Source organism: Dendrobium catenatum, unplaced genomic scaffold (genome assembly GCF_001605985.2).
Source record: "Dendrobium catenatum unplaced genomic scaffold, ASM160598v2 fragScaff_scaffold_1684, whole genome shotgun sequence".
Classification (NCBI taxonomy): Eukaryota; Viridiplantae; Streptophyta; class Magnoliopsida; order Asparagales; family Orchidaceae; genus Dendrobium; species Dendrobium catenatum.
Genome location: NW_021320146.1, coordinates 778,404 through 830,929, shown reverse-complemented (window position 1 = coordinate 830,929; position 52,526 = coordinate 778,404). Strand labels below are relative to the sequence as shown.

General features: G+C 33.4%; 2 protein-coding genes and 1 long non-coding RNA gene across 3 annotated transcripts; 2 read left to right on the top strand and 1 right to left on the bottom strand.

The window, feature by feature from the left end:
• Window positions 1–9,099: 9,099 nt before the first annotated feature.
• Window positions 9,100–25,255, bottom strand: LOC110103130 (transmembrane 9 superfamily member 8). Its single transcript, XM_020831711.2, has 7 exons — window positions 24,982–25,255; window positions 11,489–11,653; window positions 11,290–11,399; window positions 11,090–11,198; window positions 10,889–11,001; window positions 10,661–10,814; window positions 9,100–10,539 (listed from the first exon to the last, which is right to left on the bottom strand). Exons 1-7 carry the CDS (start codon window positions 25,096–25,098, stop codon window positions 9,382–9,384), a joined length of 1,926 nt encoding a protein of 641 aa, XP_020687370.1. The 5' UTR covers window positions 25,099–25,255; the 3' UTR covers window positions 9,100–9,381.
• A 7,266-nt stretch (window positions 25,256–32,521) lies between these two features.
• Window positions 32,522–33,278, top strand: LOC114581376. Its single transcript, XR_003703312.1, has 2 exons — window positions 32,522–32,768; window positions 33,114–33,278. It is a non-coding gene; the product is annotated as an uncharacterized LOC114581376 (long non-coding RNA).
• Window positions 33,279–36,728: 3,450 nt separating this feature from the next.
• LOC110103142 lies at window positions 36,729–37,372 on the top strand. The gene has a single exon (XM_020831733.2). The coding sequence runs from the start codon at window positions 36,774–36,776 to the stop codon at window positions 37,230–37,232; it is 459 nt and encodes a 152-aa protein (XP_020687392.1). The 5' UTR covers window positions 36,729–36,773; the 3' UTR covers window positions 37,233–37,372.
• Window positions 37,373–52,526: the final 15,154 nt, after the last annotated feature.

Genomic DNA, 52,526 nt, shown 5'->3' with positions numbered 1-52,526 from the left:
TAGCAAAAATGCATAAAAATGCACATCAAGTTCTTGCACTAGTTTGCACATGGAGATGAACTTTTGCACCAACTGGAATGCCAAAGGAATGCAATGAAGCGTATGGAATACCGAACGAGAGAGAAAGTGAGCAGTGAAATGCCGGCATAAAAAGTAAAATGACCTAACTCCGAGCTTTTGAACTCCTGTGAATTCAAAATTTTCATCTCTAGGTCGGGTCTCGGGTCGGTCGGGCTGCAAGACAAATAAAAATGAAATCTAATTAAATATCCACATGTTCAATCCACGTGTTAAGATTTAATTGAAGTCTGGACGTAGAGCAACGTCCGGACTCCACAAAAAATAATTTCTCGGAAAGAGGAGAGTAATGTCATAGTGTCTTTATAAAATTGGTGGTTTTTGATGAATTGTTTGATTTGAAGTATTTTATTTTGAAGTGAGTTTTAAATACAATATAAAATAAATATATGTATGTTAAAAATGAGTGATTGTTTGGTTGGATGCAAATCAAATATTTAGAAGTAAATAGAACAACGATGGCGATAGCTGGTTGCATGTGGGGATGGTGAGATGATGCATTTGGAAGTCTCTTGAATTGGAGAAATTATTCTGTCAGGTTACCTGACGTAGAGCTACATCAGGTAGCCTATAATATGTCGCCACGTGCACTTACTCTTTACCGTGCGGCCCGACGACCCGACTCGGACCGAATCCGGGATTACTATGTTCGCGTATTGCTCGGTATTTGCTCGGTATTGCTAGGTATTACTCGGTATTGCTTGGCAATAACGAAAAATACTGCTATTTGAAGACCAATAACGAGTAATACCTAAAAGAACTCGGTATTGCTCAGTATTGAACTCGGTATTGCTCGGTATTGGTCTTCACATAATAGTATTTTTCATTTTTGTCGAGCAAAATCGACCAATACCTAGCAATACCGATCTACGCAAACTCCCGGGTCTGTTCCAGGTCGGGTCGTCGGGCCGCACGGTAAAGAGTGAGTGCACGTGGCGACATATTATAGGCTACCTGATGTAGCTCTACGTCAGGTAACCTGACGGAATAATTTTTCCTTGAATTGGGCCGATTTGGAATACATAAAAAATGAACTAAAAAATTAATTCTAAATACATCAGCAAATTACTTTGGATTTGTTTTTAATCCAACCAAATATTTGAATTTTCAAAATTCCACATTCTTTTTATATTACACTTAAAACACCTAAAGCCGAACCACCCATTAAAATTTAAAAAAGTATAACTTTTTTTTTTTTATATATACATTTATTCATGTATAAATGCTTATATTGAGCAAACACTGTAAGATCTATTAAGTTTGTGAATAAGTAACTTTTTAGCTTAGCATGGTCACTAATTATGATAATATCATTTTGGATAACATTGATTATGCTCTAACTGGGTTGTTAGATGTTTGATGAGATTAGTGGAGGAGTTTGACTCTAGAGGAGGTATCTCAGGATAACATCAAGTAGGCAAATTACTTAAATAGGCATTAAGGAAGTCAACTTATAAGGGGTTCAAGTTTCTTGGAGGAGATCTACTAATTGAGGCGTGTGACTTGCACAAATCGGTTAAGGGGGTTGAGAAGGATGAGCTACTGGAAAAGGTGAGTTCTTGTATAGGGGGACAACATTCTAATTTTTGGTGGATTGTTGAATAATGTAGGAGGGCTGGTTTGGGTTGACTTGAGAGTGATGGATGATCGCCCAAATTTAATAGTTATTTAGAGTTTACCTAAATTTGGTGCGGTGTTGCTTGGGATGAGTACTAGAGCTAATTTGGGCGACTACCTCCTCTAACAATTCTAATTTTTTAGAGTATTTATCATGAGCATGCTCTTGAAGGTGTGGGAAGTCAAGTGATCATTTTGAACTTTATACATGTATGAATGTTTGAAATGACAAATTCGTCAAGTTTTAAGCATTATTGAATTCTCCAACTGCATGTCACCATCACCATGCATCCATCTGAATTTTATACAAGGTTCTAGCTAGTTAGCTTCTTTAGTCAACAAAAGGAAGATTGTTTTGTATGATGAGTGTCATGGCCATCAAAAGAAGTTCTCATAGGAAATCCTACAATCATGATGGATTAGGTTACAAGTTGCAGTAAGATGGTGACATAATATGGCTCATAAGTTCTTAGAACTTGGGATGATTTCTTAGGTATAAGATGGTATCTCTTAGAGTGGATCTAAGAGGCATAGGCTCTCCTTTTGAAATTGATCTAAAGGGAAATAAGGAAATGGGCTAAATAGAATGGGTCCGAAAGGTATCTTATTTTGTCAGATGGACCAACTTGGTGGTTGACATAGAACCTTTTTGGTAAAAAGTTTAGCGACCTAGTGGACAATAAACCTATTAGGTCATCAGTGTTGCTATCCTAAGAGTTTTCTTCACTAACTTAGACATCAAAAGAAGTGCAACACTTTCCAACATATATATACTTAAAACTTTTAAATGGATAATGAGCTTAATTAAGATGGTCTATGCAGTTAGTGTTAGCAGCTTTAGCTATCATAGCATATGAGTCAAAGGCGAGGAAACAATTTTGGATTATTGGTTGGTCTGAATGACATATATGGATAAAGATAATATATGTGCAATTGGTTGATAGGATATACAATAATGGATGAGATATAAATACGATGAGCTACTTAGCTTTTATTGGTGAGAATACATCCCTTTGTCAATCCTAGCGAAAGAAGCTTTTTCCTCTGCCCATGGCAAACTTAAGCTTCGTTTGAGATGACTTTCTTACTGCTTTCTAAATTAGCTTTATAGTATACAAATTTTTAATTCAAGTAAATTTTGTATTAAAAAGTTACTTTAAAAATCAATAAGAAAGTTATCACAAAATGAAGCCTTAGAGAAAGACTTCCTCTATGATGATGTTTTGCTAGTATGGTGGTGAGAAGAAAGATCAATAGACTCTCTCTCTCTCTCTCTCTCTCTCTCTCTCTCTCTCTCTCTCTCTCTCTCTCGTTGTAGTCACTAATTATAGTTGTTTCACATTGTCAAAGTCAATCGAAGAGTGGTTGGTTTTGGTCCTCCCAATGAGGCTTGATGACAAATGAAGTGAATGTAGAACAAAATAATGGATATTATATGCTAAAGTTTATATTATCATTTCACAGTATTGTTTTAGTTTGTAATTGTATTAGATTATCAAACGGCTTCAATTTTCTTAAAGCTTCTTGTTTATAATTTTATGTTTAGTCACTCTTAAAAGGTAAAAGGCCAGCTGCTACTAATAAGACTTTGTTTGGTTGCCTACAAATAAGACTTGGTTAAATGAGACAAGATAAATTTTGATTTGTCAAAGTTTCTCATTATTATTGATACGTGTTTTTTCCCTTTTTAGGGTTTTCCACGTAAAAAATCCTGTGTTCTCTGTGTGTGCTAGTTATACGTACAACGCTAAGACGTAGAATCAAATCTCTATCGCCGCGTAATTTCTAGCCCGCAACAATTATAAAAGCCTATAGTCTAAATTCTGCTACCTCATTCAACTTAGTACTTACATAACAACTCTTACACAGCTACGTATCTCTCAAAAGGCTTGACACGTTTCAATGAGAACATTGAATATCTATCAACTCAAGGAGAAATTATTCTGTGTAGACACCGGACTATTCGGAGGCGAATCAGAATACGCCAGGTCACCCGGTACACAACCGTGGTACACAGCAAACGGGTGATATGGCGCATTCTAATTCACATCCAGACAGCATCCGTATCAGCACAAAATAATTTCACCAACTCAAGACATTTGAATAATATTTTCTTTGCTATTTATCAAAAAAATTATTTATTTAAAATTTAAAATTATTTTCTATCAAAATTAGATTCCGTTTGTGATAGCTTTCTTATTGCTTTCTAAAGCTTATTTTTAGTACAAAAATTGTTATTTCAAAAAAAAATTTGTACTAAGAAGCTGCTTTAAAAAACCATAAAAAAAAGTTGTCCCAAACGAAACCTTAATCTACAATCAATCTCTGGAAAAGAAGAGTGAAAAAAATAAACATGTAAAAAGTCTACAAAAATTAGGTGATCTATCAAATGCATGCACACTTGCTCATCTATTTAACCAGCCCAAGATTATGTATGTAGCAGGGTAGGCATGGTTAGACTTTATCACCACCATGGATTTTTTATTTTAATACAAATAAATATTATTATTCTATCAAAGAATATAATTACAAAGGTTCAACCGGTCTGGTGGCTGCTCCGATCCAGCTTTAAAACCAGCTCTGCATTGGACCGGATTGAACCGACGGTTCAACCGGTGAACCATTGAATTAGTCTAGGTTGGAAAGAACCGGTCAGTTTATAAAAATATTTTATTTTTTATTTTAATTAAAATTTTAAAAATATATTTTAGTTTAATAAATTTTTTAAAACTTTTTAAATAATTTTATTAAATATGATGACTAATTTCACCATAATACATACAAGTTATTTTAAATACCTCACATAATTTATTTTGTGAAATGAGTGTACTTATCATTTTATAAAGGGTTCAAAGAAACATTCTCAAACTCTCCTATGATGTGAGACTAAAACAGTTGCATGAATAGTATGTTATTATATATTTTAAAATTTTATAAATATTATTAAATGCTCATATACTTATATTATATGATTTTTATTTTATTAATTTTTAATAATATTATTATTTATTACATCATCCGGTTCGACCCCGGTTTGACTGGTCGAACCGTGAACCTCTCCCTCTTTCGGTTCGTTGTCCGATCTAGTTTTCACAACCTTGTATATATATAGTAACTTGAGAAAATTATTATGCAAGGGTCACCACACCGGTGCCCAAGTGCAGTGTTAAATAAGCAAAGGTTCTCACATCATAAACGAATATGAACAAAGGAAGCTAGCCCATGAAACTAAGATTATGATAGGAACATGAAATATAGGTTCTCTTATAGACATATTAATGAAATTAATATATATTATGATTTATAGGAAGATAAATATCATATGTATTTAAGAAACCAAATGGGTTGGAGAAAAGACTAATGAGATTGATAATTTATGATTTAAACTATTATATTCGGATAGAAGTTGTTCTAAACATGGTGTGAATGTGATTATAAATAAGAATTTGGAGGATAATATTATAAAAATTAATAGAATAATTGCTTTAAAGATTGTTGTTGAGACTAAAATTTTTAATACTATAGCTGTTTATGTACCTCGAATACATTTGGATGGTTCAAAATTAAATTTTGGAATGAATTGAAAGAATTAATACAAAAGATATCTCTTAAAGAACAAATTTTTATTGGAGGAAATTTAAATGTTGCAAGAGTGGTAGAAGATTTTAAAATCATTCATGATGGCTATAGGTTTGGAACGATTAATGAAGTTGGTAAGATCATATTAAATTTTGCACTAGCTTAAGATTTTGTAATTGTTAATATTTTATTTAAGAAAATAGATGAGCATCCCATCACTCATAAAAATGGATATAATAAAAATTAAATTGATTATTTTTTTATAAAAAGAATATATTGTTAGATTGTAATGATTGTAAAATTATTTCGAATGAAAGTTTATATAGTCAACATCACTTATAAGTTTTGAACTTTAAGATGAAAGGATGTAATATAAAAAATAAAATAAAATATTATTCTAGAATTAGATTGGAGCATTTAAAGAACACTAAAATAATTTTTTAGAATAAAATTCAAAATCTTAAAATTTTACTATGCATGAGGAAGCTAATGTTATGTGGAAAAAAAAATAACTATTGATATTAAGAATGTTGCAAAAATGTACATTGAGTATCAAAAGAAAAATCTCATAATAGTAAAAATAATTGGTGGTAGAATCAAAATATGTAAGAAAAGATAAAAAAAAAGAATCTTTGTTATAAAAAAGTTGGTTTAGATGTAAAAGCATGAAAAATTGGAAAAAAATATAAAGGGGCCCATAAGAAATCCAAGAAAATAATATATGATACAAATAATTTAATTTTAATGATTTATATAATAGTTTAGATATTAAGGATGACGAAAGATGTATGTATAACTTAGCCAAACAAAGATATAAGAGAAGTGAGCATTTAGTTCAAATGAAGTGTACTAAGGATGAAGATAAAAAGTATTTTTAATAGAAGATATTTAACAAAGATGGATGAGATATTTCAATATTTTTTTAAATGAATATTATTATAATACAATTGACTTTAGTAATATTAGCACCTTAAATGAAAATATAATTTTCTTTATCTTCGTATTAGTAAAATTGAAGTTAAGAGAGACTTAAAAAAATGTGAAAAGTTGTTGAACCTGCTAATATTCCAATAGAGGTATGGAAATGCTTAGGAGATGAAAGAATTTATTTGTTAAAAAACATTTTCAATATTATTTTGAAGACTACAAAAATGTTAGATGAGTAAAGGAGTGTATTGATTCCTATTTTTAAAAATAAAAGTGACACACAAGAGTATGCAAATTATACAGGAAGTTATTATCATACATTTAAACTATAGGAGAGAGTTGTTGAGCATAGATTACAACGTGATACTACTGTTTCTCAAAACCTGTTTGGATTCATGCATGGTAGATCTATTATGGAAGCTACATATTTATTGAGACATTTGATGAAGAAGTATAGAGACAATAAAGAGGATCTACATAGGATATTTATTGATTTAGAGAAAGCATATAATAAATTAGTTCCAAAAGAAGTGCTATGGAGAATTCTAGAAAAGAAAGGAGTTAATAGTGCTTATGTTCAAGTCATTAAGAATATGTATGCATGAGTAGTTACTTGTGTTCAAACACAAGGCGATTTGACTAAGTATTTTCCTATTTCAACAAAATTACTTGAAGGGTCTGCTTCACGCCCATATCCTTTTGTTTTAGTCATGGATGTTCTTACTAGACATTTACAAGAGGATGTGTATGCTTTTTGCTAATGATATTCTTGTTGGTAAAACTAGAGGAGTTAAAGGAATTTGAATTATGAAGGTCAACCTTAAATTCTAAGGTTTTTGTTTGAGTAGATCTAAAATTGAATACACTTAGTGTAATTTTAGTAGTAATAAATCTATAGAGGGATTGTGACTTTGGGTGATCAAGTCATTAATAAGAGTACATATTTTAGATATCTTGAGTCTATTGTTCAAATAGATTGTGAAATAGATGGGCATATTATTATTATTATTATTATTATTAAGTAGATGGGCATATTATTAGTATAATTCAAGTTAATGCATTGGGCATGTTGTATAATAAAACAATATCCCTTAAAATTAAACAAAAAATTTATAAGGTGGTGGTGAGACTTGAAATAATTTATGGCACAAAATGTTTGTCATTAAAAGAGAAGTATAAAGTTAAGTTAAAAATTGTAGAGTCAGGTGGATGAGCGGTTTCACTCTTAGAGACAGAATGCAAAATGAAATTTACATGAAAAGGTTGGTTTAGCTTCAGTTGGAGATAAATTTTGAGAGAGTTGCCTTATATGGCTTGAACATATAAAATGTTGGTCTTTCAATGACCTAATTAGGAGAGTAAATATATTATTTTTTATCCATATTAAAAAAAAAAGTAGATGTAAACCTTAAAAAAAATAGTTAAAACATATGAAAAATGATAATTTTTCCTTAAATTTAAATAAAAATTTAACTCTTAACATGACACTAAAAAAAATAAGTTTTATATAGCAAACCCCATGTAGTAAGATAACGATTTGATGTTATTATTGTTGTAGTAGCAGTAGAAAATTGCTCATAATCAATCTTTTGGAGTAAAAATGAAGAAAAAATTAAATTACCAAAACCACTCACCAAAAACTTCACACTACCGACGGCGGAACCAGCCCTAATTTTCAGGGGGGGCAAACTTATAAGACATATATGTTGGGGTCCAAGGGGGCAGTGTCTTCTGACGGGGTTCGACCTGTTGGGGGCAATTACCTAAAGACTATAGTATTTTAAAATTTTTAGGGGGGGCAATTGCATGAAAACCCTTTTAATAAAGACTAAAAAATGAATAAAAATGGGTAAATTACCTAGAAAACCAATATAAAAAAATTTAAAAAAAAAATTTGAGGGGGGGCAACTGCCCCCCTGGAACCTATTGGGTTCCGCCCATGATGTCTACCGTAGAAACTAAAATCCTTGATTTTGACCTTCATATGTGTGAGGAAAAAATCCCATCTTCATTTTTGGAAGTAGAAGGAAAGCTGTTAGTAATGCTAATTGGTTGTCTAACAAGTCAATGGAAGTCCACTTTTTATTGTTAGATTGATCGCACACACCCAACAATAATATTATAAATATATTATTCTCTTTTATCACTATAAACACAGCTTTAATATAGTATAAATATACTTCAGTATAATTTATTCAATGCTAGTTATGTAGAACTTAGATTTGTGTTTCCAAAGTGGGGCATTAATGTTTTGTAAGAATAATATCATATTACAGCTTTTTTTTTTAAATCCAAAGCATATAAGCCCAAATCAAATAAGCAAGAATCTTACATATAAATTTATAGCAAAGAAATCACTCTTAAAATCAGCCACACCAATAGTAACTCCCTAACTAAGGCTTTATTTGGGACGGTTTTTTTGCTGCTTCTTAAAATAGCTTTTTAGTACAAAATTTTTTATTTATGTATTAAAAAATTGTTTTAAGAAGCAATAAAAAAGCCGTACCAAATGAACCCTAAATATAAAGAATCTACTTCATTTGTTGCTGCTTTGCTTTTCAGACAATAACCACAATTTTTTATTTGACCACTACTTTTTCTAAAGCTTTTAAATAAAAAAAATTGTACTAAAAAGCTGCTTTGAACAATAACTTTAAAATTTTACTTTTTATACAATAGCTTTATAAAACAGTAAGAAAATGGTCTCAAACAAAGGCCCGAAAATAATAAGAAATCTATCTCAAACGAAACCTGTGGTTATTTTGGCACCATAAAAATAAAAAATAAAAAAAAATTCAGTACTCATACAACAAAGAGAATAACGAAATAACATGATCATTATGAAGGACTGACTCATAGACTAAGATTAAAAGAATATGTCTTAGAACCATAAGATGCTCAAAGATCTAAAAAAAAAAAACTTTTCTAATAGTTGATATTATAGTCATTCATCTTGATCACAAAGAAAAAAAAAAAAAAAAAAGAGCCCTAAGGAATGAATTATAGCAATCCATCCTAAAAATCAAAATGCTGAAAGAAAACTTACATTTTTAACTAAACATCCACTGAATTCAAAACTATAGCCATATTCCAGAAATCAAGAAGAGTTGGAAGAGAAATAAAAGATGTTGAAATGACCTTTGCTCTTACATTCCGACCGTTAGAGAAACGCCCAGGCAACTAGTCAATCTTAACGGATGAATAGATCAGCCTTGTAAACCAGAAGCAGGCATAGAAACCAATAGTTCCAGTTAACACAAAAAAGGCATAGGAAGCAATAAGCATGTAACCGAAGTATAGAATGCCAGAAACCATTTTGGTTATCTCCAACTTTGTAAAGAAGTAGAAAGCAGCATAGAGAAACAGGTAAAGTGCAGAAGAACCTGAAGTGAGGTAGGATCTCCACCACCACAAGTAATCTTCGCTGCAGAGTTGGAAGTAGCAGAGTACAATGGTGATCTCGGCACAGGTGACAATAAGGATGATGAAGACAAGGAACAGAAAACCGAATAAGTAGTAGAACTGCTGAAGCCAAATTGAGGTCAGAATGAAGAAGAGCTCAATAAATACTGCTCCAAATGGAAGAATTCCACCTATCAGTATCGAGAAGAGTGGATTCATGTACCAAGCCTGTTCAGGGATCTGCCTGGGAATCTTGTTGGTTTTCACGGGATCTTCAACCGCAGGCTTCTTAGATCCCACGTAGCCACCGATGAAGACGAGAGGCACAGAGATGCCAAACCATAAGAGTACAAGAGCAAACATGGTGGAGAAGGGTACAGCACCAGAGGATTTTTCACCCCATATAATGGCGTTCAGAACAAAGAATATAGCAAATACAACACCAGGGAACATAAATGCCGTCCGCAGGGAAATTTTCTTCCATTCTGAACCCTTGAACATCTTATACAACCGTGCAGAGGAATACCCGGCAAAGATACCCATGAAGACCCAGAGTAAAAGCATGGCGCTCATCAAGCCTCCTCTATTTGATGGTGAGAGGAAGCCAAGAACAGCAAAAATCATGGTTACGAGAAGCATGCCAAAGAACTGGACTCCTGTTCCAACATACACGCAGAGTAAGTCAGAGTTAGTTGGAGTCCTGAATACATCTCCATGTACAAGCTTCCATCCGGTTTCCTCTAGAGCTTCTTCTTGAGTTTCTAGCTGGTTGTACTTCGAAATATCCCGATAGAGGGTTCGTAGCATGATCATGGCTACCATGCCAGACAGGAAAAGGACAATCATCAGAGAATTGACAATGGAAAACCAGTGAATTTGGTCATCAGACATAAGAAGGTATGAATCCCACCGAGAAGCCCACTTGATTTCACTCTCCTAACAGATGAGAAGGTAGAAGTAGCGCATCAAAATCTTGACAGTGGATTACTAACTTCTTTGAAATCATCAGTACTTTAGAAATTATAGCTCAAAATTTCCAACGCCTGTGATAACTAACCTGAAATTCAACGTCATATGTGAATATAATCTCTTTGTTCTCCTCCACCTCTTGTGGATTGTCAGAGTTAGAAACTGTGCGCTTTGCATGAGGGTCACAAGTCATCAGGCGAGTTCTGTTACCATTCCAATTTCCTTCGTATACATGCTTAACGCTGCAACCAAAAAAAAAAATGTCAATTCCAAAAAAACTCTTGAGATAGAAAGGGTTTAAGGATGAGAATAAAACCTGAATGGTTTAACTTCGAAGGCTACTATCCTTGCAAAGTCAGTTTGCTCATCTTTGTGGTATTTTACAAGAAAAGACAAATGATTGTGGATAAAATACTTATCATCCTTGCTCTGCAAAAGGAAAAATTTATAAATAACTATTCCTGGGTTCACGACAATTACAGTACTTTAGTTTTTGTGGATGTCGCTATATAATTACCCCAGTATATTGGCCTTTGACTCCAACATGGAAGCCCTGCTGGTAAACAGTTGAAGAATCCTGATCCAGCCTTTTGATAGGTACAACCAGTGGAAGATTATCGAGGATCCTGCATTACACGGAAAACAAAAAATGATGGAAATGCTAGAGATGTCTTAATAAAAACTAAAATGTAAGAAGGCTGTGCATAATGTGCTTACATGTTGACCCTATACTCATCTTCTATCTTCTCCCTAAATTCCTTTGCTTGTTTCTCATTAGGAGTAAGCTTGCAGATAATATTGCACATCTGTGGCTCCCTCATGAAGAACTGGAGGCAAGAAAAATGGAAATATATGTTGCTTAGGTAACACTGCTTAGGGAGTGTGCTCAATAGAAATCAAAATCTATCAGACTTACCCCGTATGGGGAGTTTTCAATTCTATCTCCACGAAGAACTTCCCCGAGATTTTCAGCACTATCAACTATAACATTTGGCATGCAGTATGGAAGTGAATAATAGGAATATGGCAGTTGTGTTTTTGTGGATGACAGCTTGTTTACTTTCACTTGAAGAGGGTCTTTCTGCAGCCAAAAAATGCGAGACAGCGTTTGCGTTTATGAATCAATATAAAAACAAACGTACCAAAGCATACTGACAAGATAATGGTGGATAAATAACATAAATAAAAGATCAAAGGGATTAACCAAGACATTGCAAAGTGAAGACATTTTCTCCAAATATTACAACTTTAATGTTTAAACAGTCCAAACAACAAGAACGAAAGCCAAGGCTTATCAAAACATTGTAGAAGATAATCTCAAAATTGCTATAAGAATTTCGAGGTCCACCATCTTGGAACTATAATGCAACATAGTCCTCGTCATCTTCTACATAGGCTTCTTAAAAATCATTAGGTATTACAAGCCAGACAGCCAGAAACCAAAGTTCCAGCAGTAGCCCAGGAAATGTAAGTCAAACTAAACGCATAACATCTTGCATTTAAAAGACACTCTTTCGAGCATATAAATTAAAAACAAAAAAAAACAAAAAACTTCTCTTCAACACTAATTTTCATGAATTTGGCATAATGGAAAGCAGGACAAATTATGGATTACATACGTTGCAAGTTCACGAATTTTCCCACAAGGGGAGTTTTATTTATTCATTTTAGTTCAAAAAGTATACGATTACATATAATATATACAACAACATCCCACACTACGTGGGGTCGGCTACATGAATCATTTTTCTTCATTGTGACCTATTAAAGGTCAAATTCTAGTTTAAATCTAATAAAGAAAGATCATTCATAATATTTTCGAACCAAGTCTTTTTAGGTCTGCCTCTACCTTTCTTAACATAAGTCAAATCTAATACCTCTACTCTCCTAACCGGGTCATTGGAAGGCCGCCGTTTTATGTTACTAAACCATCTAAGGAGACTCTCTCTAATCTTATCTTCTACTGGAGCTACTACAACCTTTTCACGTATATGCACATTTCGTATCCTATCTCGAAGGGTAAAGCCACTCATCCACCTGAGCATCCTCATCTCTGCCACACTTAACTTAGTATTATGCTTCTCTTTTAATGGCCAACATTCAGCGCCATAAAGCATTGAAGGCCTCACTACCATCTAATAGAACTACATATAATATATAAAAAATAAAAATTAATAAGATGTTTTAACAGTCTGGTTGTTCAAGAAAAATCATAGAGATCATCTCATTTGTGCAATTTTCCTTTTCAGCATAAAATTAATATCTATCTATCAACAATGTGAAAGTTAACATGATACCTAGGCACGATAGAACTAATCTTGTATTGACAACATAACAAAATAAAAATATAAATGACGATGGAACTTGTATTACTAAAATTATGTACTTAAGATTGATTAGGGTTGTAGAAATACTATCCAACAAGATAATATCATGTGCTTTTATAAATTCAACTGTAGGCGAGAAAATACTCAAAGCTATGTGAATAAAAATGAGAATGTTAAAATGGACTTGTGAAAACCAGTGAGGATAGAATGAGAAATGATGTATTAACGGGGCCACAAAGTAAAATTTATTGAAAATAAGATAATAAAAGTAAATTGAAGGGGTTTGTAGTAATGCATGAAAAAGATGCACCAATAAGACAAGCAAATATGAATAAATGTGGAACAGACAAACATAGCATTGTATTAATTATGCTGAACCCATGAGCCCAAATTGGACTTATATTTAATTTTGATTATAATTATTAAAAAACATAGATGGAGACTATTTACCGTTAATCAAGTGTTTCACAGGCTAAAATCATGAATGAACTATAAGGGATCTTTGGGGTCTGTTTGGCAGCAGGATTTAGAATAAATCTAGCCTAACGGTCCCAATACAACAACAACATCAAGCCTTTATCCAAATGTGGGGTCGGCAACATGAATCCTTTTTTCTCTGTTGTGTCCTATTAAGAGTCAAATTCTCATTTAAATCTAATAAGAAAAAAACATTTCTAATACTTTCTAACCAAGTCTTTTTAGATTTACCTCTACCTTTTTTTAACACAAGTCAAATCTAATACATCTACTCTCCTGACCAAGTCATCAGAAGGTTGACATTTAAAGAAACCAAACAATCTAAGGCAACTCTCTCTAATCTTATCTGCCACTTGAACTACTACTGATGTGAGGCGTGTAGGAGTTGCTTGCGGAAATTAAGACAGTAATTAAATAAAGCATTACCACCAAAAAGTTATCACTAATAAAGTAAAGGATTAAAAATTCTAAGTAGTCAATTTGCTTAGGCAAAGATGTGCTTTGAAGTTAACCAAACAATTCAAACAAAATCCAATGATAAAAAGGGAATACTTAAATGCTCATAACAAAATCCTACGCTTAATAATGAGAAAATTCACCTCGAGCACCTTCTCACTTGTTCACTCTTGGCTTTAGCGGCGAAGAAAGAACCATACAAGGACGGAGAGCACCACTACGAAGGAGACGAAGGTCTTCGTTACCGGAGAGGTAGCAGCCGGTGGAGGTGGTGGTGGACGGCGGCCGATGATTGTCCAACGTCCTTCGGGTAGGAAATCTTCAACCATCCACGCCAATTGGTACCGGATTCGGTGGAGATAGCCGTTAACGGTTAAATCCCAACCCGGGTGGGGTCGAAGAACGGGGATCTTAACACGACAACCCTTCCTTCGGCGTCGTAAACAAACCTGCGGTCACGCTCGGGATCCGCCATTCATGGTGGGATTGAATAGGGAAGAAGAAATAGAGAGGTGGGAGAGCTTGCCGTGAGCTAGGGAGAGGGAGAGGTGGTGGAACCGTGGCCTTGGAGGAGGGAGGAGGGATGCCGTCGGTTTGGAGTGGGGAGGAGAAGGGGGCGAGTAGGCTATGGGTTGGGATTTGGAGGGAGATTTTGTTTTAAGAAAATCTGAATTTGAACTTCAGATTTTCTTTGATAGAGGGAGAGATTAATTGCAATTAGAATCTCCCTAAATTAGGCTAGAGAGATGGGCGGCTGCTAGGGGGGATTAATTGACTACTTAATGGAGGCTTAGGTGGCAAGTGGAGAGAGAAAAGGATGAGAGGGGGGGCGGCCACACATAGAGAGAGGGGGCGGCCAAGCAAGGAGGGAAAGGGAAAATTGTAATTAATTAGTGGGGCCAAGGAAATTAAATCAAATCTAATTTTAAATTTCAGATTTAATTTAATTTGGGAAAGTTTTCAAATGAGGGGAGGGAAGAGAGGGAATTGAATTTGAATTTCAAAATAGATTGGACCTAAATTAAATCTCTTTCCTATTTGTGGTGAGGTATTTTAGGAAAGAGTTAATGAGGGATTTGAATTTTGAAATTCAAAATTCAAACAAGGAGGGCCGACAGGATGGCTCACGGGGAGGAGGGGGCTGGGCAAGGTGGCGGTGGGCTGGCCTGAGCCAGCTGCTAGCACAACCGGCGGCAAGGGGAGGGAAGACCGACGGGTCTTGGGTGGATTGGTTGGGTCGGCTGGTAAGGGAGATGGGAAAGGGGAGGGGAAGAGGTAGGGTGTAGGAGGTGAGGTGGGGAAGAAGAAAACAAGAAAAAAAAATAAGATAAGACCAAGAGCTCACCTATGTGGGCTGTTGGGTACTCCGGTTTGAGCCTCTCCTAGGTCTCCTCTCTTTCTCTCAAGCTCTCAAGCAAAAAGAAGAAAAATTGAAAATCTGAAATTTTATTTATTAATCAAACATTAACCTCATACAAAGTAGAAGACCTCTCTATATAGGTCTCATCAAAAGAAAATAAAATGACTCAAATGCCCAAAGGGCTACAACAACGAATCAACATCCATAAGGGCAAAATAGTAAACTGAAAAATATGAAATTAAAAGATACATGGAAAAACATCAGAAATATAAGCTCCTAATCATAGCCGTCGATCTATGATTCCTTCGCCGGTAGACCTACCTAAAATGTCTATCGATGACCTCATCAACTACTCCAGCCATTTCACGTATATACTCATTCTGTGCTCTGTCTCTAAGTAACACTTACTTTTATGTTTCTCTTTTAATGGCCAACATTCTGCACAATATAGCATTGCAGCTCTCACCAGCACCTTATAGAATTTTCTCTAAAGCTTAACAGTCCCAATGAACAAAATAAATCTTGCATTTTTTCAAATCTCATTTTACCTCAATTTCTTTGTAAATCATGGATCTAATAAGTCCTATAGTTCAACGTGCGACATCTTGCCTTTGCCAATGAACTCCCATCCTAACTTCCTCACTTTTTTACATAGAGGGAAAGACAAGGGTTTTAACTATTAGAATTATTGCAATAAGTTTAAAATTAAAATTTTGTAAATTTAATTTTAAAAATTAATATTAGTTAACAAAAAGTTATTAAGTTATGCAAGATATTATTATTTGCTATTTAATTTTATTAAATATAAATTCATAATTAATTTTATAAATTCTTAATATATGATAAATTAAAATGTTATGTTATGCTAATTATAATTTAATTAGTATAATTAGAATCAATTAAAAATCATTAAAAGTATTAATATTCAATCAAATAAATTAGATATAGATACATTAATTTATAAAACAAATTAGCATTAATGATTACTACTAGTAAATTAAAAAGATATTAACGTTAATAAATTTTTATTTAATTTGACTAAATAAAAATTACTGTTTGAATAGTATAAGTACAGATTAATTAAATTACATTTACTAAGTAATGATTACAAAAACAATTGTTTAATATACAATGAATAATTGAGACATTATCTTATGCTAATTATAATTAATTAATCTCTAAGTACTATTGATATAGGATAAGTTAATATAACAAAATGTCACAACCGTTTAAATACTTAAATCTTGAAATAAGTAGCCAAATAATTTACATGTATTTAACAAGAATTAAAACTTATCATACTAAACAATTTTAAGAATTTCACCCCCACAAGGTTTACTAAATCAAGATTTATAGGATTTGCTAAATCTAGATTTAATCCTAATTGAGTTAAGTCCTATTTGGCAGCCAAATATCCCATGATGCACCAATACTTCGCCATTAAAGAGGATGCAGTGTCTAACAAGAGCAACACACATTTGAGACACATGTTAGACATGCCTATTGCATGTCCAATTAAAAAAAAAAATTAGACACGCGTATTCTAAATAAATAAGTTTAAATTTTGTAAATTTTTAGTAAATGCAGAATTTAATAAATAAATTAAACTAAAATGAGTACAAATTTAGCTGTTCTTAATGTTTTCCTTAAATTTATACTTTTTTCTAAGCATATCATGATTTATGAAAGTAAGAGAATTTTTTATTCATCTTTTTTGCATCCTTAAATATTATTATTATTATTATTTTCACCTTTATAATATTAGAATTTGTTGACTAATTTCATCTTTATTTAAAAGTTGCAATTACCATACATTTTATTTTTATTTTTAAGATATGTAAATCATAATACTATATCAAAAACATGTCTATGCCCTATATTTTAAAAAATTGGCATGTCCCATGACTGGGATCTATTGTATCCATGTCCTCGTGTATGTATCAGTATATCCTCACAAACTATCTCCTAGAGCTTACAACAATAACAACAACAACAACAACAAGCCCTTATCACAATATGTGGGGTCAGCTGGTTAATCTTTTTACTCTATTATGCCCTATTCAGAGTCCAATTCTCATTTAAATCGAATAAAAAAATCATTTTTAATACTTTCTAACCAATTCTTTTTATGTTTCACTCTACCTTAACATAGGTTGAATCTAGTATAACTACTCTCCTAATAGAGACATCAGAAGGCTGACATTTTATGTGACCAAACCATCTAAGGCAACTCTCACTAATCTTAACTACCATTAGAGCCATGTTACAATTCGGGAGACCGACCTTGTGTTTTGATGATTATAAACATTATTGGATAATTATCTACTTATTCCTGCATATTATTCTGGATATTTGTTTTGTGTGCATTCTGGATATTTGTTTTGTGCTATGCTAAGCTTTCATGTAACAGCATACACGACGAAAGACTAAAGATTCAAGCTCAAGACTATTCGTTGTGAGTGTATGAGTTAGACTATGTATTGAAGAGTCTGTAATTCTTCTTTCTCTTGAGTCAATATATGTAAAAAAGTGTATGTTAGCTTAACAATCATGCACACACACAAAGGGAGCAAAAAAAAAAATATTTTAATTTTTTTGTTACATCATACTGTATGATCGCAATCGTACTGTACAATCTCAATCGAGTTGTATGATCAGTTGAAATAGAAATTAATTAAAATGTTTAATTTAAATAAAAAACCAATTTGAATTATAATAAATTGTACAATATGACCACCACATCGTATTTTATACTATTCACATAGTACGAATATATTAATATTGTACGATCTTTAAAATTATTGTTTAATTAAGTCAGTTGATTAAGCAATCAAATTGTATTGCACGATCATAGATCATACTATACTACTCGCTTGAGGAGTTTCTGGATAAAGTTTTTTTCGTCCAATAGATCATAGGATCGTATTGTACGAATCACCTGAGGGCTCTATAGATGATATTTGATTCGTCCTGTGCAATCCGATCATGATTTGCACTGATTGTACTATACTACTGTTCCTTCGGACAGTACAATCAGTTAAGAAATTAAAATGACCGTCCTGAGCACTATTCATCATATAGTACTACAATTTGATATTTGAACTTATCATATTATATGCTCATATATCGTACTGTATGAAGAGTTATGACTAAATTGAAAATTAGAGTTTTTTAAAAGCCTACTATCTAAACATCTCTTAATTCATTTGAGAGAATTTTTTGGCTGTCTGAGGGTATGTGTCTTCTGTAAGCAAGGGTTTGAAAAGAGAGATTTGAGCAAGAGAGGGAGAAGTGAAGTTGTAAGAGGGAGAAGAGCCTTGTGAGTGTAAGGGTGTGTGAGTGTGTTTCTACATGGTTGCTCTAGCCAATGTTCACCATGTTTCTCCATGTGTCAAAATCTTTTTTGAGGGAAACTTCTTGAAGAAGCTCTTGGAATCAAAGGGCCACCGGCAACTCCGTGTCACTGGGGAAGGTGAAAGGGATTCGGCTACTCCGCCGCACCGGGAAAGGTGAAAGGGATTTGGTTCTCAGCCGCACCGAGGGTGGAAGTGATTTTTGTGATGGCTTCTCCACCTTAATGAGGGGGCTAAAGGAGAGACTAAATTGTTTAGTACAATACTCTGAGAGGATGACTCCAGGGAGTGGATGTAGGTCAAGTTGGCTGAACCACTATAAAATTTCGGTGTGTTTATTTCTGTACTTTATGCACTTCATGTTCTGCAATTTATTTACTTGCTAATTTACTTCTTGCAATTTGATTTTTGTTTGTGATTATTGTGATACAACTCATACAAGACTTGTAGTTGATTAAGTTTATTTCTTAGATGAAGAAGAAATTTAAATCAAATAATTAAAAAAACAAAAAACAAAAATATTTATTTTTCTACAAAAAATCCAAAAGGCAAAAAATTAGCTTTTGTTTTATTATTCGCTTCCACAATAAGAAAATGTGATTTTGACTTTAAGTTTGAAAATTTGGTTTTAATTTCAAAAAGATTTTTGAAAAAGTTTGTTATAACACCAATTCATCCCCCTCTTGGCGTGTCGTTCAATAATTCAAGTGGTTTCACAACCATCCTTTGAACTTTCAAGCTACTCTAACCTTTTAACGTATATATTTGTTTCGCATCCGATCTTTATTTGTAAGGCTACGCATCCATCTGAACATCCTCATATTTGCAACACTTAACTTAATTTTATACTTCTCTTTTAATGGCCAACATTCTGTACCAAAAAGCATTGTAGGTCTCACCATCATTTGATAAAATTTTCCCTTAAATCTAAGGGGTACTTTTCTATCACACAAAAGGCCCGATGCATTCCTCCACTTCAACCATCCATCTAGAATTTTACTAATAATATCCCCATCTATTTCACAAGCGCTTTAAACAATAGATCCAAGAAATCTAAAACATGCACTCTTTTTAATAACTTAATCACCTAATATGAATATCATAATCTCACAACTAAATCTATTACTAATAAATTTACCCTCCATGTATTTATTCTTAAATCTACTCAAGCGAAAACCTTTAGACTCTAAGGTTGGCCTCCATAATTCAAGTTTGTCATTGACTCTAAGGTTGGCCTCCATAATTCTTATGGACTCGAATTTAAGCATTATTAACTCATTTCTTTTCTAGAACTCCCCAAAGCACTTCTCTTGAAATTGTATCATATGCTTCCGCTAAATCAATAAATATCATGTGTAAATCCTCCTTACTCTCTCTATACTCATCCATAAAATCTCTCAACAAATGTATAGCTTCTATAGTAAACTTACCCAGCATGAAACTAAACTAATTTTAAGAAACATTAATATCACATCATAATCTAAGTTAAATTACTCTTTAACAAAATTTCATAAGTACGACACATTAAAAAATTAGTTTAGAACATGAAGATATGAAGAATCGAGCTCAAAATCTTCTTTTGGGTGTCTTAAATGTCTTATCATGTTTGAATGGGATTTAGATTGTAAAAAACTAATGGCTCAAGAAATTAATGAACACTAGCTAAACTACGTTTCTACTTAAATTTTATATAAATATATTTCAATCATTTAATTACTTTGTTTGTAAAACTATTTTACAATTTCTAAGGCCATGTTTGGTAAGGGTAAAGTGGTTAATTAAGATTATAATTAAGTTATTAAATTTTTATTATTTTTATTCAAATGATTAGACTTATGAGTATAAACTAATGGACTAACTACCCAAAAAGATAGTATTAAACAATAATAACATGCAAAAGATAATTAATTAAGGTTTAGGGTCATGTTAATCAGTAATAATAATAGGCAAACAATTTTATTATTAATTATGTTAACTAGGACTTATATAATCAATGCACACATAATTGAACAAACTAATCAATAATTAAGTATTTACTTAGGTAAATTATGAATTAATGGTTTTCATTCAGATTCATAAGGTTCTATTAGTATTTAATTAAGAAAATTAGTTCCGACATTATTAATTAGTCAATTAATTACTCCAACATACTAGTAATTATTTATTTATTATGGTTAACAAAATTAAAAAGTATTTTAAGAAAAATCATTAAATTTTAGTACTGCTTATATATATGCAAATTGGATATTACTTAAGGGTTGCAGAACTAAAATATTAATAAATTTTAGTTTGGCTAATTAAATTTATAGTATTTATAATTAATTAAAATATTAGAGTAATAAGTTATTAATTAATCAGCAATTATGATGGTAAAAAGTAATTAAGACTTAGAAAAGATTAAATTATGATAGCACTCGGATAATTTAAATATGAAATAGATTGACTTCATTATAATAATTATATCTATAATAATTATGTTTTCTATTTTGATTAACAAAAATACTTTCAACTTTTTCTGTGAAAAGAGAATAAATAGATCAACCAAACATGTTTTTTTTTTCCTTTAAGTGAAAGCAAAACAAAATAGAAATAAAATAAAATAAAACAGAAACAAAATGAATATAAAACAAATTCAAAAATGACCTAAATTTCTAATAATTTTCAATGGCAGCAATCCTAATGAGTCCCGAAGTTGTGAGCCTTCTATATGTCCACACATCTCTAAGCATAAAACGATTCTTATCAATTTATCATAAGAGTAACGATTCTTATCAATTTATCATAAGAGTCGTGTGCCCGTGTGCTTATACACGCATGACAACACATGGCTGTGACATGTGCAACATTGACAAGCTAGTTTATAACCACTAATTGACTTCTAGTCCTTTTAGGGATGCAAGTATGAGGAGATTTTCTTCATCTTCCAGCCCATGTGGCTATAAATAAAGGTTCAATTTCAGCTGCTAAAAATAATGAAAGAGCCTCATTTCTAAAATCATTATAAAGTCTTCAAGTGTTTATTTTAATCTATTCTTTGAGTCAAATATTCTCTCTTACTTTCTCTCAATCCTAGAGTGCTTCATTGCTCTAGCACAAGCATGCTTAACTTTGGAGTTTCTTATTGAAATTTCAACAATTACATCAAAAAACGTCTCAATATTTAAGAGTTTAGCTTCTTTTTACTTAAGGGGTTTCAAATCTCTCTCACTTAACTGACATCTTCGTCAGTATCATTATCCCAGAATCATCCACCAGGCATATAGGATACTAGAGATGGTCCCAACAAGTTCAAGTGGTGGCTCCCGCCATGCAACACTTGATCCCATATAGGTTTCAAGAGGTGGCCCCCATGGCATATAACTTTATCTTGTATGACACTTAATTCTCATCTTTCGGCTGATGTATTGCGCTGATAACATTTTGTAACAGTTCAAACTCTTAACTATCGATGTATTGTTCACTTTGGCTTTAGATGGTTTGGTCACATTAAACGGAGGCCTTCCGATGACCCGGTTAGGAAAGTTGAGGCATTAGATTTGACTTATGTTAAGAAAGGTAGAGGTAGACCTAAAAAGACTTGGTTATAAAATATTAGAAATGATCTTTTTTTATTAGATTTAAATGAGAATTTGACTTTTAATATGACACATTGGCGAAAAATGATTCATGTAGCCGACCCCGCGTAGTGGGACAAAGGCTTGTTTTTGTTGTTGTTGTTGGTGTAATTTCCCAAAGGTCATTGATTCATGATTGCTCTAGCACGAGCACACTTTGGAGTTTCTAATTGAAATTCCAACCATTACATCAAAAGGCACCTCAATATTTAAGAGTTTAGCTTCTTTTTACTTAAAAGGTTTCACAAATTATACCATTCATTTGTTTCATATTTTATGGTAAAATAGAAAAGAGAGAGAGACAGAGAGAGAGAGAGAGAAGCAACAAGTTATCAATATTCTTTCATGATTAAACCTAACTGTTTTTTCTTTTGCTCTTTAAATTTCACAATTCACTACAACTTCATATATTATTTCATGCAAAACTAACCCTCTACACTTTCCATAATTATGTTACCTTTACATATAAGATGATTTCTCCATATTTAGATTCTAATTTCATATTTTAAGTTCAAAAAGAAAAAGGAGTTGTCTCAATTTTAGATGAGACTTTTGTAATGGCAATAAAACAAAAGATATTATTACTATCTGAAGATATGACAGCAACCAGGGTTTTTGAAGCTCAAAAGCATATATTGTTACCAAGATCCTTTATCTTTGATGCTCAAAAGCATATATTGTTACCAAGATCCTTTATCTTTGATGATTCAATAAAAGGGTTACTTCTCACAAATAAGTGAAGCAACTTGAATTTTGTCTTGATGTTAAATTTTAATGTTCTTTTCATTAATCAACCCATAAAACCTACAGGAAATAATGCTAACCTTTGAAATTTGATTAACTTTAAATGATGGAGCACACGACCTAATGAATTCAACTGTTTAAATGTGTGCTGATAAATTATTTCATGTAATCAAGTGTTGATGGAAGTAAGTGAAAAATACATTGACCTGTGGCCTCTCAATTATTTATAATATTTTGAGGTTTCCTTTTACATAACGCTCAGAATTTTAAAGGGGTATCTGAAAACCAATGCATTATAGCACATGTACAACCTCAAAAAGATTCATGTAAACGTCTATTTACTGAAACCAAACTATGGGGTCAGTTGGAAAAATCAATGGCCAAGTAAGTTCTAGAATCAAATAAATTGATAGTCTGTAAATTGTTTTCTTTTCCCAGATAATGTGTACCAGGTTTAAACTCAAAAAGGCATCAACCAATAAAATAAATAAACTTGTCTTCCCTGGAGAAGAAATACAAAATATATACCAGTGACTGAGTTCACTTAATACATTTGATGATATTATGGTAATATTGGTGCCGTTACTTTGTTTTTCTTCCAATTAATTGCAAGGCAGCACTACTTTAATAGAGAGGGCGTATTTCAAAGCAATGTAATTGAATTTCTCCCCCAAGACCATTGTGGTTATCAGTAACGGAGCTTAGTGGGAGTTATAATAGCAAAAAGGATAAGCAAAAAAAAAAAAAAAAAGAGTAATATCTACTTACAGTAATTAAATGCATTCATCCTGTTCTAACCAATACCCAACACAGAATCTAAGATTTTGTTTGAGACAACATTTTGAGTGCTTTGTCATAGGAAAGTGATAAAAAATATAACAGTATCCATTTTTATGACCACATTTTCACTTCTTTTCGAAATTTTTTTCTTAGAAAAGCTGTTTTTGGGGGAAAAAATGTGGCTTTCTTTTAATATTAAAAATATAAAAGTATAAACTGCCACAAATGAAGTCTAAGAAGTGCTTGACTTCAAATGAAAGGTTATGGATTTCTCATAACCAAATTTCTATTGCTTTAAAGGTGTTGTATGGGTGATCATTTTATAAATAAGATTTAAGGAGGATTTATGTTAAATCCAACCAAATTCCTAACAATAGGCTTCTAAATTCCATCTAAAACAAATCTTAGGTTTAGCAGAATTTGATAAATCTCAGCCCATATAGGGGATTTATCAAATTCCACTTTGATTGCATTCAAGTGAATTACTCCATGTTCTCTACCTCCCTCACCTGTCCGCCCTTTCTTGCATCTCTTTGTCCCTTGCCTACCTAAACCTTTCACGCCAAATCTCCAACTCGATAAACTTTTCTCAACCACAATTCTTACTAGCTGGGATCCCCTACAAGCTCCAACAGTGGCTTGTAGTCAATCTTGGTAATATGGCGCATCACTTCCATTTTTTCTTCATGGTTGTTGACTCAGGAGCTATCTTGCTATTTCTTTTTTCCTGTGTGTGATCCATGGTTACCAGTAAGTTACAGTGGTCTGATAGTGGATTTTGTGAAAATCTAGTACCTTTAGTTACAGGAACCTATCATTTCTTAACAATGAAAGAATTCCCAGGATTTACACAATCAAGATTTACTAAACCCTACTTGAATAAAATTTACCAAATCTGAATTTGCTAAATCCTACTTGCAACTTATGCTAATCGTCTCCCTCTCCCCCAACCAGAACTCGCCCTTAGTTCTCCTCATCCTCACCCATGCATTATTCCCGAATCTTCAACCAGCGAAAAGCAAAAGATGTTACATGACCTTCACGGTACTGTACTGCAAAACAAGCCTACTTCTTCTCAATAGCAAAAATGAAGACCCAAAAAAGATTACATAGTGATCCAAAAAGAAAGAATCTTTAACCGACCAATAGCAAATCCAAACCTTGCCCTAGATTACGAAGAACGAATGTAATCACATAAGATACACTGATCAAGAAGTAAAGCATCTCGAGGATCAAATGGATCGAGTCAGGCAAGATAACATCAACAGAATCTAGAAGCTACTGATTCCCGTAACTACCTTTTGGAAATCCGCGGGCGCGACGCCGGGGAGGTAAAAGCCATTTCCCCTGAGAGCGTATAACGAAAACACCAACGCGATCCACGGTAGAATCGCCATAGATCGAGCGGCCTCCATCGCCGAAGAACCCACAGATGCGGGAAAAGTAATAGAGCCTCCGCAGAGGAAGATCTGGGACGAGCAAAACAAATGGAACGATACGATAGATCTGACCCAATCCCTACTTCTTCAAGTTTCCATTTTCTCTCATTTTATTTTTCATTGTTACGGTTCTCAAGCCAGCTAGCCGTCAAGACCTTCACATTTTTTTATTGCGATTGGTACCCATAAAATAAATTAATGAATTAAACTATCACAAGTTCACAACATTGTCGGCAGAAAAAATGCAATAAAAAAGATAAAATAAATTATATGTGAATATTGTGATGTAAAATAAAATTTTAAATTTATTTTATTTATATTAATATTGATATAATTTAGAATATTATATGTAAATTATTTTTAATATAAATGGGAAGATTTTAAAATTATAAATATATAAACTATCAAAATGCATAAAAAATATATAAAAGAAAAAAAAATTATAACCTATCACGAACAGTTTTTTCTTATAATTTGTTTGGTTATTGTTTTTTCAGCTTTTTAAAACTTTCTATTGTAAAAAGATTTTTATAATTAAAATAGCTAAATTATTTTCCACATAACAACTTCACAGTTAACTTTATAAAAACCTATAATAACCTCAAATAGACCCTTAAAGCTATCATAAAATTTTGTTAAAAATTATTTCCCATCACAAAAAGAAATTCTAAAAAGCAACGATAAAATAATAAAAAGGTTGTAGCATAGTACAATTATGATGTGATTTAAAAAGTAAAGCTATGAGAAAGCTGACTTAAACAAGAAAAAGTATCATGTGCGAACACCAGAACACGTCACGTCACTTTTTTGTCTGGTACCGCTGTGTACCGGATGACATGGCACATTCTGATTGGTCTTCGGACCATCCGGATATATACAAAATAATTTATCCTCCAACAAATCCTTAAAGTGGCTTTGAAGGTCATTCTGATGTATTTTATATCAAGATATTATGAATTACAATAATTTCAATATAAACCACATGATCCTGAAGTAGGGGTGCAAATGAGTCAAGACGAGCTCAAGTCAGGGGGGTGTTCGAGCCGAGCTCGATTGTCAATACCGAGCTCGAACTCAAGTCAAGCTCAAAAGTTGAGCTCGAGCTTGACTCGCCAGAGGAAAAAAAAGCTTGTCGAGCAACAATTCGAGCTAAGTCTGTTCGCCAAAGTCTGTCGCGTTCGTCGCCAGCTTCCCTCGTCGTCGCCAGTGTCGACGTCTGTCACCAGCTCCTCGTCTATGGTCAGCTTCCCTCGTCGTTGTTAGTGTCCGATTCCATCGCCAATTCCACTTCTGTCGCCAGTATCCACGTCCGCCACCAACGTCCGTGTCGGCATCAACAATTTCCAGGTCGCGATTTGCCGCCAGCTTCGACGTCGCCAAGCCCGCGAGTCGAGCAGTTTCCCGCGCTTGATTTCATGTTCCCATCCGTGATTTTATTTTCCCCACTGGCAATGCAAGCTGCTTGACAAGCTCGCGAGTCGAGCAATGCGCTATTCTAGCTCAACAAGCTATCGAGATCGAAATCGTGTTAGAAGTCCACGTTGATGTGATTTGATACCAAGATATATTTTCTGCAGGAAAATATGAATGCAGTCGCCCGTACTCTCTGATACGAATGGTGCAGATCTGGCTTCGACGACACTCAACGGTCGATAAAAGCTCTGATAGAAAAGTCTACGGAAGATAGCTGCCCATACATACTATAAGGCATCGAACGACGAACTGTATTCATTAGAAATTGAAAGTACAGATAAATGCTGGAATAATATATGTTATCTTGCGTGTTTAACACGCTGAGCCCCACATGGAAAGGAGACTCCTTGACAGTAAGTATCTTAGTTAGCAATTTAACTTACATTTTTTCTTATAAATATTTTTGAGTTTCCCAAAAAAAATATAAATATTTTCAAATGTTGTAATTAAATACATTTTTTATTTTTTAGTTTCAATTAAATTATATTTTGTATTTTAAATTATAAAAAATAAGGAATTTTCATACATATCACATAATTCTTATATATTTGTATATATATAGTATTTAGACCTTGATATTTATTTATATAAAATTTAAATGTCTAAATTACATTAAAACAAAACATTTAAATTAAAAAATAAGGAATTTTCATATATATCACATTATTCTTATGTATATATATATATAGTATTTAGACTTTGATATTTATTTATATGAAATTTGAGTGTCTAAATTACATTAAAATATATGAATGAAAAATTGATATTAGCAATATTCTTTATGTGATTTGAAGATTTGAATGTTATATAAATAAATAATAAATTTTAAGTGTTAGATATGTAAAAACATAAAAATTATATGACATATATGTAAATTCATCAAGCATAATTCAATTCCAGAGAGTTGCCTTTTTTAAGAGAATAATAATAAAATAAAATAAAAAATATATTTCCTCTACTCACCTTTGCTTCAATTTTGATATTAAGAGGATGATTAGGATTTGATTAGATCAAATGTGGCTATTTATGTGATATTATTGAAGCATATGTTACCTAGAAGCGTGTGTTGCATATGCTCATATTAGTATTTATAGAGTAGTTGAAAAATCATCCAATAAAGAATATATGACATCTCACCAAGTTGGTAGGTGAAATTTCAAAGTACTCATTAATCAAAATCTTATTGCGTTCATTATCGTCATATAATTGCAAAGCTACTTATAAGAAAAAATATTCTTTTTTTATAATTTTCAAGACCACATGTCTCATTATTGAAGAAATTATTACGTACGGAGTTCGGACGGGAGAATCATCTAGATTTGCTGAGTATTTGTAAATACTCAACAAATGAACAAATACTCGTAAAATTCATAAATATACTGAGCAAATACTAAGTAAATACTCAAAACTGAATATTTGTTGAGTATTACTTAGTAAATCCAGATGGTTCACCCATCCGGACTCCGCACGTAATAATTTATCCTCATTATTGACCTAGTATTCCTTTGATGATAACAAATATGGTTGATGTCAACTAATTAGTTAATAGTATTTATCATCCTGTAGCAATCGTCAAAATGATGATATTTTTCATTATAGGTGCTTTGAGGGTGGTTAAAGGACATAAGACAAAGATTTAAGTGAAGATTTCAAGCTCAAAAGATAATAATAGCTTAGTGAATGTGTTGCAATAGGTTCAATGTATTTAACTAAGTTTGTTCTTATTAATAGACTCAATTATGATAAATAATCTAATAAAAGTAATTGGATATACTATACACTTATTTATAAAATTATTAAAATTATCTTATAAATTTTTGGAATCTAATTAAGTTGGATGACTTTCTATATATATATACTTAATTGACTCATAATTATGATGTTCATCATATTTATATGATATCAAGTCTAATTGATCTTAAGGTTTTCATTCTTTTCATTAAATTTTCTTTATAGGTTTAATCATGGCAACTATATCATTAATTGTCTAATTAAAGTTCATAAACTTAATTTGAAACTAATACTCCTTTAATTAAATGGTTTATATTTTGGAAAATTTAATTGTTTCAAAATATTTCACCTCTTTCATTGAATTTGCTTAATTATGCTAATTATGTATTAATTTAATTACTAAATAAATGTGAGCTTAATTTTAATTCTATTATATTTATTTCGTTATTTGCCTTATATTATAGTATATACTTCTTATTAGTATTTTTATATTATATTATCTATAAAACTTCTTAAGATTCATTTTGGATAACTTATTTATTATTTTTTAAAGCAGGTTTTAGCACAAATTTAATAGAATAGTTTTGTGCCTTTTGGGGGAGCCATCTGGAGGGTTTTTTCAAGGATTTTTTGAATTTGTTTTTAGCTATATTTATGTGATAAATGAGGCTATAAATCTTGGTTACTTGGAGAGAATTTATCTAATGCTAAATCAAATTTGTGTGCTTTCATGATAATATTTTGAAGATTTTGAGAAGAAAATTGAAGTGTTCATCAAAATATTTTTAGTTTAAGCCTTCACTTATTAGTAATGTGTTTTTCATTAAATCCCTTATAAATTTTAGTTCATTTATGTATCATCTCTTAGACTTTGTTTTGGATGGCTTTCTTCATGCTTCTTAAAACAGATTCTTAGCACAAAAATTAAAAATTGTCTACTAAAAATCTGTTTTAAGAAGCAGTAAAAAAGCAGTCCCAAACAAAGCATTATTTAAATAGAGATTAAGGTGTAAATGTAAGATTATAGTCATTTATGGTTTGTAAGGTTCAAGAGAACTTTGATTTTAAGGTTCCTTATTTTAGGGAGTCGGTAGTCTGGCCATAAGAATTAGGTGTTTGGGCTTGTACTTTATCCATTAAAAGGAGTACAAAGGTTGCAATTTTTTTTCTACCTACTCGGAGATTGGATCTATAGTATCAAATTCTAGATAATGTTCTTGTAAGTTGGAGAAGGGCTTTAACATAGATATTACAAAAACTATTATGTCTTATACTCTATAGTTATACTTCCTATATCATATTTAATTATTCATTTATTCTTATAATTTCTTGAACATAATTATTTAATGGTGATTGTTATGCATAATCTTGAGCTCAATTGTTAAGTGGAATATATTAGCATTATGCTTATAAGTCTATTAATCTCACATAAGCATTTCTTTCCTTGCTTCTTCATTTTTTACCCCCTCTTTTACACTTGCTTAACTAGTGTTGTTAGCAAATTAATTAATTAGCTTATGTGATCAAGTAGATAAATAATATTGAGTTTTATTATTATAACTTACTCAATGGCTTTATTATTAGATTATGTATTAGTTAGACTTGTAGGTGGTCTCTATAGAATATGTATTATTGATTCATACTATCTTTGATCTAATAGATTTAAGTGTAGCATCTTAAAGATTGTGCTTATAATTTGAACACTTATTTTATATTAATTTATATGCATGTTGTGGTGGTGTACATGTGCTTAGGAGGGAGTAGATAGTTTTTTCCAAGGCTTTGAAAATCGGCCCGTACAATGAACCAGAAAAAGAAGATGTTTTATGATTCGATCGGAGTCAAATCGGATTACGTAATAAATACTTATTATATTTAAAAATTATAATAATGATAGAATTATTTGCAAATATATAATAAAAATTAAACATAATCAAATGAAGGAAAACCAACCACAATTGAAAATGCAACATTCTCATTGACAACAAATTTTAAACAATATTAAAAATGAAAGCATCCTAATCTTACAATATAATTATCAACTAACTAGAATTGAAAAATTAAAAACTCAATGCAACTTTCTCTTATCCAAGGAGATCCAAAAAAGGCAAAAAGTTCAAATTAGGAAAATTGAAATTGTGAACAATTGAACATACTCAAGTAATCAACATAAGAACCGATTAAAACAAAAAAGAAATTGCAAAGTTTTGTAAATTTTGTTAACATTTCCAAGAAGAAATTAAAAAAGTAGGTGAGATGTCGAACAAAGCATATTAGGATTTTTTGTTTCGAATAACTGTATAAGCTTTCCTTTAATTCTAAGCCATATGATCTTATATAAATGACTCAAAACGCTTTCTGCGTGAACCGCTCAATTATTTGAAATGTGTATTGGTTTCACAATTCGGCGGTCGAACCATCAGTTCACACGGTCCAATTCTAGTTCTCTACGAAACTGGCTATAAAGTGAACTGGGATCGGAACGCCGGAACTTCCAGTTCTCTACGTAACCGGCTTTGAAGTGAACCAGAACTTGCCAGTCGGCAGGTTCCCGGTTAAACTGGCCGATCCGATATTTAAAGCCTTTTTTTTTCAATTTTTTGTAATATTATTTTGATCACAAAATTTAAGCTTAAAGATCATCATAATGCCATATGATGCTCGCACGAAAATGATGATCAATAAAAAAATAAAAATAAATAAATAGCTTACAACTAATGAGTTATTGCACGTGAATTTCTAAAGACATGAAGAAATCATGCAAAACACGCGTCATACTTTTAAGAGTGATCTCATAGCAAGTAAGCTTCTCAATATCTTCATTGATCCTGGGAGAAAAATCATAATAAAAAAGGACTTGGTGGTTGTTTTCTAAAGAAGGTCAGGGTTAGAAAAATTGTGCAAGAGTTTTTATTATAAGATTAAAGGTTCGTTTGAGATAACTTTTTTATTTCTTCTTAAAGTAATTTTTTAGTAGGAAAAAATTAATTTTTTTTAATTAAAAAACTGTTTTAAAAAACAGTAAGAAAGTCATCCCAAACGAAGCTTAAGTATTCTTATTTATATTCTCCACCTAAGATTTCATAAAGTTAATTAAATTACTTAGAATTTCATGCAATTATTAGTAGCTAAAGTTCAAGATTGGTGAATTTCGGCATTAATTAGATTTAAAATAGTTAGAATTCATCATAAAACTTGATGATATTCAACATCAATTATATTTCAATTGCTTAATCTTGGCTTATTTGGATATGAGCATATCACTTTCAACATTGAAGGGTTCATTCCATCGAAACGTTCAATTTGACTATAAAATCGCTAAAATTAGAGTTCGAATTATCCTAAATTTAATTAGAAACTTCTCCATTCAAATATATATCGAGATTTGTGTTCGATCAAGATAATTTTTGTATAATACATGACCTATCAGCTTCTGTTGAGGGTTTTGTTTGGAACGGCTTATTATTGTTTCTCAAAATAAAATTTTAGTACAAAAATTCTTAAACTACATTATAGAAAAGAAATAAAAAAAGACTTCCCAAATGGACCCGAAATCAGCTTGGCTGCTTCTACAAGATTTGGAAAAAGTCTCAAGCAATCATAATATTATGTTATTTAAATTTAACGTTCCATATTTATCTTCTCCCAAAAAAAAAAGATTAAATAAATTACTCTTTTAACTTCGATCAAAAGAGTAATTTAAAAGAGAAGCATAATACTAAGTTAAGTGTGGCAGAGATGAGGATGCTCAGGTGGATGAGTGGCTTTACCCTTAGAGATAGGATACGAAATGAGCATATACGTGAAAAGGTTGGAGTAGCTCCAGTAGAAGATAAGATTAGAGAAAGTCGCCTTAGATGGTTTGGTCACATAAAACGGCGGCCTTGCGATGACCAGGTTAGAAGAGTAGAGGTATTAGATTTGACTTATGTTAAGAAAGGTAGGGGTAGACCTAAAAAGACTTGGTTAGAAAATATTAGGAATGACCTTTCTTTATTAGATTTAAACGAGAATTTGACTTTTAATAGGACACAATGGAGAAAAAGGATTCATGTAGCCGACCCCACATAGTGGGATAAAGGCTTGATGTTGTTGTTGTTGTTGTTCTTCTTCTTTTAACTTCGATCAAACTTGATTTTATTAAAATAAATAAATATATTCATATATGTTTAACGTGTTCCTACCTAAAAATCTTTATCCTGTGAGGTGTATTCGTTTGGTAAATTCCATTGGCCTTTTGTCACTGGACGTTCTAAGTTTCTCCTGAACTTTGAAAGCACAAAATTCACACCATCACAGCGGGACGCAGAAGACAATTTTTATTGTAGTTCCAGTAATTTTTCTGCATTCTATTGCTTCGCCGGGAGAGCTGAGAGGGAGGGAGATGGAGAGAGAGGAAGAAATGGGGCTGGAAAGAACGCTATCAATTGAGCCGCCTCCAGGTACAGAAATTTTCTTTGTTATTCCTTCCATGGAACCTTCAATCGCACCTCTTTTTTCTGCTTTTAACCCTATTTTCGAGATTTTCTAGCGGAATTTACTGCAAGTTGTTGTTTCGAATTGTCGATCTTATAATATAGTTGTTTGATTTGGCAGAAGATAACTTTTTTTTTAGAAAACTGCTGTAGTTCTTATGAAGAACATATCAATTACACTTTCGTCAATTGAACTTTCAGTGAGTGAGTATCTCAGCTCATTGGCTTGGATTTCTTTCCTATTACTTATTTTTTTCTTTACTAAACAAGTAGTAGTTTAGCTTTAGTAACGACGTATTACTTTTCCTGCAGCTAAATAGATCCCATATGTCTATAGATTCAACTGATTGGAAACAGAATGTGGGATGAAATCGTTGCACCTGTATCTTAAAAGAGGAGTTCTTTGTGACTGGACCTTGCTTCTATCTGCTTCTCCTTCCTAATAAAAATCCTAGTCGCTATGATTTTTTTCTCTTCCATTTGGTCCAAATTGCCAATATCCGCATGGGCAGACACATGCTTCTGATAAGAGTACTACTTAGTCCTGTGACTTTGGATTTATTATTATGTGTGGAGTCCGGAGAGCGTCCGGAGACCAATAAAAATGCGTCACGTCATCTCAAAAATGTACCGCGCTCGGTACCGAGGACCGGAGAACCATCCGGTGTCCGCACGGAATAATTGCTCGTGACTTTGGGTCTTGGAAGGTTCACCTTCATGAGTCTTCAATATTTGGGATACATTGATCTCCCTTGGCTCATATGGATGGTCTTCAAGGTCTACTTATCTCCTGTGGCTTGTTCCTTTGTGGTTATTGATTAAACAGGTAGAATAGTTAGCTAAATCATTAGTAAACTCTCCTTTTAGGCATCATCAGTAGGATACATATAGATTATAACAAGTGGCAGAAAAACTCGATGAAAAGAAGATAACTAACATTATTGCTAAGAAATTTGGCCTTCTAAATCAAGATGAGTTCATAGAAGTTGGAAAAAAAAAGTTGCAACTCAAGATATCTTCATTCTTAGGACCGCGACAATTGAAGCCACACCTGTGTCAAGCTTCCCATCAATTAAAGGCCACAATGAGCCTTTTATAGAAGGCTATTGAAAACCTCATGGAGTCAAGATTGACCTATTGAAGACTTACATTTTATCATAGTTGCATCAAGGTCAAGCCCAAATGTCTTTATAAATCAAACAAGAAAGCTTGTCTAAAAGGCAAGTGCCTTTCAACTGAGGGGCCAAGCTGGTATTAAGAGCCATTTTCCTAGCCAGATTAAAAGCCAACATAAGTACCCATCATGGTACCAACTACCATAGAATGATCCAAAAGCTCCATCTTCAGTGAACTCACCACCATGAAGGCCACATGGGGTGCCAACCTCATGATGATGCTCACAATAAAAGTCACCACCTATGTTATCATCACTATCATCATCATTCTCATAATCATCGTTGTTAGTATCCCTTGTTGGTCCTCAAGCCTTGAGTATTTCTTTGTATGACCCTAACGTTTAATTTAGAGAAATCTCTTTTTGCAAGGAGGAAACGAAACATAAGATGGCTAATAAAGCTAAGGATCATAGTTGGCTACTAATATAGATGATGTTGCCTCGTACATATCAATGATGAATAACACACTCTAACACAAAGGTCCTGTGGAGTTATAGTGTATAGTGTGACATGTGCTATTTTAAAAATAACACGAAGCATTAAAAAATCATACATAATTTATTACAAATTAAACAATATGAGACAAATATCATAATACAAAAAGTACTATTATATCATATAAGTATAACATAATATTACTTTAACAAATAAAATATGTACTCCAAGAGCTTGTACAAATTTTCTAGTATCATGTAAATTTCACAAAGGTACCATATGTGTTAATGAAATTGCAAAATTTAAGTGAAGGCCAATGAGTTATGGGAATAAATATTTGAGGCAACAAGAGCAAGAAATAGTTTCAGTTAGTTTGAAATGGATAAGCTCGTTATGCTCTTTATAGATACAAATCTTGATTGTTGTAAATGTTGTAATAACAACATTAGTTGCCCTACTTCTAAAAGCCTTTCAAGAATAAACGAATCACTCACTGCAGTCCTTGTCGATGAATCTCTTGCTTGTCACAATAGCAAGAAATGCACTATAGCCCGCGTCAATGCTACTTAACCATTCAAGCTATCTATGGATGTCATCAGACTTGTCTTACTCGCCTTTGTTAATTTTGCAACTAAAGTGCACAATAACCAAACACTCTTTTCGTTTTCTTTTCTCTTTTTGATTATCTATATGACAGTTTGTTTTGAATTCCTTCTAACTGCTTAGGGGTAGGTTGCTTTTGACAAACTTCAAAAGCTAGAGGATTCTTGCAACTACACAATATCCTATGGTTGTTTCCCCTTTAAGTGATTTTCGCATAGAAATCTAATTCACATTATTTTATGGATCTAGATGCATAGTGCTAAGAAAAGCTAAAACTCTTGCATTTTTGTATTTTTATTTTGATAGCATCTTCATGTCAACAGCTTTGTCGAGCTAGTTGATGGTGACAATAATCAATTATAAAAAGAAAGATTGAAATCACCATGGATCATTCTCGATAACATAACATTGTTTAATTAGTATACGAGTGAGCCAAATTTTTCGTGTTTCATCGATGCATTTTTATCAAAATAACACTATTATCAAGATATCACTGAACCACACAACTTCTCAATTACGATTTTTCGTATGGCATAGAGACAAGTAGAACATAAAATTGCACTTGCCTCAAACTTGAATTAGAAATGTTGAGGATTTATGTTTTATGTTACATCAGACTTGTCTTACTCGCCTTTGTTAATTTTGCAACTAAAGTGCACAATAACCAAACACTCTTTTCGTTTTCTTTTCTCTTTTTAATTATCTATATGACAGTTTGTTTTGAATTCCTTCTAACTGCTTAGGGGTAGGTTGCTTTTGAAAAACTTCAAAAGCTAGAGGATTCTTGCAACTACACAATGTCCTATGGTTGTTTTCCCGATTTTCGCATAGAAATCTAATTCACATTATTTTATGGATCTAGATGCCTAGTGCTAAGAAAAGCTAAAACTCTTGCTTTTTTTATTTTTATTTTGATGGCATCTTCATGTCAACAGTTTTGTTGAGCTAGTTGATGGTGACAATAATCAATTATAAAAAGAAAGATTGAAATCACCATGTATTTATTTAAATATTAACTAAATTATCATTAATTAAATATTTAATATTTTTAATTAATATATCATAATTTCATTAGGTTATTAAATAGTCAGATTCTAACATTAGTTAGATTAATAATTTTGAGACCGAAAAAAATTAGATTAAAATATTGGAGTTTCAATCAACTCGAAGGATGAAATAAATATTTTTTAAAAAATTTGAAGTTATTAGATTTACTTTGAGATGAATGTAATATATAAGAAAATTATATTATACTAATTTTAAAAATAAATTAAGCTTTTAGATTAATTATAATTAAATTTTATTCTAAAAATCATAATAAACTATTTTAAAATTTTGCGAGAATTTTAATTAAAAGTAAATCTATGCAAATGGCATAATATGGAAGTTTTATAACTCATAATTTCTATAAATGATCTAAGCCGAAGCTTTCAACTAATAAACTAAAATAAATTTCCAATAAAGCTCATTTTGGTTTGTTTGTTAGGGGCTTTGGCTACCAACCAAGATATCTTGAGTTCGAGTCTTACGTATGTGATATATCTACAAATTTGTTTTAATTGTCCTAAATATTTCAAAAAAAAAAAACTCCCTATGTGATGAAAGTCGAAGCTCCCAACTACTGAACTAATTTGAGCAGTCTAAAATAATACACGCTCATCTAAATAGCACCTTTCTCATGTGCATTCATTTCCCTATTTAAAAACCCATTCATCTCCTTTGCACTACCCATCCTCTTCACCCTCTAATTAAATCCAACATGAAGGAGGCAATAAGGTGTTGCATCTCATGCATCCTCCCTTGCGGCGCTCTTGATGTCATCCGTATCGTCCATGCCAATGGCCGCGTGGAAGAGATCAGCCATGCCATTCAAGCAGGCGACATCACCCGAGCCTACCCTAATCACGTCCTCCGCAAGCCACCTTCCCCCGCATCCATTGATGATGATTCCACAGCTTCAGCCTCTCGGGAGTCGGTAATTCTACCGCCCACGGCGGAACTCAAGCGTGGAAAGATTTACTTTCTTATGCCGGTTTCGGGGAAGGCGGGGGCGAGGGGGGCAAGGAGGAGGGAGATGGGAGGAGAGGAGGGGAGAAGGGTGGAGATGATAAAAGAGAGAGTTTTGGTGGAGAGGCAGAGGGATAGAAGAAGGGGGAGGGTGGGGGTGTGGAGGCCGCACCTTGATAGTATATCTGAGATGATGGGGCATGATTTGTAGTTATGTGATCCGATCTTCAATGCCTTTTCTTTCTTCTTCTTTTTTTCTTTGAATTTTAATTTCATTTTGTTTGATGCGTGGTCCTACTAATGTTAATTACTCTTGCTATTTTCCTGAATATATATATTTTTTGTGTGTAAGGAAGCAATTATGTTGATAGAGTAAAGTTCATTTCCTTCTGCACTTTTTGAGTAGCGAGAGAGAGAGAGAGAGAGAGAGAGAGAGAGAGAGAGAGAGAGCAAAATGACTACTCATTGATATGAAGTAAAGCTACTGAATTATCATGGGAAGAGAGAGAGAGAGAGAGCGCAATGATGGCCAAATGAGGATGACTAAATCTTCCCTTTCCAACTAAAATTATGTAAGAATTAAGAATAATTCTATTCTATTAAGATTGATCAATCAACACTATTTTAAATTAATATATATTCATTTTTATTGGCCAATTTGGATAGAACCAAGGTTTTGAAAACCGGACAACGGACCGGAAGAAGGAGAGGTTCACGGTTTGACCGGTTCGACCGGTCGAACCGGGGTCGAACCGAATGACGTAATAAATAATAATATTATTAAAACTTATAAAATGAAAGAAAATTTTTCCTCTAATGCATTCACTAATGGCTAATAAAAGTTTAGGGCTTAAATTCCCGAACTTCCACTGAACCCTAATCAAAACATAAAAGATTTTCGTAACCTAATTCCTCGGTGTGGGCGAAACAGAAAATACCAATTCAAACAGTAATTTATTTCTTAATTACTTTATGAGAATTAAAGCCAACATTATAAAAGGAAATTTTCAAAAAATAAAAAAATAAAATAGCAATGAGAGAAGAGAATCAATGTTACCGGCGCTGAATCGATGAAGGAAGAACGCAAATCCGTCGCCAAGAATAGAAAAGAAAAAGTTGGCCAATGATCCACTCATGGACGAAGGAGGAGCTGCAGCGACTAAGGAAGAGAATCGGAGGAGACGGACGGCTTCGGGAGTTACGGGAGGGTTACGGAAGCAGTAGAAAATAAAATTAGGTTTACACTTTTTCCTGTTTTACACTATTATAGTTTTAAATGTTTTACTAATACATAAAATACCGCATGATCTCAATCAAACGGCTATAAATTGAGTTTAAGCTTAACTGGCCGGTTCTCGCCCAGTTTCCGGTTTGCCGGTTTCATGGTCCGACCGACGGTCCGATCGGTTCAAATCCGATCATTTGCTTGCCTGGTTCCAGTTGAAAACCGAACCGGCCGGCCAGCCGGGTACCGGTTCAACCGGTTGAACCGGCTGGTCCGGTTTTCAAAACATTGGATAGAACTGTCAAGTATTCTATGATTTTATTCGATGTATATACTCTTAAAAACCAGTCACACTAGTTAAATAAAGATTTTAAAAAATATTATGATCTTTAATAGGAATAATAAGAAGGAAAGTGATTAAAAAATTCTAAAAAATTACTTTTTTGAATGAGCTCTATTAATATATTTTATAGGATGATTGTTATATGGTTTTTGGATGTATTTTTGCTTATTTTAAGTCTAGTCTTTTAATTTAAGTTAATATTCTATTTTGTATTATTCTATTCTTTTTTAACATTGTTCCTTTGTGCTTCCTAGAGATGTTAATAAATGACTCAATCGGGCAACCCGATCAAAAAATTTTGGAATCGGGTTTACCTATTTAATAAACAAGTCGGATTTAAATAGTCCATAATGACCTATTTATTAAACGGGTCAAGTTCGGGTTGACCTATCAAACTAATTTTGAGACGAAATTGACTCAATTATTTATTTCTTAAATTTTTTTATTTATTGATATAATCTTCTTATTTTCACTAGTCAACTTAAAATTTATAATTAATAAGCTAATAAAAATATTTTTAATTTTGGGTTATTGGGTAGGATTTGGGTTTCTAGAGAATTGGATTTGAGTTTAATTTTTTGGCCTATTTATTAAACAAGTCCAACTTAGGTTGACCGGATTCAAGTCGATTGTACATGGGGCTATAAATTTATTATTGTTTGATGGGACTAAAATTAGCTATTTTAGAATTATCATCAATATTTTTTATTAGATTTCCATAATTTTATATTCTACAATTTTGGATGGCCATTAATTTAATATTTCATGACAACTAAACTAAAAATATATGATATATAATAATATCTTAAAATTCCAAAGGGCACACCCCCTTTAATTAATCTTTATTTTAACAAATACAAATTATAAATCATTATTATTGTAACAAAATAAGTAAAAGTTTTTCGATTTACTTTTAAATTAGTATAATATAAATTTTAATATATAATATTAATCTTAAAATAAATAAATAAATCCATATAATTTATATAATATATCAATACATGCAAGCATTTATTCCTAAGTAATAATAATAATAATATTAATAGTAATTAATAATAAAATAATTAGGCTTCATTTGGGACGATTTTCTTGCTACTTTTAAAGCAGTTTTTTAGTAAAAAATTAAAAAAAATTTATTAAAAAGCTGCTTTAAGAAACAGTAAAGCTTTATTTGGGACCGCTTTCTTACTATTTTTAAAATTTTGATATTAAAAACATTCTTTAATAAGCAGTAAGGAAGTTGACCCAAATGAAGCCTTAAGCTACAATGTTAACTTAACTTGAGTTAGATAGTATGGTTACCATATAATATGGAGGTTATCTAATTGTTGAAAATTTGTTAAGAAAGTACTGATTTTAGCTTTTATACAGAATATTATCACATGCAATTGGCATAGGTGTCTTATAGGTTCATAGCCAGATAGGTTTATTGAATGCTTATCATGGAACAGTTACAATGTTTGAATTCTGGTCATCTATATAAAATAGCTATCTTTTGTTCTTGAAACTTGTACCAAAGATCAAGCACTGCCTACACATTGGGAGCTTTAGTTCTAAAGGTGCCTAAATTAAGCATTTCATCTAATCTAGCTGCTAATTAAAAAAAGTTAATAAAGCCACACAGCTGTAAGCTAGTTCTTAAAAGCAGATTAAAGTGTCTTGATCAGATTGATTAGGGAAGATAAATATCTTTTAAGTACGGTTAATCACCATTATTCTTATTTGATTATGTGTAGGGCCGTAGGGGCACATCAGACTTAGAGTGATAAATGTGTACTATACTCAATTGATGAGTTACAAGGGAAACTATAATTTTTGTGTGAAAAAATTGATGTGTACATTAACCTTATTAGCGTGAGGTGTCTCAACATTTTTGGGGACCACAATAAGTCAGCGGTTTGTCGATGTTGAGGTCAGCAGTATGCATTAGCGTTACAAGTAGAGGTGTTAATATTTGACACGACTCGAAAATCCGAGTCGAATTCGACCTGAAAATTTCGGATTAGACATGACTAATTTCAAAATGGATCGGGTCGGGTTCGGGTTCCCGGATTCGACCCGTTTGAATAAATGGGTAGGGTTCAGGTTGACCCATCGGGTTTCTAGGTGACCTGGAAACCCATTTGAAATGAGCTGATAGCGCTGCTCGAGCCTAACTGCACTTCCCGCGCACCCACCTGTTGCTGCCCACGTCCACCCGCATTAAGCCAGAAACTGCCAGTGCACGCCCAAGGCTGCCCGAACCCGCCAACGCGCACCCGAGGCTGCCCACGCACTCTCACCCGAGCTTGCCAGCTGGCACTCACGTCCGAGCTTCCTGTTGCCCCATTGTCGCCATCCTCCAGTCAACCATGTAGGGTCGGGTTAACCCGGTAACACTACGAGTCAGGTCCAAATCCGTATTTCTGACATGTTTACATAATCGGGTCGGGTTAGGGTCGACCCGTTTGAACCCGAGTCAGTTCCGGGTTCGACCCAAACCTGACCCAAAACTTGATTTTGACACCCCTAGTTACAAGCAATGGCATGTGTCGATAATATTAGTGATGACGAGGGACAAAGTTAACAAATGTCGGTTTAGTAGGGCGACCACGATTAGTGGATTGATTCATGAGATGGTGGTCAAATGGCTGTAATCGAGCAACGTTGCTTGAAAGACAGGAGTTGGGTCATGATGATCAAATGATCAAAGTCGCGTGATGATGTTCAAATGATCGAAATCTAGTGATGATGGTGGTCGGATGCCATTGTTGTGTTTGGATGATCCTAAAGTAATGTCATAAAGTTTATAAAATAAGAAATATTAAATGAAATTTCTTGTTTAAACATTTGGCCACGAATTCTTTTATGTAGATTATTAACTTAGCGAAACTTTTAATGCATTAACTTACTTTCATATCTCACTCATCAGTACAGTGCTCGATGAAGATCTCAGCCTAACAGAAAGTAATACTCGACAAGAAACGTACACGTATTGTCTATTTCTGGGCCGTAGAATTGGCCAACAAGAGAGCTAAGAGAAGTGAGAGACTACTGAGAGATGATTCAATCGGGTACGCGAAGAATCTAATTTTCCGAAATTTTATCCGAAATGACAATCCGAATAGAACTATAATAAATTTTGAAAAAACCTTGCATTTTATTAAAAAATTATAAAATCTTTTTGGATATAAAATAAATAAAAAATTTTCATAAATATTTACCCTTTAATTAATTTTTTCTCAAATTTGAGTTTTTCACGTAAATCTCCATGTTCATTTATATTTTGCAGATCATTATTTTTTATTTCTCTTTACATTTTGATTCATCGTTTCATTGACTTGGCCCTCCACATTAATATGGGAAGTAGAATAATTCTAACATGTATATGTTACACAATGAATATGTCGGCCTTCCGTAGAAAGCGATTAGGAGAGAGATGCCTTAATATTAGTGTGAATTTGGCCAACATCATTATGAGAAAAGTATATTTGGTTCTATTGAGATAGTCATTAATTTGTATTAGGATGTTACATTACACAAGAAATTTCTTGCAATGTGTTAAAAATATTGCCAAATAGGCGATAATGTCAGAAATCCATTTATATATTTTTATAATATTATGCTAATGACCATAAACTAATCTAGATAAGATTTTAAAAAACTTTTAGTAATATAATTTTCCACCAATAGTTTAATAATATGAAGCCTTGACACACTGGTAGTTGGCACATGAACAGGCAATGTGGTTTCAGAGATTGAACAAAGGCAATTGAGGATGGATGTCTAACATGTGAATATTAAGTTCAAAAAAAAAAAAAAAAAAAAAGTATATTTTGTTCTACTGAGATAGTCATTTGTATTAGGATGTTACATTACACAAAAAATTTCTTGCAATGTGTTAAAAATATTGCCAAAAGGCCATAATGTAAGAAATCCATTTATATATTTTTAAACATAATATTATTATTGCGGGATAGTATATTCGCGGCGGTAGAGTGAGAGAAAGTTTCGTCCTAGCTAGCGATGTATAAATATCCAGGACACAAACATATAGTCGAGATAGTGAGAAAATAGTAGAAATTTTTTACGTAGAAAACTTAAAAAGGGAAAATTCGTGGGGCCTTGCTCAGGTGAGAAGTTTCCATTGTCATCGAGTGAGTTACAAAGCTTGACATGTACATTCCTTAACTTGGAGATGGCGAAATTACAATAATTTGGAGAGTTGGTCGAACTTCGTATAGGTACTTGGGAGCTTGTAATGATCATGGTCAATGACGGAAGTCCAGAGTCTAGTAGTAATGCTGAGAGAAAATCCAGCAAGTGTTGGTGGTTGGGCAGAGATCAAATGTCGGCCAAGCTGAAGTTTGATAGTGGCGGCGACTGGGTGAAGGTCTAACGCCTATCGGCGGTCGAGCGGATGTCCAGTAGCAGTCGTCAGTTAGGCTAATGTCCGACTACAATCCAAGGCCGGGTGGAGGTCCGACGTTGGTCTGCGGCCATGCGGTGGTCCTATAGTGGTCGGCGGTTAGGTGGAAGTTTGATGTCATTCAGCGGCCGGACGATGGTCTGGTAGTGCTCGTCTGTCAGGTAGTGGTTTGACGTCAGCCTGTAGCCAGGCGGTGATCCAGTGGTGGTCAGCTACCTGACAAAGGTTTGGTAGTACGTGGTTGATTGGCAGACGGTGGCCCAGCGGTGGTCAAGGACCAGAAGGTGGTTTTGAGTTGGTTGGCGGCCAGTCAAAGGTTTGTCGGTGGTCGGGAAGCCAGGCAGTAGTCCTGTTGGCAGATGGAAGTTTTCCTGTGGAAGTGTTTGGGTGGAGCTTTAGATGCTTGAAGCCTCAAAGCTCTCTCCAATCTCTAGCAAAAATTCCCCTTCATGTAGAGAGCGGAGGTCTATTTATATATTTTGAGGGTGTCGTTCCTCATAAATATGGAGAATATTAAGAGCAAATGTGGAGTGCTCCATCAGATGACTCATATTGATTCCCCCGATTATAAAGCATTCATTTAGTATTTAATTACGTTAATGATGTCTTAATTAAGAGATCTTGGGCTCGTTAGATTCGTTTCGTCGAGCCACTTAATTTAACTATAAGCATGCCTTATTTTGATATCATTTGACCATCCAACTAATTATCTAAAGCATCCATTTATGTTTAAAGCTCTTGATTTGAGCCCATTCATGCTCAGTTCGGATTGATTTTGGTGTCGTTGGGTTCGTCTTACTAAGACGACCAATCTGACTATAAGTTTGCATAAATTAAAGTTCTGATGGCACTGAATTTAATTTTAGAAGTTGCTAACTTGAATATGCCTCAAAGCTGCATGCTCGATCAAGATGATTTTGGGTGACATATTAATTATCATATTATTGATAAAAGTAGAAGTATAACTACCATCCACAGATGAATTTTAAAATAAGATATTTGAAGTTGGAAGAATTACTACGAAATCATCAATAAGTTGTTTATTTGAAAGACAATTCCTATCAGATTGCACTTAAAGAATTTAACAGTCAATACATATTGAATAGGTGCAACTAAGCATTTTTCAGAATATTTTTCGAAATACTAAGAGCTAATTTACTTTGTATTGAAGAATAGAAGTGTTGCTATTGATGAAATGAGTTTAAAAGTGTGCGGAAGTGAAGAAGAGGGGTTGTATGCTCTATGAGTTGCTTTCATGAAAGATCTTCTCATGAAGGCAAAGAATTTTGAGGATGGTCAAACTCATTATATAAAAAATTAAATAAATATAAATAAGCTAAAATTCTAAACAAAGTAGTATATTACATTATAATTTATGAATAAAAAAGTAATTACAAACTTTGCATTATACTTTGCATTTTTTTATAATGTTACATAATAACTTCATCGGGAATATAATCAAATACTTCCTACTCGTTTTATGACAATAGATAGTCATTAAGCGTGTCATCATCCATTTTGCTACACAAGCGATGCTTAATAATTTGTATTGCAAAAAAAATATTTTCTCCACTATAGCAATAGCAACCAGTATAGTCAATGTCGGGAGAGAGATTTGAGAGCAATTCAGGAAATCAAAAATAACCTGTGAACATGGTTGGCTAGAGAAAAATGATAGAATATGAGGTGTAGGAGGGCAATTGCCCACCCTAGACAAAGCATGGGTTCGCCTAGGAGTGTCAAAATCGGGTTTCGGATCGGTTTCGTGTCAAACCCGGAACTAACCCGAGTTCAAATGGGTCAACTCTATCCCGAACTGGGTATGTAAATGTGTTGGAAATGCGGACCCGAACCCGACCCATCGGGATGTCGGTTTGACCCGACTCAACACTAGCAATAGCGGGAAGGCGCGAAAGCATGCGCGTCACGTGTGGGCGCCTGGGAGGGCAGCTTCGGTCGCGTGGGCAGTGGGCTGGCAGGGGCATGCCGACTCGGCAAGCCCGTGGGCGGCTGGCTGGCAGGTGCTATTGCGTGGGCAACTGCACTGGCAGGGTGTGGGCAGCCGCAGGAGTTGTGCAGGTAGCTGAGGCAAATGCGGGTAGCTCAATTTAAACAGGTTTCTGGGTTTAACCCGGGCAACCCGTCAGGTCAACCCGAACCCTACCCATTTTTCAAACGGGACGAATCTTGGAACCCGAATTCAACCTGTTTTGAAATCGGGTCGGCTCAAACCTGAAATTTTTGGGTCGAATTCTAGTTGGATTTTTGTGTCGTGTCAAATATTGACAGCCCTAGGTTCGCCCATGGAACTAGTCACAGTAGATAGACAAGCAATATGTGAACGAAAATGTTCAGGAAGATCCAAAGTAGGAGAGGCTTCCATTTTGATAGGAGGAGGGCTCATGAGACAAACAAGACACCAAAGCCAAGAGATGTCGGCATCACGAGAGGAACAATACACCCTCAAACTTGGTCCGCCTAGCCCACCAACTCGATTCCACTCCGCCTCGCCAGCTCGGCCGCCCGCAACCTTAACAGAGCCCGACAACATTTATACTTTTTTTTCCGGCTAAAAATTTTTGAAAGGAATTCATTTTAAAAATTTGTCCAAAAATATTTCATCAACATTTTTTATTATTTTAAATTTTATATTACTCAATCAATCATACATCCTTGCATCAATTTATATTGTTTTCACATAATTAATAATACACTCTTCAAATAAAATTCACATCTCCAATTTAAACAGACCAATCAATATAATGAGTTAGTGTCACATAATTTTATTTTAATTGAATCATATATTAATCTTAATTAAAAATTGTGAATATATTTAAAAATTTTATCATCTAAAATTGGCATCTTTCTCTCAAAGTTTTCACTCAATGTATACTATAATTAACCTATAGCATATAGGACAAAGGCCGACAATCAAATTCCAAGGTTGAAAATTTAAAGGTCTCATGCTGAATCATGAAATGATAATGACAAAATAATAATAATATTGATAATTTTATCTTGAAATTCGTGTAGCTTGATTCTTCACTTCATAAAATTAATTAATAATTAAAATGATTTTAATGTGCTTTTTTAGTGACTAAGATTTCGATTGAGGCATCTTTTTTATTATTTTTTAAAGCAACTTTTTAGTATAAAAATTTATTGATCTAGAAATTTTTGTACTAGAAAGTTGCTTTTGAGAGCATTAAAATATTGTCCCAAATAAAACCTAATAATTCATTGATAAGCATTAATACATTAAAAATTATGGAACAAATAGGAGTTTGGGCACCACTAAAAGAGAATATTATAAATCGGAGTATGATATTTAATTTAATTTAGCAATAGAATCATGTGTTATTATTATTTTTTTTTTTTAAAAAAGTAAATAAGCCAGATGTTTTGGCTAGTTCTAAATGCAATTAGAATGTACGAAAGCATTTGGTGCATTCTTTAGAAGTAGCCAACTGATTTAATGCATTATTTAGAACTAGCCAAATCATTTCACAAATTAATTCATCACAGTCAGTCGAATTAAATTTTAAAATTAGTACTGTAGTAATGGGTCAAACAGTTTGGCGTATTCAATTGAATGTGCTAAACATAATAGCGCATTCCATTGACTGTGCCAAACAGTTTGGCTTATTCTAAATACTCTAAATATTTTGGTGCATTCAATGGAATGCGTCATTTTGTTTTACAAATTTGCTTCTTTTTATATTTTTTTAATACTCTATTTTTTGTCCTAATTTAATTTAACACCATGCCGCTTCATAAATAAAAGGGATTTTTACATACATAACACCTAAAACTATTAAAAATGCATATCTAACACCTAAACATTAATATTTACTTATCTACCACTCCGTTACTCATGCCGTCCCATCCCGTCGCTCTCAACAACCACCTTCACTGTAGTTCACTCCGGCGGCGGCATCCAGCTCACGACTGGTGTCGTGTCTCCGCACGTCGTTAAAAGGAGGCGAGAGCGTTCGGCCTCCCTTCCTCTCTCGCTCTCTCTCGCTCGATCGACGACTTTCCTTTCCTGTGGGATCGGAAGTTACGATAGCTTGATCGGGACCAACAACTGGAGCTCGCTGGCTGTGAAAGAACTTTCTCCCTTTCGTGCTTCTTCATCCGGCTCCCTCTTGGCTGCTCGACTCTGCTCTTCCGACGACATTCCCTTCCTAAGGGATCGGAAGCTATGACATTAGATCTGAAGCAACTACAGGAAAGCGAAACTTGCCGCTGCCACCAACGACGGACATCTCCCTCACATCGGAGGGGTCGGTGTTCCGGCCAAGCATAGCGAGCGAGGTCGGTGTTCCGGCCAAGTCGAGCTGTTAAGTGTTCGGAGAGCAATCGTTTCAATCCGTCCGGGAGCAGGAGGTGGAGATGTTGTGCGCCGCTATTAGTGATCTATCTTCTTCCAATTCCTCCTCAAACAACTTGAGCGAGATGGTTTTTGCTCTTTCTTACAACGTCCTGTGCCGAGTAGTGTTCGGAGATAAGCTTGGAGGAGGCGCCGGAGTGTACCAAGGAAGGAGGAGTTGGTTTCATGGAACCATGCCGGAGACAAATGACTGGAAGAAGACGGGCGGATAAACGGAGTGGTAGAATTGAATGAGAGGGAGAATTTAGGTGGTAGATAAGTAAATATTAATGTTTAGGTGTTAGATATGTATTTTTAACAGTTTTAAGTGTTATGTATGTAAAAATCCCTAAATAAAATCCCCACTAAAATAGTTCTGATGCGATTTGCAAGTGATTTATATACACGCCCCCCTTAAGCTAATTAAACTCAATTGGTGAAGCAAATTGGTTATGTTCTTCTAACAATAAATTTTAAAAAAAAAAATTATAATTTTTTTTTTTTGCATAAATTAGCTCAGTATAATGTTTTTATTTTTTTTTATCAAAGTTCATTTACTCAATATATTCTTCAAAAAAAATTCTATGATATATATATGTTCTGTTTAAAAATTATTAGTAATATTCTCACCTGCTGAAATATTATAAAACTAACAAAGCATATAGCAACGCTGGGCTGGGCCTATAGAGAGCTCTTCACGGCCCAGTAAAGCCCAGAGTTGTGTCGTTATGAGCCAACAACGGTTGAAGTGTTAATCTAAATATATGTACTAAGGCTTTGTTTGTGAAAGCTTTCTTCCTGCTTTAAAACAGCTTTTTTATTACAAAAATTTTTTGAACTCTAAATTTTATTTTAAAAAGTTGCTTTAGAAAGTAATAAGGAGAAGCTGTCCCAAACGAAGCCTTTAGACAACTTTTATATTGCTTTATAAATCAATTTTTAGTACAAAATGTTTTTGAAAAAGGAAATTTAATACTAAAAAGTTGCTTTAGAACGCAATGAGAAAGTTGTCCCAAATGAAGCATAAGGCTTCGTTTGGGACGGCTTTCTTACTGTTTCTTAAAGCCGCTTTTCTGTAGAAAAATTTAAATTTTTGTACTGAAAAGTTGCTTTAAGAAGCAGTAAGAAAGCTGTCCCAAACGAAGCCTAAGTCTTTTCTCTGCAGTGTAAAGAGAATGCTTGTAAGGCTCAAACATATGACCTCCAAGCAATGATTAGAAGGTTATAGCATGTAATTTTACTCTAATATTGTATAAATAGAGATTATGTTAATCACTATGATTCATAGTCAAAATGAAGACAAGTAATATTTACTTCATATTACCCTCTAAACATAAATCTTATCATTATCTGATTATAAAAATGACAGCTTAAAGAGTTACATTCCAAGCTTAAGACCTTAGAAAAAAATATTTTATATGCATATTTTTAAGAATAAAAATAATATAGCATGTAGTAGTAATTTGAGGCTCCTCACCTGTAAATTAGCTTATTTTATTATTGAATAGAGGGATTCCAATATACAATTCTCTTAATATTTTATGAAGCATATGTAAGTATTGTAATGTTCTCTCATTTTTATTTCTTTTTTCAATAACTTCCAACCTTCTTAAGGAATTCATTGATGCAACATTTTCTTAGCCTATTAAATGTCAAGTCGTCGATCAAATTGCTCTAACACTGCTCTTAGCCTTACAAAAAAATCATTGAGGATTCAAATTCAATTTAGAAATTATCATCATAATCTACAATGTATGTCTTTTTGCCAACATGATTTACACTTGTTATGCACCCACACCCAATGCATCCACCTCTTGATCATTCATGCACCACATGCACCAATCTACTACGCTCTGATACTGGATTCGTATTGCAGTTGAATCAGAACTTTCTCACCACTTGAAACAACTCCCGAATGCAAAACATAGTTCTTGAACTTCAAAATAACCTTTCTGGTTTTATATATTATCAAATAGCAAAAAACTAACTCTCAAAGCATTCAAAACAGAACATATATAGGCAAGCAAAGCTGTAGGAAAATAAACCCTCGCTATACAAGAGTTATTTACAGAAATATCAAATAACATAATAAAGCATGATCTGGGCTCCGTCTTCAGCTCCGACGTCTTTCCAGACTTTAGCTCATGCGCCACGCTTGCTATTATAACTCCGCCTGCCTATTGCAGTTTGTTTGACGTCACTTATTGGTCACTTACATATCCAAAAGCTAAATTCTTATATTTAAATGTCAATGGAGCTACATCCTAAAGTTTCATCTAGCTAGATGGTTTTATTGAATTTAACAATGCTCATACTGTCATGCATATGCTTTCCAAAGGCATCACTTAGCATTGTATAAAGGATAAGTTCTGGTCACATTATCTCTCCTTCTGCTATAATCCAAAACAACTTACAAATGTATTTTCTAAGGCTTGAAGCCCTCTCCAATTGTCAAGAATTTGTAGCTAGAGCTCATTGGCATTTATGTTTTAGCTCGAGGGAGAGTGTATCATATGAAAGAACAAACTAGAAATTGTAAATTTTGAGGAATTCTTGCTTTAAGGAATATGCCCTTAATTATATCATTCTTATTCTCCTCATTACTTATCACTTGCCTTTCTCTTAGCCTCGTATTCTATCAATGAATATAAATTTCTAAAAAGTAAAAGTTAAACTCATAAGTGATAGCAGTCCAAAAAGCAAAGCATTAAAAAAACTTGTGTTTATAGATTCACCATTCTTTTAAGTGTTGCTTAGATTAGGATTCTTAGGTGAATGAGTGACTTTATACTTAACTAGTTTTCAAAATGTGAAACGGCTATATACATCAAAAGGTTGGAGTAGCTCTAATGGTAGATAAGATTAGAGAGAGCTGTCTTTGATGGTTTGGTCATATAAAGTATCGGCTTTCCGATGAAATTGTTAGGAGAGTACATGCATTACAGTAAGAAAGATAGAGGTAGACAAAAAAAAAATAGGGGCGTCAATTTCGGGTAATGGATCGGGTTCGGGTCGAACCCGAAACTGACCCGGGTTCAAACGGGTCAGAAATTTGAACCCGGACCTGACCCGGGTAGTTAAACGGGTCGGAAATTCGAACCCGGACCTGACCCGGTGGGTTGCCGGATAAATTAGCTCAGTATAATGTTTTTATTTTTTTTTATCAAAGTTCATTTACTCAATATATTCTTCAAAAAAAATTCTATGATATATATATGTTCTGTTTAAAAATTATTAGTAATATTCTCACCTGCTGAAATATTATAAAACTAACAAAGCATATAGCAACGCTGGGCTGGGCCTATAGAGAGCTCTTCACGGCCCAGTAAAGCCCAGAGTTGTGTCGTTATGAGCCAACAACGGTTGAAGTGTTAATCTAAATATATGTACTAAGGCTTTGTTTGTGAAATCTTTCTTCCTGCTTTAAAACAGCTTTTTTATTACAAAAATTTTTTGAACTCTAAATTTTATTTTAAAAAGTTGCTTTAGAAAGTAATAAGGAGAAGCTGTCCCAAACGAAGCCTTTAGACAACTTTTATATTGCTTTATAAATCAATTTTTAGTACAAAATGTTTTTGAAAAAGGAAATTTAATACTAAAAAGTTGCTTTAGAACGCAATGAGAAAGTTGTCCCAAATGAAGCATAAGGCTTCGTTTGGGACGGCTTTCTTACTGTTTCTTAAAGCCGCTTTTCTGTAGAAAAATTTAAATTTTTGTACTGAAAAGTTGCTTTAAGAAGCAGTAAGAAAGCTGTCCCAAACGAAGCCTAAGTCTTTTCTCTGCAGTGTAAAGAGAATGCTTGTAAGGCTCAAACATATGACCTCCAAGCAATGATTAGAAGGTTATAGCATGTAATTTTACTCTAATATTGTATAAATAGAGATTATGTTAATCACTATGATTCATAGTCAAAATGAAGACAAGTAATATTTACTTCATATTACCCTCTAAACATAAATCTTATCATTATCTGATTATAAAAATGACAGCTTAAAGAGTTACATTCCAAGCTTAAGACCTTCTTAGAAAAAAATATTTTATATACATATTTTTAAGAATAAAAACAATATAGCATGTGGTAGTAATTAATTTGAGGCTCCTCACCTGTAAATTAGATTATTTTATTGTTGAATAGAGGGATTCTAACATACAATTCTCTTAAGATTTTATGAAGCATATGTAAGTATTGTAATGTTCTCTCATTTTTACTTCTTTTTTCAATAACTTCCAACCTTCTTAAAGCATTCATTAATGCAACATTTTCTTAGCCTATTAAATGTCAAGCCTAGCAAATTGCTCTAACATTGCTCGATCTTAGCCTTACAAAAAATCATCGAGAGTTCAAATTCCATTTAGAAACTATCATCATAATATACAATTTGTGCCCTTTTGCCAACATGATTTATGCTTGTTATCCACTCACACCCTATGCATCCACCTCATGATCCTTCCTGCACCACATGCACCAATCTACTATGCTCGCTCTTGTAACAATGCTCATATGCTTTCCAAAGGCATCACTTAGCATTATGTAAAGGATCAGTTCTGGTCACATTATCTCTCCTTCTGCTATAATCCAAAACAACTTACAAATGTATTTTCTAAGGCTTGAAGCCCTCTCCAAATGTCAAGAATGCTATGTTGCACGGATACTCCTATTTACGAGGCGTGCTGTATCGGACACGTGTCGGATACGGATCCGCCTCCGATACGGCACGGATATGTGTCGGATACGGCTTTGCCGTATCCAATTAAAATACTATTTAAATTTGACTGGACACGTGTATCAGATACGCGTGTCCTATTAAAAAAAACACTGAGCTGCAATTTATCATATTCTTTTCGGCTTTCCACCATTTCCGCTAAATATCCATATTCATTTATGCGGCTGAAACATTTCAAAGAGCTAGGTTTTTCGTTTCCACACAAGTGTTCATCTTCTTCGTTATAGTTGAAGGAGCGACTCGATGACGCGAGCATAGAAGCAAACATGATCATCCTTTGTCGACAAAGAGGCTTGACGACGCGAGCATTAAAGTCAATAGGATCATCCTTCGTCGACGGAGCGGCTCGACAATGCGAATAGTGAATGCAACGTGAGTAGTGAAGGTTCATTTTCTTCGTCGTTCTTCGTTTTCTTAATCACAGGCTCGGTAT

Excerpts from the sequence above, each read along its gene's own strand:
- LOC110103142 (XM_020831733.2), top strand. The coding sequence starts at position 36,774 with ATGAAGGAGGCAATAAGGTGTTGCATCTCATGCATCCTCCCTTGCGGC.
- LOC110103130 (XM_020831711.2), bottom strand. The coding sequence starts at position 25,098 with ATGGAGGCCGCTCGATCTATGGCGATTCTACCGTGGATCGCGTTGGTG. Across the intron at positions 11,654-24,981 it reads CGCCCGCGGATTTCCAAAAG|AAAGACCCTCTTCAAGTGAA; the intron begins GTAGTTACGGGA and ends TTTTGGCTGCAG. Across the intron at positions 11,199-11,289 it reads GATGAGTATAGGGTCAACAT|GATCCTCGATAATCTTCCAC; the intron begins GTAAGCACATTA and ends CGTGTAATGCAG.